This window comes from Pan troglodytes, chromosome 9 (genome assembly GCF_028858775.2).
Source record: "Pan troglodytes isolate AG18354 chromosome 9, NHGRI_mPanTro3-v2.0_pri, whole genome shotgun sequence".
NCBI classification, from domain to species: Eukaryota; Metazoa; Chordata; class Mammalia; order Primates; family Hominidae; genus Pan; species Pan troglodytes.
The window spans coordinates 93,506,839-93,578,927 of NC_072407.2; positions in this window are offsets into that span (position 1 = coordinate 93,506,839).

The following is a 72,089-nucleotide window of genomic DNA, read 5'->3' on the forward strand; positions in this document are numbered from 1 at the left end:
AGTATTTGAATATTCAGCGTATAGCTGTATAGGTGGTATTTGAAGACACAGGACTAAGTGAGACCATTTAAGGAGAGTTTTAGAGACAGATGAGAAGTAGCTGAGAACCACGTTCTAGGGAACAACAGCACTGAAAAGTTTAGAAACAGGAGGAGGAACAAAAGTTCCTAATGAGAAAGATTGAATGGTCAAGAGGAGAAAAAACAGAAGACGATAACAACTTGGAAACCAAGAGAAGAAAAATTTTCCCCCAGATAAGGGACTGATCCAAACGTTACTGAGAGATTGAGTAAAATAAAGATTGAGATTAACAACTAGATTTGGCAGTATTACATTGCATGGTGACCTTGACAAATGAGGTTTCAGGAAAGTAGTGGAGTTGAAGGACTAATTGGTGTGCGTCCAAGAAAGAAAATATGGAAATAGAGAAAATAGAAAACAGAAAAAAAGATAATATTTGGGGGAGATTTATTATGTAGGAGAAAACAGACATGAAGCAGTGACAGTCTGCTTGGGCTATTAGAACAGAACGCCACAGACTGAGTGGCTTAAACAACAGACATTTGTTTTCTCAGAATTCTGCAGGCTATGAGTCCAGAAACAAAGTGCTGTCAGGTTTGGTTTCTGGTGTGTCCTCTCTTTCTAGCTTGGACCTGGCTTCTTTTTCACTGTGTCCTCACATAACCTCCCCTGTGCACTCATAAAAATAAAGAGATCTCTGGCATTTCTTCCTCTTCTTAGAAGAATACCAGTCCTGTTTGCAGACGACATGATTGTTTATCTAGAAAACCCCATCGTCTCAGCCCAAAATCTCCTTAAGCTGATAAGCAACTTCAGCAAAGTCTCAGGATACAAAATCAATGTACAAAAATCACAAGCATTCTTATACACCAACAACAGACAAACAGAGAGCCAAATCATGAGTGAACTCCCATTCACAATTGCTTCAAAGAGAATAAAATACCTAGGAATCCAACTTACAAGGGATGTGAAGCACCTCTTCAAGGAGAACTACAAACCACTGCTCAAGGAAATAAAAGAGGATACAAACAAATGGAAGAACATTCCTTGCTCATGGGTAGGAAGAATCAATATCGTGAAAATGGCCATACTGCCCAAGGTAATTTATAGATTCAATGCCATCCCCATCAAGCTACCAATGACTTTCTTCACAGAATTGGAAAAAACTACTTCAAAGTTCATATGGAACCAAAAGAGAGCCCGCATCGCCAAGTCAATCCTAAGCCAAAAGAACAAAGCTGGAGGCATCACACTACCTGACTTCAAACTATACTACAAGGCTACAGTAACCTAAACAGCATGGTACTGGTACCAAAACAGAAATATAGATCAATGGAACAGAACAGAGCCCTCAGAAATAACGCCGCTTACCTACAACTATCTGATCTTTGACAAACCTGAGAAAAACAAGCAATGGGGAAAGGATTCCCTATTTAATAAATGGTGCTGGGAAAACTGGCTAGCCATATGTAGAAAGCTGAAACTGGATCCCTTCCTTACACCTTATACAAAAATCAATTCAAGATGGATTAAAGATTTAAACGTTAGACCTAAAACCATAAAAACCCTAGAAGAAAACCTAGGCATTACCATTCAGGACATAGGCATGGGCAAGGACTTCATGTCCAAAACACCAAAAGCAATGGCAACAAAAGACAAAATTGACAAATGGGATCTAATTAAACTAAAGAGCTTCTGCACAGCAAAAGAAACTACCATCAGAGTGAATAGGCAACCTACAACATGGGAGAAAATTTTCGCAACCTACTCATCTGACAAAGGGCTAATATCCAGAATCTACAGTGAACTCAAACAAATTTACAAGAAAAAAACAAACAACCCCATCAAAAAGTGGGCGAAGGACATGAACAGGCACTTCTCAAAAGAAGACATTTATGCAGCCAAAAAACACATGAAAAAATGCCCATCATCACTGGCCATCAGAGAAATGCAAATCAAAACCACTATGAGATATCATCTCACACCAGTTAGAATGGCAATCATTAAAAAGTCAGGAAACAACAGGTGCTGGAGAGGATGTGGAGAAATGGGAACACTTTTACACTGTTGGTGGGACTGTAAACTAGTTCAACCATTGTGGAAGTCAGTGTGGCGATTCCTCAGGGATCTAGAACTAGAAATACCATTTGACCCAGCCATCCCATTACTGGGTATATACCCAAATGACTATAAATCATGCTGCTATAAAGACACATGCACACGTATGTTCATTGCGGCATTATTCACAATAGCAAAGACTTGGAACCAACCCAAATGTCCAACAATGATAGACTGGATTAAGAAAATGTGGCACATATACACCATGGAGTACTATGCAGCCATAAAAAATGATGAGTTCATGTCCTTTGTAGGGACATGGATGAAATTGGAAACCATCATTCTCAGTAAACTATCGCAAGAACAAAAAACCAAACACCGCATATTCTCACTCATAGGTGGGAATTGAACAATGAGATCACATGGACACAGGAAGGGGAATATCATACTCTGGGGACTGTGGTGGGGAGGGGGGAGGGGGGAGGGATAGCATTGGGAGATATACCTAATGCTAGATGACGAGTTGGTGGGTGCAGCGCACCAGCATGGCACATGTATACATATGTAACTAACCTGCACAATGTGCACATGTACCCTAAAACTTAAAGTATAATAAAAAATAAAAAATAAAAATTAAAAAAAAAAAAAAAAAAGAAGAATACCAGTCCTACCCTTTTGACCTCAATTAACCTTAACAAGCTCACTAAAGGCCCTATCTCCAAATGCGCTCACATTGGTGGTTAGGGCTTCAACATATAGATTTTGGGAGAGCACAATTCCATAATACATGTAGGATATGAGGAATTAAGGAAACATTATGTTTTGCTTTGTTTTTAAGTTGGGTGTTATTTAAACTTTTTTTAAAAATTTATTTTAAGTTCTGGGATACATGTGCTGAACGTGCAGGTTTGTTACATAGGTATACATGTGCCATGGTGGTTTGCTGCACCTATCAACCCATCATCTAGGTTTTAAGCCCTGCATGCATTAGGTATTTGTCCTAATGGTCTCCTTCCCTTTGCCCTCTACTCCCCAACAGGCCCTGGTGTGTAACGTTCCCCTCCCTGTGTCCATGTGTTCTCATTGTTCAACTCCCACTTATGAGTGAGAACATGCGGTATTTGGTTTCCTTTCCCTGTGTTAGTTTGCTTAGAATGATGGGTTCCAGCTCCATCTATGTCCCAGCAAAGAACATGAACTCATTCTTTTTTATGGCTGCATAGTATTCCATGGTGTATATGTGCCACATTTTCTTTATCCACTCTATCATTGGTGGGCATTTTGGTTGGTTCCAAGTCTTTGCTATTGTAAATAGTGCTGCAATAAATATATGTGTGTATGTGTCTTTATAGTAGAATTATTTATAATCCTAAACTTCTTTTTAATGATGACAATGACCAAATAGAGACAGAACACTGATAATGCAGGATAGAAGGAGACAACTAGAAAAAAGCATCCACTTCACCAAGTCCCACTGTACAAGGGAACAGTTTGAACTAAGACAGGAACAGTTCATTTGTTCTATAGAAGGGAAAGCAGAGTTTATGGGAACAGTTGTAAGTAAGTAGGTCAGCATATTTGGTGGTAAGAAGGTAAGGAGATTATTTTCTGATTATATTTTTTCATGAAATAAAAAGTGAGAGGACAGGATTACAGTTAAGACTTTTTTTAAAATGAAGAAAATTAGAGAAGACAAAAGAAAGTATGAAATGGCCTTCTCAGGAGGTAGACAATGAATTGGCTGGTGAAGTATAGCAGTATTCCTAATGAGGGCCAGGGCATACTTCACTTTTATGGTCATAAATGTAAAGTGACATCAGTCAGTGGGCATCCATATTCAGCTGTGCTCTGCTGATTTCGAGTATAGTTAGATTTAACTACGGTGGGATTTTACAAAGGGAGAACCAAAAAAGGAGATAGGGCGTGAGCTGAGGTTTAATCTAGGGAGTAGATATGGTGGCAGACGAACAGAGTTTAATCTACATGAAAAGAGAAAAAGAACCTGAGGGACTAGAGAGTGAAAAAATGGAAGGGGCCAATTGATTTCAGGTCAAGTTGCAAGTTAAATAATCATTAAAATTGGAGAACTGGAAAGATAGGTGGTAGAGACAGTGGGTGGGGAGCTAGCATATCAAGATTTTTGGCAGTGGTATTTTTAATAATAAGAGCCAGGGAATGACCATGGAGTAGGTGGCTGGGTGGGATAAACAAAGAGATAATAAGAAACTGAATATGAAGGAGCTGAGAAGCTGAAGTGTTGGATTAGTGGATGGTAAGATCATAATAGATACAATGAAGAAGGAAAAGCGTCAAGTGAAGTGTCGAAATCTCTTACGAGTGAAGGTGTGACTATGAGGGTCATAGGTAACTAAAATATCTACTATCATCAACTTCAAAAGAGCCAATATTTTACATATACATGTATCTCTCTGTTTTTATAGAAAGGTTAATTAACAGTGGCCTAGACATAGCAACAGGAAGCAATATGAAGCCCTACCTCACCTCTGACCCTCTGTTCATACGGGAAGTGAGAAAAGACAAACAAACAAGCACCTTTCTCTCAAGTGGACTGCAGGGAAAGCAATGTGTTCTGGGCACAGCAAAGTTAGAAAAAGATGAAGGAAATATATATGCTACCTGTAAGCCCTGTGCTTTGAGTTCTGAAAACTGAAAACTTTCTAGACTTGGAAATTTTACCATTTTCTAAATTAGCACTCCACGGAAGCAGAAAGAGTGCATTCTAACCAGTACATTTTTGCTGCGGAATATCCTTTTCTTTCTAACCTAGTAGACTATAGAGGGCGACTCTACTATCAGCCTATTTGTCTTGCTGTGTGATGGAGATTCCCCCCATCCCCCCAGTTTACTTTGTGGGAATCGTTTATAAATGCATACTGGGAACAATTTTGATTAAATCCAAATAAATGATAAATAGCATGCTTAAGTCCATTTATATTTATTTCTCCTTTGTTAACTGTGTTGGCAACACGTCAAAATTTAGTGCTATCTGCAAATTTCATTAGCAGGCAATTTATTCCCCCCTGGAGATGATTAATAAAGATGGAAAATAAAACCTGACCTCATGCCAAAGCTCCCGCAGCCCCCCTGCTAGCCACTTCCTCACAACTGGACGCGCTCCCATTTATCATCACCTTCCTCTGCACTGGCTCAGCCAGGCTGCCAAATGATGTGACAGTGTTCATGTCCAAGCCAACCTGAAACAGGTTAGAATACTAACTTTTCTGAGACACAACATTAAATGCTTCAACTATTCCCCCAATAAAACACAGACCGCATTTCCAAAGTTACTAGCTTTGTCCTCCTGCAAACATATACATGTTTGCCATCATTTACTATTTTATAAGCCCATGTAGCCATATTAAGGAGTCCATTGTTCCCTGGGTGTTTATAGATTCCCTTTCAATATCTGGGGCTTAAAGAAAAAAAGTAAATACTGACATCACACATATCATATAACTCCAACAACTCTCTTCTGTTTGAAGTTTTGCAACCTGTCTGCTTTTTCTCAATGTCTGGCATAATTCCAATCCTTAATGATATTTCAAATATTCCGCTAAGTAGTTTAACAAATGTCGGCCCACTTTTCCTGCTCCTAAGTGATTGTGAGATAGACTATTCTGATATTAATATTCTCTGAGTTTAACTTTAAATGTAACCATGGGATTAAGTAGATTTGGGTTGCTTTTACTTTCCCCCCCACCCTGTTCATATCCTTTGTTGAAGAATTATTGCATAATTGATATAATCATTTGGACAATTAGTCTGATTTGGCGATTAAAACTTAAAACGTTAGATTAACTTTTATTTTTAAAGCCTGTTACTTCTTATAAATAGTATAGTCTGTAAATTTATATAAGTCAAAATTCAATTTGAACTTTTACCCTGCAAATCTGATTAAAAAATCAGTTTGCCATAGAAAACACTTTAATAGCTGGGATTTTGGTTTAATTTTTTTTAGCTTTCTTTTTTTGTTTGTTTTACATATTTCAACATCAGAGTAAAATTTTACTATTATATATATATAAAATACATTATATAATATATATGTGTAATATATATATATTATATAATGTATTTTATATATATAAAAGAAAAAATGAGATCAAATCCAGTCTTAGAAAATATTTGAAACCTCTATTCATTTTATGTAAACACTCAAACTATTTCATCAGAATATTTTGTAAAATGCCTAAAATATCTGCTTTAAGGAAAACATAATTACTGATAAATAGCTTTTCAAATTCTCATTGGCAGCATATATTTAACAATTTTGGTAGAGATTGAAAGAATTTGAATGTTGTATCATCTGTGAAATTTAATGCAGTTTTAAAAAAATTAATCACTTAAAGAATACTAGAGTGAATACTTTATATGTCCCCAGAGCACTGTAGAAACACCTTGTTATACTATAAATATATGTATTGGACATCCCTACTGCTTGTTGGAATGTAACTAGATTTTTCCAGGTAAATGAGAATTTTAAAAATCTGTCATTTTAGCTAACAGAATAGCAGTTAGAATATTTACTATATATATACTGTTGTACGTGAGTGTTTTAATACATTCTCTTCATTTTTCTCATAGGCTAAAACCACTAGCATGCTGGAAGTAGGGGTATTAGTTACCTAATTAGTCATCATTCAGTTCCCAACAGTTACAAAATTGCAAGGGAAAACCAAAGTCATCATGACATGAAAAAGTTTACTAAATAGTTGACTACTTGTATAATTAAGTTTTAATAAATATACCTTCATACTTGAAATAACACTAATGTTGAGCTGATAGAAAGGTTTTTATTTGGTTTTTAGGCAATGATATCTCAGTGAAGTCTCGTCAAAGTAAAAAGAATACTTCTGTGGTCAGTGTTAGTTTCCTGCAATGAATTACCAGGAAATAGAAAGATTTGGGGATGAAAAGTCAGGCAGAGGTTATTGAAGGTGAGTCATGGTAGCCATGACTGAAAGTCAAGCTTAGAGTTCAAACATGAAGCATTTAGGTAGCATGCAGAGAAGTTGGACTTTTTGTGATAGAGAATGTGACGCTATTGAAGGACTTAAGCAAAATTCTATACACAGAGTTGGACTACAGAATGATTTATCTGCCACAGCATGGAGGCTTGATGACAAAAGGAACAGATTTAAGGCAGGGAAACTTGTTAAATGAATATCGCAAAAGGCCATGGCAGAAGTAATTAATATACTAAACAAATATTTACTGAGCTTCTATCTGCCCAACACCCTTCAAGGTGATCAGAACATGAAGTAAACAAAAGAGAACACAATCCCTGATCTCATGGAACTTACACTGGAGCAGTAGGAGACAGACTATAAACAAAACAATAATAATTAAACTGTACAATGCAGTGGGAGGTGTTAAGTGATTTGGAAAAAATAAACAGTGAGAGAGGATCAGGAACATGGGCACAGTTACAATTTTCAATAAGGCAGTCACAGTAGGCCTCATCGTGAAGGTGACATCTGAGGGAAATCTTGAGTGAGTAAGTGACATGAATATCTGGGAAAAACGTGTTCCAGGCAGAGAAAAGAGCTAGGAAAAGACCTTATGTTAAAACTGTGTCCAGCATATTCAAGACAGGATCTAAAAGTCAGTGCAGCTGGAGTAAAGTGAATAAAGAGAAATAGGAAGTGGAATTGGAGGGAATGGGTTTTGGGATCAGTTAAGGTTTTTCAGGACACTCTAAAAACTGTCTTTTGCCCTGAGAGAAATGAGCTAGCACAGGGTTTGAGCAGAGGAGTGACACGATGTTATTTTAGTCTTAAATAAATAATTAAGTTTTCAAGAAATAATTATGTTTTATATCTTTAAAATAGAATCTAAGACAGGGGGCACACAAATTAAAAGCCAGGATACCTATTGCAATAATAAAAGGTTGAAATATCAAAGTGACTTGGTCTATGGTGTTAGCAGTGCAAAGGATAAGTGGTAAGAAAGACCCGGATGGGAATGGAATAGATATAGAAATGTCTAAACCGAGTGAAGATTGATAGGTCTTAGTAACTGTAAATACGAGTGATGATAAGGGACAATTTAATCACTATTCTTAGGTTTTGAGTCAGCATAACTGACAGTATGGTGTTGCCCTTAATGGAAATAGGTAAGTTAGGAGGTGAAGTTAGTTTAAAGGAAGAACAGCTGGTTTTAATCATATTAAATATGAGAAGTTAGTGAATTATATTAGGTCATATAAATCAAATACAGAAATTTAAAAATTACATATTAGTGTGTGTATGCATATATATGCTTATACACTATTATGCATGTAATTATATTATAAATTTATAAATTATATATATATAAATTATGGACATATTCATTTGTGGAATCTAAAGCATATAAATTTGAGAGGTCATCTTTAAGAAAAATAAAGCAATATGACAAATATTTGATTTGGGATCTTGGAAGTGGCTCATAAAATTGAGAGGTGCAGAAGCTTAAATTTCATAATAAATTCATTTCTGGTGATACTATAGAAGGCTCAAATTTCCAAAGGAATTAGAACTGAATATCACTTTTGGAGATAATAGGAAAAGATACTCTTTAAATGTAGAGAAGGTGAAAGAAGAATCAAGATAAAACAGCATCATAAAAGTCAAGGTTTGTAGCTTCAGGAAATAGAAGTGACTGGATGACCAAATATTTGTAAATATCTGACAGGCAACATGCTAGATGCTGGAAGCCTGTGACCATAGGATATGGTGATGTGGAGCCTTTTTCCATAGGCTCTACCAGATTGCAAAGGGTGGTAGCAAGTGATCCAGAAGCCAAAAAAGATAAAGAACACTCAATTGAGAAACATAGCCACATGATTAAATGATTTTCTTAATTTTCATAAGTATAGACCTGTCATCAAGCTAATCACAGCTTTAGTGACTGAGTATGAAAATATACTAACTCTGTACATACATTACATTCTTACCCATGGGAGGAAACTTAGCATATCTGAGGACCAAGGACTCTCTAATATCCTTAGAGATCTTTATGCTTAACTGCATCTATGTGTCTTTGAATAATTCCTTTGAATTTATGCATAACCTCTTTTTTTTTCAGCCAGCATATTTATTTCTCACTAAGAGCTCAAGAAAGTTAAAAAAATCCTCTATTGTTTTTATGTAAGCAATTACAACATTTTCACTAAGTGTAAATTCTATTAATTGTCTAAATTCTCTAATTGTCTAAAGTGCTTGGCTTATAAAAATGAAATATATATCTTAAAGCTATAATATGCGATTGTATTGATTTTCTTGTATTTTAGCAGTGGTTTGATAACTTTACAGATACTTTTGTCTGTGCTTGTGTTTTAATGTGGGGTAATTTAGTAGTTATTTTTCCATGTACAAATCAATCAAAATACATATTACATTGTAAAGTCTAAAGCAAAGTGGTGAGAAGTTAAATAATTTAGCCACAGGTCTTAGTTGCAGAGCTCAAAAAAATTAAAATATATATGATTCCAAACATTATAATCTTTAATCCAAACCTTCTCACTTTTATATTCTAATGACTCTTTTCCCCCGATCTGCCACCTTTTCTGTCACTAGATGGTCCTTATATATTATACATGCTTAATTCCCTCTCATTTAGTGACAAAAGATAGTCCCTTGACCCCATGTCATCTCTAAACACTATTTAACCTCCTCTTTCCTTTTCACAGACCATTTTATTGAGTTTTTATCCTTACAGTTTCTACTTCCTTTCTTGTCTGCCATTTATGCATAAACTTAATACAGTCTGATTTTCATTCCCCTATCACAAATAGAACATTTTTTTTTTTTTTGAGACAGATTCTCGCTCTGTCCCCCAGGCTGGAGTGCAATGGTGCTATCTCTGCTCACTGCAACTTCCGCCTCCTGGGTTCAAGTGACTCTCCTGCCTCAGCCTCCTGAGTACCTGGGATTGCAGGCATGCGCTACCATGCCAGGCTAATTTTTGTATTTTTAGCAGAGACGGGGTTTCACCATGTTGGCCAGGCTGGACTCGAGCTCCTGACCTCATGATCAGCCCACCTGGGCCTCCCAAGGTGCTGGGATTACAGGTGTGAGCCACAGTGCCTGGCCATAGAACACTATTTTATAAGTATATTCAATGATCACTAGCTAGTTCTTATTCATATGCTTGGGACAAAAAAAAATAATTTCTTCTCTAATTAAATTACGTCATTACAATTACAATACAAGTATCATAAAAGTTTGGAACTAAATACAATCAACTCTTAATAGGCATTCAATATGATATGGCTGTAAGTCAGTTTATTTCCCCAGATGGTGAGAGTCTGTTAACAGGGTGGGTAAGTTTAGAGTGTCTTACTTGTAGGCATTCCTATTTTTTCTGTCCCAGTTTATCAGAAGTTTACACTTGCTTTACTTGGCTCACTGATCTAGGTACAAGGAATAGAAGTCCAGAAAGTCTAATGTTAAGTGGGCAAGAGAAGGAGGTAAACACTCTGTAAAGGAAAGAAAGGAAAGATGGACTAAGGTCAAAGAAATGGGCCAAGAGGAATGTGTTTGTTTTTTTTTTTTCCAGCAGCACCACTTAAGATAGGATTTTATTAAGTGCTTTTGGGGGAATATAATTTATTACACAGTATATAAACCTTCAAATTAAATTTCCCTTTGTTCCAAGTTTATGACCCGGAACATCAGCTGCCTTTTTTTAAATTTTATTTTACTTTAAGTTCTGGGATACACGTGCTGAATGTGCAGGTTTGTTACACAGGTATACATGTGCCATGGTGGTTTGCTGCACCTATCAACCCACCATCTAGGTTTTAAGCCCTGCATGTCTTAGGTATTTGTCCTAATGCTATCCCTCCCCCAGACCCCCACATCCCGACAGGCCCTGGTGTGTGATGTTCCTCTCCCTGCGTCCATGTGTTCTCATTGTTCGACTCTCAATTATGAGTGAGAAAATGCGGTGTCTGGTTTTCTGTTCCTGTGTCAGTTTGCTGAGGATCATGGCTTCAGGCTTCATCCATGCCCCTGCAAAGGACAGGAACTCATTCTTTTTTACGGGTGCATAGTATTCCATGGTGTATATGTACCACATTTTCTTTATCCAGTCTATCATTGATGGGCATTTGGGTTGGTTCCAACTCTTTGCTATTGTGACTAGTGCTGCAATAAACATATGTGTGCATGTGTCTTTATTGTAGAATGATTTATAATCCTTTGGGTATACATTCAGTAATGGGAGTGCTGGGTCAAATGGTATTTCTGGTTCTAGATCCTTGAGGAATCGCCACACTGTCTTTCACCACGGTTGAACTAATTTACACTCCCACCAACAGTGTAAAATCATTCCCATTTCTCCATATCCTCACTAGGATCTCTTATTTCCAGACTTTTTAATGATTGTCATTCTAACTGGCGTGAGATGGTATCTCATTGTGTTTTTCGTTTGCATTTCTCTGATGACCAGTGATGATGAGCTTTCCTTCATATGTTTCTTGGTCACATAAATGTCTTCTTTTGAGAAGTGTCCATCCATATCCTTTGCCCAGTTTTTGATGGGTTTTTTTTTTTGTAAATTTGCTTAAGTTCCTTGTAGACTCTGGATATTAGACCTTCCTATACACTAATAATGGACAAGCAGAGAGACAAATCATGAGTGAACTCCCATTCACAATTGCTACAAAGAAAATAAAATACCTAGGAATACAACATACAACAGATGTGAATGACCTCTTCAGGGAGAACTACAAACCACTGCTCAAGAAAGTAAGAGAGGACAGAAACAAATGGAAAAAAATTCCTTGCTCCTGGATAGGATGAATCAATATTGTGAAAATGGCTATACTACCCAAAGTAATTTATAGATTCAATGCTCTTCCCATAAGCTACCAGTGACTTTCTTTGCAGAATTAGAAAAAAATAGTATAAATTTCATATAGAACCAAAAAAAGAGCCTGTATGGCCAAGATTATCCTAAGCAAAAAGAACAAAGCTGGAAGCATGATGCTACCTAACTTCAAACTATACTACAAGGCTACAGTAACCAAAACAGCATGGTACTGGTACCAAAACAGATATACAGACCAATGGAAAAGAACAGAGGCCTCAGAAATAACACCACACATCTGCAACCATCTGATCTTCAAAAAACCTGACAAAAACAAGCAATGGAGAAAGGATTCCCTGTTTAATTAATGGTGCTGGGAAAACTGGCTAGCTATATGCAGAAAACAGAAACTGGACACCTTCCTTACACCTTATACAAAAATCAACTCAAGATGGATTAAATACTAAATATGAAACCTAAAACTATGAAAACCTAGAAGAAAACCTAGGCAATACCATTCAGGACAGATATGCACAAAGACTTCATGACTAAAACACTTCTGCTCAGCAAAAGAAACTATCATCAGTGAACAGGCAACCTACAGAATGGGAGAAAATTTTTGCAATCTATCCATCTGACAAAGGCCAAGAGGCCTTTGTCACAATATAAATATATTGTGACATACTGTATATATATACATCTATGTATGTGTGTGTGTGTATATATATACACACACACATATATATGTATATATGTCTGTTTATGTATATATATGCCGTATGTCACATATATAGTGACATACATACTGTATATATACACATGTACACACATATGTATGTATATATGTATATGTGTGTGTATGTATATGTGTGTGTGTGTGTGTGTATACTGATTCAAGTATGTCATCTTTTCTTTCACATTCAGATCATTAGAAATGCTTTTTCCACTGCCTGGACCACTCTCCTCCCTCTTCTACCTGGAATGGTTAATTCCTATTTTTCCTCAGGCTCTACTTGATCTTTGAAAAATATCTTGCTGTCTAGAACATAATTAATTTCCTGAGAGACAGTGAACATGAACATTTTGAAAACGTTGCCCAAATGAACTATTCATTCCACACCTCATTGAAAATTTCTGTTCTAGAAAGACCATGGGAAATGCATGGTGCTTCCAAAGACGGCAGTGATGGACTTCTAGGTAAAGTGAATCATGGTACCTATCCTCCTACTGTTAGCACCAGTGACTCCAAATGGATCCCCCAAATTAAATCATATGTAACTAAACATAGCTCCTTGTTGTGGAAGGGTTTTGTAAGTTTAGGTGCATCGGCAGTTACATACATTGGTTTTATTTTGTGAAGGTTTTTGCTTTACTTGACATTTTACTGTCTACAGAGTTGCTGTCAAAAATATCCATGCTAAAACTATGATGTGGATTTGCATGATGGCTAACTGTTATTTATCTCATTTGAGAAATTAATTAAATAACCTGCTTCTCTGAATTCTGAGTAATTAATGAAGTGTTTAGGAATTAGCAGCTGGAGGTAGAACACTGATTTTTTCCTCTATCATTGTCCACAGTAAGTGCTTAAAATACGCAACCATCATTCATTATTTGCTCCATTTTAGAGCTTTAATTTTAATAAATACTAAACAAATAGGAAAATAAAGTGCCTCAGTTGTGTTTGTTTTAACTTTTCTTTTGTTTTACTTTAATTTTTAAAATTCCTGGTTTAATAAAGATTTGCATTATCACATGAGAGGAATTCTATATTGGTGAATAACTGAATAGATACCATCATCATAATGTGCTGAACTGGCAGACTATGTACCATAGCAAACTGAGAGATTTGCCTTCTTCTGTCATAGATTGACATCAGAAGTGGACGCTTTCTGTATCTAAGTTGTTAGTTCTCAAAATTCTCTGTATATGCTGGCTGAAAATAAAGGCAAAGTCAAGTCACATCGCAAAAGCATTATCTTAGATGTATATGGATCTTTCTAATTTATAAGAACTCTAAATTCTCAGTGTGCCCAATAGAATTCAGTATGACTGGTGTTTAAAAACTGTGCATATCCATCTCCATTTTCTGTGTCTGCAAAATTCCTGCATTTCAAGTCTCATTTCCTATCAAGATCCCATACCTAACTCACTCACTTTCTTAAGTGAATCACTGCTCCCAATCCTTTCTTAAAAGGTTGTGTTCATGACATAACTGTTGTGAGATTTCTTTTAGAAATTAATTTTAATTTTGCTTGTTGTGGTCTATCCAAAGAGATTTTGCTCATGAATATCCTCATTTGAAAAATCTTACAAAAGTGTTCAATTGTAAGGGAAACCATGAATAAGGCAATTTTCTACTGTCCTCTGCAAACCACTTTGGGCCTAGGAGTGTTACACTTTTTTAAAAATCATATCACTGTCCAAAATATGTTGTAGATCTTGTGAATTCTAAGTGTTCAAAGACATTTCCATAGCAGAGAACACTAAGCAGGGAACACTTCCAAATGGCAGCTGCCTAATTTCTATTTTTATATATAAGTGAAACAATACAGCACTCCCCCTCACCAAAAAAAAAAAAAGGTTGAGTTGAAGAGAGCAATGACCCAAAGATACCAGAAGTCCAACAAAACTGATAAAGTGCTCTAATTGACACAAGGTGCCTAAACGTTTATGTTAATATTAACCTCTTAGCATAAAACCTCAGCTCTGCAAATGTCACTGCTTTCTAAGGTTCAGGAAAGTTCAACACACAAAAAAAGTAGATTGTGTTTTAGAAATAAAAGGCATCATAAATTACCTATGATTGAAGAACCTTTTTCTCTGTCTTGAAAATTGCTGAAGCTCCTCCCTTCAAGGAACTGCAGTTGGCTTCCCGTCCTTCACTTGATCTGATGTTAATTATATACCTGTCAGCCTACCTACTCTATTTAGAAGGCAAGTTGCACATTTTTCCAACAACCCACCACTTAGTTCTCTTCCAATTTTTAAATAGTGCTGACTGGTACTTTTTAATTAAGATTTGACAGTTGAAATTTGCATTCCAAAAGCTCATTGAATTTTATGGAATTAGCTTGCCTATTTTATCCTACACACACACCCCACAGTAATTTCTAGGCCATTTTTTTCAACATATAAACAAGCTTTCCTTTTTCTGGGTTTCAATAGCATAAGTTCTGTAGACTGTAGAAAATTTCACTTTTAAACTATTGTAAATTAGCATTTGCCATTTGATGTTCTGTTAATGTAGTGTAATTTGGCATGGCAGGGAATTTGTGTAACTGTTAAAACATTCTTCCCTATTCATTATTAATTTATATTAACTACAAGCAAAGGAATTCACTGGAGCTTACTGGACTTTAATCTCATAACTCTGTGGCTGATGCTCAGATTTTGGTACGTTTAAGTGATAGAAACTACATAAGTAGAGTGTTAAATTTTTGGTTCACAGAAGAAAAACCTAGTTCAGCACAAAATTATATTAGTGTCCACTTGTTATTACTAGCCACAGTCATATTTTTAAACAACATGTATCCCAGACAGAAGCTTATTTATGAACATAAATGAGCTTATTTTCTAAATAGTTTAGCAGCATATAAAATGAACATCAACTAGCAAATATATTACTTACCTGTTATGTGGATAGTAAAAATGACTTTCCAAACCTACAGGATTAAAAATACATTAAGTTATATAGAAAAATATTATGTTATATATACAAAATACTGCAATGCTACATATGACAGAATTAAATATATTTTGGGGGGAATGCATTTGTGTTATTTATGTAAAAGGAGAGTTATCTCTAAATTGTATACAAACATATAGTTCTACTTATGACTTAAAGAAAGTGAATTAAAATCACTAAGCTGTTAGTCAAACAGATTTTGCAAATCATGATGGAGTGGATTTATCTCAAATCACAGAAATTTTTTTTTGCCCCAATCTACCAGATTCCAGTAATGGTAGGAAGACTGGATTTGTATAGAAAAAGAAATTTTGTTTTCTAAATCAACTTTATTTATATCAGGTGAAATTATTCAATACAGGTCAAAATATTGTTCCTAATATGCAAACTTGACATCAAAACAAATATCTTAGGTGTGCCATTCCAACATAATTATCAAACATAAACACATTCTACATGAAATTCTGAAGATGTTATTGAACAATAAAATTTTCCTAGAGCATTTTGAGCAGATTTAGAGTCTACATAACATAATATTCAGAATTTCCAGAATACATTACAAAAATTTTTACATACAAAGAACCAGAAACACCTCAAGCTAAAATGCAATCAACAGATGGTAGCCTTGAGAAAATGTTAATGGTGAATTATCAATGTATTAGTCTATTAGGGATGCCATAGGAAAATACTAAAGACTGGGTGTTATAAATAACATGATATATTTTTTTAAAGTTCTGGAGGCTAGAAATCTAAGACCAAAGAATCAAAGTTGTTGAATAGTGAGGCTTCTCTTGCTATCTTATAGGTGGCTGCCTTTTTGCTATGTCCTCATGACACAGGATTTTTTGGTGCTGTTTTGCCAGCTGGAGACCTAGGTGGCCAGCAATGCCCTTGCCTGGGCCTTGCTCAGCTCTGGGCCCCCAGCTGGAAGCACTCTGCCCACTTAGCCTGAATCACTCCACTTGGCTTGCACTCTGGCCCATATCTCATGCTTGCTGCAGGATCCATGCTCAGCCTGCAGCTGGGCTGGTCATGTCATGTCATGCTTCTGCCTTCGGCACCAGTGGCTGGACAAGGTGAATGCGATGGTGCCTGAAAAACTCAGAGATACCAGTGATCCCAAAGCCCAAAATGGGTGCTACAGGATGATATAGCTTTAGTTTGGGGAGCCCTGAGATCTACGACCCCAGAAGGTTCAAAGCTCCCTTCTTTTTCCTGCCACTAGCAGAATGGTGAATGGGGGCTGGGGGCCATGTTTCAGCCCATTTGTTTTACAGTGCATTCATTCCCTCTGCCCTGCTCTGGCCAATGGCTCCAGTGCTGGCCCAGCCTCACTGCTACTTCCTGTCCCATGGGGCAGCTGCCTGGCACCAGCAGAGGGTGGAGAGCTACAGTGTTACAGCCTTTTTTGTACCTGAGTTCTGTGGGTCCTGAGTACTTGTCCCACATCCAAGAAGAATGAGGTTACTGACAACTGAAGGGTGAGCAAGGTGGAGAGTTCTATTGAGTGACAGCTCTTAGTGGAGAGGAGACCCATAGGGGATAACCCACTACCCAAAGTTAAGTAGTTCTCAAAATGTAGCTGAAATAGGGGCTTTTATGTGCTCAGAATGAGGGAGTGCATGCTAATTGGTTTTTGAGTATGCAAAAAAGGCTAAAAAACACACCACTCAAAGATGGGCACAACAGTGTAAAAAAACAATTAGGGAAGGATAAGTATGTATAAAATAGGTGAAGGGTGGGGATCAATCAGAGGAAAGTGTGCCAAACAGGAAGAGAGGTTCTCAATCTGATCAATGGATTTATGTGAGATTTGTAGCTTGATTTTCAGGCCTTAAACTGTCTTTGATATGAAGGTATGGTTTCACTGGGGACTCATCCCTGTCTGCATAGGGTTTGTCTGCCTCCTGCCTCTATCACAAACATGGCCTTTCTTCTGTGTGCACACAGAGAGATAGATATCTCTGATGGCTCCTCCTTTTCTCATAAAGACACTAGTCATTTTAGATTAGGGACCCACAATTATAACCATTTATTTTCCTCCTTAATTGCTTCCCTAAAGGCCTTATCTCCAAATACAGTCAAAAAGGGGGTTAGGATTTCAACATATGAAGTTTACGGGGAGACAGTTCAGTCTATAATAATCAAGCAAAAGCCTTAAAACAGCTATAAAGACTATGCATCATGAAGTAAAGGTAAACATGCTGGAAATAATTGGGAAAATATGTTAAAAAGTATAATTTATAAAATTTAAAAACTCACAGGCAAAGTTTAAATGATAAAATAGAAATGACAAAAAAATCTGTCAAATTGAAAGTAGATTGAGATTTTCCCAAACTAAAGAATATGAAAAAAATTTTTAAATAAATAAATAAAGCTAAAGAATTGTGACATTTTTGTCATTAATGTCTCAGAGTGAGAGAAAAATTTGGTATAATATAAAATTTTGAAAAAACAATGGTTGAAAGCTTCTCAAACTTACTGAGATTTAAAATTTTAAGAAGCTCAAAAAATACAAAACAAAATAAAATCAAAATAAAATCAAAATAAAATCAAAGTAAAGCACTACAGAAAACTGACATGCTACATATTGGGAAAACAATTTTAGTACTATGTATTTTTCACACAAAATCCAAAAGTTTCAGAACAATAGTATCTTCAAAGGGCTTATATATAAAAAAAGAAAGTGTCAACCCAGAATTCTATATCTAGAGAAAATATTCTTTCAGAATGAAGGAAAAATGAAGACATCTTTAGACAAAAGAAAATTAAGAAAATATGTAGTCAGCAGTCTTGTTCTAGAAAAAATGCTGAAAAAGCTTTTTCATGATGAAGAAAAATGATACAAGAGAAAACATGGCATACCAAGAAAAAAAGAAGAGCAAGAAACATGCTAAATATCTGAAAAAATATCAAGGTCTCTCTTTCTCTTCTTATTTAAAATGTACATGAATTCAGAATGTATACATGGTAACATTTTCTGGTAACATTTTCAAGGTATGTAAATGCAATACATACGATAATTTTTAGCATAGGAGGCAGAAAATGTATAAAGAGGCCTGTAGGATTCTAAGTTAAACTATATTTTACTGATAACATTGATAAAGTATTATCTCTAAATAGAATGTCGAAATATGAATATACATATTGTAATCCTTACATCAATGATAAAAGAAATAAAAAAGTCCAAAACCTAATGTAGTACTACAAATATTCAAATAATCTAACAAGTCATTAAAGCAGAACAACTAAAATCAGAGGAGGGGAATAAAAAAATAAAAATTTTAATCATATCAATAATTAAATTAAATATTTTAAGTAAAACAATTGAAATAGAGATGGTAGGTTGGATTAAATTAATATATATCTATCTATAAACCTATTTTAATATAGGGGTAAATTAAAAGAATGAAAAAATATAACATGAAAACAATAATCCAAAGACAGTTGAAGTGGCTAAATTATTATCAGATAAAGTAGACTTCATAAGAAAGATGATTACCAGAAAGAGAGTTATGTTGTATAATAATAACAGATTAAATTCAACAAGAAGACCTACCAGTCATAAGTGTGTATATATCTAGCATCAGAGCTTCAGAATTTGTGATACAAGAAAACAGAAGAACTCAAAGGAGAAACAGACAAATACACAAACATAGTTGAAGGCTTCATCACTCCTTTTACTAATAGACAGTTCATGTAGAAAGAACATCAACAAAGATAAAAACACATGAACAGAACTTCCAGCCACCTTGACTTAATTAATATTTGTAGAACAATCCAACCACAGAATATACTTTTTTCTCAAATGCATCTGGAATATTGACCAAAATAGACAATATTCTGGGTCATAAAACAAACCTTAGCAAATTTAAATACATTTAAATTATGGAAAATATCTTCTCTGACTATGATATAATTTAATTAGAAATCAATAAAATAAAGATATCTAAGGATTTTCCAATATTTGAACATTAAAACACATGCTTCTAAAAATCTCATGTGTCAGAGGGTTTTTCAAATGATATTAGAAAATATTTTGAACTGAATGATAATACAACATATCAACATTTATGAGGTGAAGCTCAAACAGTACTTAAAGGAATATTTACAGCATTAACTGCTTATGTTAGTAAAAAAAGAAAAGTCTCAAATCAACAATCTAGGCTTAAAAGCTAGCAGAAAAGTAACTCGAATAAAGCAGAGAGAGAGAAATAAGGAAGAGAAATCAATTAAATATGAAACTAAAAAAATTATAGAGAAAATCAATGAAACAAAACAGTTTATTTTAAGATTTATAAAATTCATAAACCTCTAACCAGCAAAGAAAAAAAGAGAGGACACCAATTACAAATTTTAGGAACAAAATAGAGGATATCAGTACAGACCTTACCGACATGACAAAGATGATAGAGGAATTTTATGCCCATAAATTCTATGTCCATAAATTTAATATAGATGACATGGACCAATTTCTTGAAAGATACAAGCTATGAAAATTCACTCAAAAATTAATAGTCTGGATAATCTTGTACTTATTAAATAAATTACATCCATACTTAAAATATTTTATCAAAGAAAACTCCAGGCCCAGATTATTTTATTTGTACATTCTACCAAATTTTTAAGTAAGAAATAACAACAATTATGCCTACACTATTCCGGAAAATAGAAAAGGATCATATAATTTCCAACCTATTTTATAAATCCAGTATTTTCTTTCCACTAATGTCAAATACATTACAAGAAAAGGACAGCAATGACAGATCCACATCCTTCATGAGTATAAACATATATCTTCTCAAGTTAATATTAGTAAATCAATCTAGCAATATAAAAAGGTTAATGTTTGGATCAAATGAAGTTTTCTCAGGAAGAAAAGGCTGTTTAAAAATTCAAAACCTATCAATGTAATTTACTATATGAACCAATTAAATATATATATGATCATCTCATTATGCATAAATATGATTTAACAAAATTCAACATTCATTCATGATTTAAAAACCACTCAGTAAACTAAGAATGAAGAGAATTTCTTTAATCTTATAAAACATATCTCATAAAATACAACAGGTTATAGCTAGCATGACATTTAATAGTTAAATGCTGAATGTTATTCCCTTAAGACTGGGAAAAGGCAAGAATATAATTTTTCACAGCTCCTACTCAACATGACAAGAAAAAGAATTAAAATTCATAGAGGCTAGACAGAAATAAATAAAACTCTCTTTATTTGTAGAAGACATGTCTATCTACACAGAAAATCCCATGGAATCTACTGAAAATACTCATAGAATTAGTATACCTAAGTTGCAAGATACATGATCAATATAGAAAAACTATTTTCCTATATACTATAATAAACAATTGGAAACTGAAATATGGAAAGCCTACTATTTAAAGCAGCATCAAAAGCATTAACTACTAAGACATAAATCCAACAAAATAGGTGCAGGATATGAATACTGAAAATTACAAAGCAAGGATAAAAAAGAATCAAGATCTGAGTAAACTGAAAGAATTATTGTGTCCACAATTTGGAAGACTCAATATTTTAAAGATGTTAATCTCTTGGGGGTCCAGGTGTGGAGGCTCAAACCTGTAATCTCAGCACTTTGGGAGGCCAAGGAGGGAGAATCACTTGAGGTCAGGAGTTTGAGACCAGCCTGGCCAACATGGTGAAACCCTGTCTCTACTAAAAGTTCAAGAATTATCCAGGGCTGGTGGTGCCTGCCTGTAATCCCAGCTACTCGGGAGGCTGAGACACAAGAATCACTTGAACCTGGGAAGCAGAAGTTGCAGTGAGCCAAGATTGCACCACTGCATTCCAGCCTAGGGGAGGGAGTGACATTCTGTCACAAAAAAATAAAAAGAAAAAAAGAAAAATCTCTTGGCTTCTTCAGAGAAACAAGACTAATAAAATACACACACAGACACACATAAACACACATACATATATACACACATGTGTGTATACACCCACACATATATATACATATACATATATACACACACATATATATATAAATACACACACATACACACATATATATATATATGAGAGAGAGCGAGGCAGAGAGGCAGAGAGAGAGTGATGCTAAGGAATTAGTTCATGCAATTATGGACGTTGGCAAGTCCAAAACCTCCATGGTGGGCCAGCAGGGAAGAGAGATTGTTGTGGTTCAAGCCCTTAGGTTATCTGCTGGCAGACTTCCTTCTTCCTTTGTAGAGATTATACTTTTATGCTATTCAGGCCTTCAACTGATTGAATGAGGCCTACACACATTATGTAAAACAATCTGCTTCATTGAAAGTCCACTAATTTAAATGTTAATCTTACCTAAAAACAGCTTCAAAGAAACTTTCAGAATAATGATATACCAAACATCTGGGTCCCATAACCCTTCCAACTGACATATAAAATAAACTATCATGTCTCCCAAACTACTCTACAGATTTAATACAATCTTAATCATTTTCCCAGTAGCTTTTTAAATCACAAGATTGTTGTAAAATTTACATGGGATCAAAGAACCTACATTACCCAAAATAAGTTTGAAAACAAAGTTATTTTGGAGGATATATGTTACATTATCTAAAGATTTAATGTAAATCTACATATTAATTTGGACAATGCAGTATTTGCAAAAGGATAAATACATATTTAAATGAGTCATAATAGAGTTCACCAATAGAACCACATAAATGCAAGTCATTGAGTTTTAATAAAGGAGCAAAAGCAATTCAATGGAGAAAGAAGAATCTTTCTTTTTTTTTTTTTTTTTTTTTTTTTGAGACGGAGTCTCGCTGTTGCCCAGGCTGGAGTGCAGTGGTACGATCTCGGCTCACTGCAGGCTCCGCCCCCTGGGGTTCACGCCATTCCCCTGCCTCAGCCTCCGGAGTAGCTTGGACTACAGGCGCCCGCTACCTCGCCCAGCTAATTTTATGTATTTTTAGTAGAGACGGGGTTTCACTGTGTTAACCAGGATGGTCTCGATCTCCTGACCTCGTGATCCACCCACCTCGGCCTCCCAAAGTGCTGGGATTACAGGCGTGAGCCACCGCACCGGGCCGAAAGAAGAGTCTTTTCATCAAATTGTACTGGAGCAATTTGACGGCAACATGCAAAAGAAGAAGAAGAAGAAAAAAAAACTAGAAAAATCCATACTTCCTACCTTACACAAAAATTTAACCTCAAATTGATTATAGATCTATGTGTAAAACCTAAAGATTTCTAATGTCTCAAATAAAATATAAGATAAAATATCTGTGACTTCATGTACAACAAATATTTCTTAGATATAACACCAAAATCATAATCCATAAGAGAAAAAAATGTATATAAATTGGACTTCATCAAAATTAAAAAGTACTTCATAAAATCATAGTTAAGAGAATGAAAACGGAAAGGGAAGGCCACAAAATATGAGAAAATATTTGTAAAACATACATCGGACAAAGGACTTTTTACCAGAATATACAAAAACTACTTAAAACTCAATAATAAAAAGAAAACAAATTTAAAGATAAAGATTTGAACATAAACATCAAAGAAAATATATGGATGGCAAATAAACACATAAAAAGACATTCAATATAGTCATTAAAGAAAAGCAAATTACAGACATGCGTCACTTAATGACAGTGTTATGTTCTAAGAAATGCCCTGTTGAATGATTTTGTCATTTTGTAAACATCATAGACTATGATTACACAAACCTAGATGGTGTAGCCTACTACAAACCTATGCAACGTGGTATACTCTATTGCTTCTAGGCTACAAACCTGTACAGCATATCATTATACTGAATATTATAAGCAATGGTAATACAATAGTGTTTGTGTATCTAAAAATAAAAAGGTGCAGTAAATATGTGGTATTACAATCTTATAATGCCATTTACCACAGGTAAGTGATTTCACTTACATATGGCATCACCATTATGTAAGTGGTTCATCATTGACTGAAATGTTGTTATGCTGTGCGTGATTGTACATCCATAAGGATATGCCAATAAAACCTATTAGAATGAATAATATTAAAGAAAAAAAATAACTCGACAAAACTAAGTGCTAGGAAGGAATCTCCCCTACTGGTGCAAATGCAAAATGCTACAGGCACATAAGAAAATAGTTTGTCCTGTTGGACTAATCCTTATATCATTATATAATGTTCCTCTCTGTCTTTTTTTTTTTTTTTTTTTTTGAGACGGAGTCTCCCTCTCGCCCAGTGGCTGGAGTGCAGTGCCTCAATCTCGGCTCACTGCAAGCTCCACCTCCCGGATTCACGCCATTCTCCTGCCTCAGCCTCTTGAGTAGCTGGGACTACAGGCACCCACCACCACTCCCGGCTAATTTTTTGTATTTTTTTTAGTAGAGACGGGGTTTCACCATGTTAGCCAAGATGGTCTGGATCTCCTGACCTCGTGATCTGCCCACCTCGGCCTCCCAAAGTGCTGGGATTACAGGCGTGAGCAACTGCACCTGGCCCCTCTCTGTCTTTTTTAACTGTTGTTGCTTTAGAGTCTGTTTTGTCTGATATAAGAGTAGCAACTCCTGCTCTCTTTTGGTTTCTCCAAAAGGAGCCCTCAAAACTATACAAATACATGGAAATTAAATAATCTGCTCTAGAATTATCCTTGGGGCAGAAATGAACTCAAGATAGAAATTAAAAAAATATTTGAACTGAATGATAATGGTGACACAACCGATCAAAATCTCTTGGATACAGCCAAATAGGTGTGTATTAGTCTGTCTCATGCTGCTAATAAAGACATACCCAAGACTGGATAATTTATAAAAGAACGAGGTTTAATAAACTCACAGTTCCACATGGCTTGGGAGGCCTCACAATCATGGTGGAAGACAAAGGAAGAGCAAAGGGACATCTTGCATGATGTCAAGCAAGAGAGCTGTGCAGGGGAGCTCCCATTTATTAAACCATCAGATCTCAAGAGACTTATTCACCATCACAAGAAGAGCAAGGAAAAGACCCGCCCCCATGATTCAATTGCCTTTCACCTGGCCCCTCCCACAACATATGGGGATTATGAGAACTACAATTCAGTATGAGATTTGGGTGGGGACACAAAGCCTAACCACATTAAGGTGCTAAGAGGAAAGTTCATGGCATTAAACACCTACAACCAAAAGTCTGAAAGAGTACAAATAGACAATCTAAGGTCACACCTCACAGAACTAGAGAAACAAAACAAACCAAAACCCAGCAGAAGAAAAGAAATAACAAAGATCAGAGCAGAACTAAATGAAATTGGAACAAACAAATATATAAAAAAATAAATAAAACAAAAAGCTGGTTCTTTGAAATGATAAACAAAATCGATAGACCTTCAGCAAGATTAACCAAGAAAAGAAGAGAAAGATACAAATAAGCTCAATTTAAAATAAAACGGGAGATATTGCAACCGATACCACAGGAATACAAAAGATAATTCAAGGCTACTGTGAACACCTTTATGTGCATTAACTAGAAAACCTACAGGAGATGGAAAAATTCCTGGAAATATACAACCCTCATAGGTTAAATCAGGAAGAAATAGAAACTCTGAACAGACCAATAACAAGGGGCAAAATTAAAACAGTAATAAAAAAATGCCAAAATAAAAAAGTCCAGAACCAGATGGATTCAGAATTGAATTCTATCAGACATTCAAAGAAGAATTGGTCCCATCCTACTGAAACTATTCCAAAAGATAGAGAAAGAGGGAATCTTCCCTAAATAATTTTATGAAACCAGTATTACTCTAATACCAAAACCAGGAAAGAACATAACAAAAAAAGAAAACTACAGAACAATATCCCTGGTAAACATAGATGCAAAAATCAACAAACTACTAGCTAATCAAATCCAACAGCATATCAAAAAGATAATCCACCATAACCAAGTGGGTTTCATACCAGGAATGCAGGGATGGTTTAACATACACAAGTCAATAAATATTATACACCACATAAACAGAGGTAAAAACAAAAACTATATGATCATTTCAATAGATGCAGTAGAAGCATTTGACAAAATCCAGCATCTCTTTATAATTAAAACCCTCAGCAAAATAGGCAGAGATGGGACATACCTTAAGATAATAAGAGCCATCTATGACAAACCCATAGAAAACATTACACTGAATGGGGAAAAGTTGAAAGTATTTCCCCTGAGAACTGGAACGAGACTAGCATGCCCACTTTTAACATTTCTATTCAGTATAGTACTGGAAGTCCTAGCCAAAGCAATCAGACAAAAGAAAGAAATAAATGGCTTCCAAATTGATAAAGTGGAAGTCAAACTGTTGCTGTTTGTGAATGATATGATTGTATACCTTCAAAATACTAAAGACTCATCTAAAAAGCTCCTAGATCTGATAAATGAATTCACTGAAGTTTCAGGATACAAAATCAATGTAAACAACTCAGTAGCACTGTTATACACCAACAGCCACCAAGCTGAGAATCAAATCAAGAATACAACCTCTTTTAAAACAGCTGCAAAAAAAAATATTTAGAAATATACCTAACCAAAGAGGTGAAAGATCTGTACAAGGAAAACTACAAAACACTGCTGACAGAAATCATAGACAACACAAACAAATGGAAAACATTCCGTGCTCATGGATAGATGGAATCAATATTGTGAAAATGATCATACTGCCAAATGCAATCTGTAAATTCAATGCAATTCCCATCAAAATACCATCACCATCCTTCATAGCATGAGAAATAAAAATCCTAAAATTCATATGGAACCAAAAAAGAGCCTGATTAACCAAACCAAGACTAAGCAAAAAGGACAAATCTGGGGGCATGACATTACCCAACTTCAAACTATACTATAAGGCTATAGTTAACAAAAGAGCATGGTACTGGTATAAAAACAGGCATGTAGACCAATGGAACAGAATAGAGAACCTAGAAATAAAGCCAAACACTTATATCCAACTGATCTTTGACAAAGCAAACAAAAAACATACAGTGGGGAAAGGACACCCTATTCAACAGATGATGCTAGGATAATTGGCAAGCCACATGTAGAAGAATGAAACTGGATCCTCATCTCTCACCTTACAGAAAAATCAACTCAACATGGATGAAAGATTTAAATCTAAGACCTGAAACTATAAAAATTCTAGAAGATAGCATCTAGACATAGTCCTAGGAAAACAGTTCATGACCAATAACCCAAAATCAAATGCAACATAAGCAAAGATAAATAAGTGGGACTTAAACGTAAAAGTTTCTGCATGGCAAAAGAAATAATTATCAGAAAAAACAGAAAACTTGCAGAGTGGGAGAAAATATTCACAAACTGTGCATCCAACAAAGGACTAATATCCAGAATCTACAAGGAATCCAAACAAATCAGCAAGCAAAACCCGAACATTTCCATCAAAAAGTGGGCTAAAGACATGAATGGACAATTCTTTAAAGAAGATATACAAATGACAAACAAACATAAAAAAATGCTCAAAATTACTAATCATCAGAGAAATGCAAATTAAAACCACAATGTGATACCACCTTACTCCTGCAGGAATGGCCATAATCAAAAAATCAAAAACTAATAAATGTTGGCATGGATGTGGTGAAAGGGAACACTTTTACACTGCTGTTGGGAATGTAAACTAGTACAACCACAATGGAAAACACCATGGAGATTCCTTAAAGAACTAAAAGTAGAACTGCCATTTGATCCAGCAATCCCACTGCTGGTTATCCACCCAGAGGAAAAGAAGTCATTATATGAAAAATATGCTTGCACAGACACATTTATGGCAGCACAATTTGCAATTGCAAAATCATGGAACCAGCCTAATTGTCCATCATCCAAGGAGCCGAGTGGATAAAGACAATGTATATATCACAAAAATATATATATCACAATATATAATACATATCACAAAATATGTATATCTATATACCATAAAATACTACTCAGCCTAAAAAGGAATGAAATAATGGCATTTGCAGCAGCCTGGATAGAGTTGAAGACCATTATTCTAAGAGAAGTAACTCAAGTATGGAAAGCCAAATATTGTATGTTCTCACTTATAAGTGGGAGCTAAGCTATGATAACACAAATGCATTATGATAATATAATGGACTCTGGGGTCTTGGGGGAAAGGGTCGGAGTGGTGTGATGGATAAAAGGCTGCACATTGGGTGCAGTGTACACTGCTTGGGTGATGGGTGCACTAAAATCTGAGAAATCACCACTAAAGAACTTATCCATGTCACCAAACACCACCAGTCCTCCAAAAACTATCAAAATAATAATTTTAAAAACCAGTTTGTCATTCTTTTAAAACTCTAAAACTTTACCTATGATGCAGTAATCCCATTCTAGATCTTTGCCTAAGAAAAATGACCTGTACATGAATGTTTGTCATAGCTTTACTCATAATCACCCCAAAGTGAAAATGACCCAAGTATACTTCAGCTATGAATGAATAAATCAAATGTAGCACAGTCATACATATTCATCAATAGAAAAGAAGCTACTGATAAATGCAAAATATGGATGTTCCATAAATAAAATAAGCTAGAATAAAAAGGCTACATGTTGCATGATTCCCTTTGTATACTACCTGTAAAAGTAAATTTATGGCAAAAGGAAATAGATCTGTCGTTGCCAGAGGCTGAGGTTTGGGAAAGGGATTAACTCAAGGGCACACCACAAGGATTTGTGGTAGCAGTTACAACCATTGGATAAATTTGTTAAAACCATAGAACTGTACCCCCCAAAATATACATTTTACTCTTTTAAAATAAGAAATTAAATATATTATAATAGGAAATAAATCAATGATAGAATCTGTCCTCCAGATAGTTATTCCAATTTAATTGGTCTAGAGGTGTGCTTGGGCATTAGTATTTTGTTTTTATATTAACTCTGATTTCTTGATTTTCACAAGAATTCAATGGGGAGTTGCTACCATTTCATTCTCCTTCATGAAATCTAGATTGGAACCACAAAGTCCGTGAGTCCATGTCTGGAAGCCAAGAGCACAAATATCAAAAGTTTAAGAATGTGATTTTTATGGGACCACTGAGACTTTCTGAGCTGGAACCCAGAAGACCTATGTTTGTAATTCTGGCTTTGTCACCTACTTGCTATTTGTTCTTGGGCAAGAGAAATGGAATCTTGGTAGTATACTTAGCTTTAGTTATAACATGATGGGTTTGAACAAATGAGCTCTACACTCTCTTTCACCTCTGTCATGCTAAGATACAAGAGCTAAAAATTCTAGACTGGTCTTTCATTTGCTTTCAATATAGTAACTAATTCTTCTGAGCCTCAAATTCTCTGTGTATTAAATTGGAAAAGACAATGTAATCAAAAAAATTAGTGAGTAGAGGGAAAACCATACACTGCCTCTATCTGTGATCTTACCAGCCAATAAAACAGAAACTTCGATTTTCTTAGGCATAATCAGCATAAACTACTAACCACCCCCTCTCCCATTTTTACACCTTCTACCCACAGGAGTAGAAATTATTTATCTGTTTGCTAAAATGGCAAGAGATTGACAGTCATTCATATTTCTCTACCGAGGAAAAAATGCATATGCCCAAGGTCACTCACAAAGGGAACCTTTCTCTGAAGGGCTGTCTGCCCTCATCTACATATGCCTCAGGTCAGTCCTCCTCTCAGCTCACTGCTCACCTAATTCTCCCTACAGGCAGATCCCAGATTTGAAGTTGAAGGTAAAAGTTGGGGAGTATGAGGAAGCCCATTTTGGTCACAAATAGCTATGGGCTAGTTAATGTTTAATAACTGCCTTTCTGCCTTTCTGGCCGGGACAGAGGATGGGAAGGGGCAATACATTGTAATTTTATCCTTTTTTAATATTCAAAGGGTAAGTATTCTTACTGTGGTAGATTTCAAAACTACCACAGTGATGTCAACGCATGCAAAGTTGGAAAGAGATGTGCATAATTGAATTTTGCTCTTGCAAATCAGCAGCTCCAGCATACCCCTGGCGACAGACACACATCTAAGACATGTAGCCTAGTCAAATTTCACAAGCAATAAAGCTGATAGTTGGAAACAAATTACATTAATATCATTTCTTACTAATCAGATTTTCAAATACAAAAAACCTTGAAAATATAGTCTCTTGGTAAGGTTTGTCTCATAATTGTTGCTGGGAGTGCAAACTATTCACTCCTATTGAAGTGACAGTGTCTATAGAGAATATACACATGTTTGCTCTAAAGTAATCAAATTCCTTAACTAATCAGTAGATACCAAAACACAGAATGGGAAATTGCTGGCCAGCAGAAATTCACACTACTCAAAGTATGACAGATCATTTTTTAGCTATAAATGGAAAAAGTTACTTTTAAAATAGGAAAAGCATGTAGCAAATACCACCTTAATTAAAAGATCAAATTGATGTTTCCATTTATGGGAGAAACTGATATTATGTATGCATTGGACTGAGAAGGACACCTCTGTCTTTATAGTATTGCTGCTAAAGAAAGATAAGAATAATTAGAATAGTGTTCCTGTTGCATCTGGGTTTTCTTTAAGCCATTAAGGATCTTATTTGGCCAATTAGTTTTTTTTTTTAATTGCCTTTCTGAATGTAATATTTGTATTGTGATCATGTAGGAGAATAATCCTTGTCCTTAGGAGATACATACCGAAATATTTAGGGGGAAGTGTTATGATGTCTTCAACATTCTCTAAAGTGGTTCCAAAATAATAGTCTAAACCTATATGAATGAATGGTAAAGTGAATGAGAGATATAAAACAAGTAATTTGTTAATGATTAGCAAAACTAAGCAAATAATATACATACTGCTGTTCATTGAACTATTATATTCAATCCTGACACTGTATAATAAATGTTTTCAAAATAAAAATGAAAAATAAAAAATTGGATATGAGGTTAAATATATATATATTTACAAGTATGTTTTTTATGGTGTTGATGCAACACAGTGTTGCAAACCAATTCAATTTTAATTTTAGGAATGTGATTAATTAAATTTGTGATATCTATATGATAGGTACAGAAGTTAAATTGATGATATACATTGTTCATTTACAGAGGTTGCCTTTGGGTGTTGGGATTCAACCAATTTGATTCTTTTTCTTTTCCTTATCTCTTTTCTCTGGCTTTCTTTTTGTTTAAGTTTTGTTTCATTGCAAAATTTAAACATTAAAATATATCAAACACAGCAAAGCTTAAGCAATTTTTTTTTTTTGAGAGGGAGCCTCGCTTTGTCGCCCAGGCTGGAGTGCAGTGGCGCGATCTCCGCTCACTGCAAGCTCCGCCTCCCAGGTTCACGCCATTCCCCTGCCTCAGCCTCCTGAGTAGCTGGGACTACAGGTGCCCGCCACCACGCCCAGCTAATTTTTTTTTTTTTTTTTTTTTTTTTTTTTTTTTTTTTAGTAGAGATGGGGTTTCACTGTGTTAGCCAGGATGGTCTCCATCTCCTGACCTCGTGATCTGCCCTCCTCGGCCTCTCAAAGTGCTGGGATTACAGGCGTGAGCCACCACGCCCAGCCAAGTAATATTTTTTTAAAAGACAAAAATGTAGGTTCTCAATCGATATCTACTAGATATGTGAAAATACACTTCCTGAGGTTTCAAATCTCTTTAAAAAATGTTCTATCACTTCTGGAATGTAAATGCTTCTCAGTGATTTTTTCCACAAGTCTATTTCTTGGGGAATTTTTTTTTTCTTCATAGCTGTAATATTTTGATATGTGATATGTAAAGAGTTTCTTAATTAATATGCATTTTGTAATTATTGCATGCACCTATAACCAGGTTTTTTAGAATTGTGTTTTGGAGGCATGGTGGTATTTTACTAATGAAAATAGTATGTAGGTATTTTAAAAATAATTTTTGTAAATAAAGGAGCAAGTGAATTTTTAAGTATCAGAATATTACTCCCCTTTTCTTTTTACTTATATATATATATATATATATATATATGTACAACTTACACTCTTTTGCCATATTTTTGTACATTGATTCTCAAATGCCATCAAGAGTCACATATAAAAGCAACAGTGAAAACAGTACCACAATGGATGGAATATGTTGATGATTATTAACTGCATAAAAATTACATTGACTGCTATCCCTCAGCAATTCGCTCACACTCACTGCATTAATACTTTGCCATTATTTTTTTCTTAATATGAATTTTTGCTTATTACAGTTATTTTTACTGAAAACTACTATATATTTACTTTACTGAATATTACTTTCCACAAAATATTCAATTGTCATTGACCATCCTATAGAAGTTCAAATTTCTTCTTAAAAGTTTTCTGTCTCATTTAATTTTAAAAATATAATGATTCTGTGACACTAGATACTTCAAAAACCCCAGTCAGAAACAATCTTTGGTAGATCTAAGTCTATATTTTGGGGGTAAAAATATGCCCTGACCTCTTGCGCCTCTTGTGATGAATTGAGGACATGGTGTGTCATACTGTTATCTTGGGCACACCTCTGTTTTCAAACTTTCTAAATCCCTGAATTATTTTTAAAGCATCAGAAAGGTTAAAATTCAAAATCTTTGAAATGGTCCTCTGAGAGATAAGTCCTGTATACCCTTAGTGCCCTGTACAGTAATCTCCTTTATGCTATTTGGGCTCACTAGAAATAGAATCATCGTCATTATAAAGCCTCCCAAGATCAGGAGGCACAGTGTGGAAGCAAGGCCATTAATGCAGAGCTCATGTGTCTGCCACTGATGGCTCTTATAACTTCGTTTCTTACAGTGCCCCAAGCAGCAGGTGTTGCAACAGCTGTTTTGCTTCCTCTGCTGGAAGCACCGAGCTCCAGGATGATTCCCAGTGGCATCATTTTAGAGCTCAGTGTACATGTCTGTCTATGTTCCATGGTCTGAGCAACAGGATCATTAAAATCCATTAGAAGCCAGTGACATGGGGTTCCCAGCAGACCATAGTTTCTCATTTGCCTGTGAAGGCTGAAACATGAGAACCAACATGCAACCAGGGCTTGCAAAGCCCTGGCAGATCTAAATTTTACTTTTCAAGGTATTGCTGATGGTAAAAATCTTCCAAGAGCTCTCAGGGCATAGTGCAAGAAACTCTGGGCTTGGATTCCAAACAGCAGGGGTTAAATTGACTCAGATCCAAGCCACTCCAAGGAAAATACTCAGTTTTATTATCTCTGATGTATTTGTTGCAAAAATTAGAAAGATGAAAATAGTTTGGCATGTTTATTACAATGTTAATACATATGAGTATAATAAAATAAGAGTGTACTTTTATTTAAGAAAAACCTTTAAATATATTTGGTAACTTAGAGGAAGAGGAGATGCCATGGTGAGTTACAGTTAGGGGCATCCTGTTGGATGCTGGGCAGAACAAAGTGCAAGACAGGCCTCCTAGTGTTTCTGGCTTCTGTCACCAAGATTTTTAAAAGAAGTAAGTGAGTATGGGGTACGAGTTGAAATAAGAACAAAAAATTTTAAGACAGTTTTCATTCTCTGGCACTTAGTGGTCTGCCTGGCCCCATGGTAGGTATTTAAGGTGCATTTCCTCATCTTCATGATACCCCTAAGGGATAGGTATTGTTAAACACCATTTATGGAAGAAGTGACCCATGTCTGGAAAAAATAACTTTTTCAAGTTCTTACCTCATTAAGTGGCAGAACTGAAGTAGGTCTCTGTCACTGACTCTACATTCTGTGCTCTGTTATCTAGTAGGTGAGGGACACTATTGTCACTGATAGTGGAGGTTCTCTGAACAGTTCTGAAGATCTTTAAATGGTTTGTGAAATGGTACTCAATTCAAGGCATAAAGTAGTGAAAATAATCTGTTTTAAGCAAACCATAGATTTTGATGATAATAATAGCTAGAATTGCGAATGCTTACTATGCTAGACACTATGCTGAGTTGTTATATATACTTCCTTAATTCTCACAGTCCGCAAAATTTAATGTGAGAGACATGGAAATGAGTAACTCAGATTTCCATTCAATCAAGGACCAGCTGCCCCAGTTGTAGGGAGTGAGATCGGCAGACAATCTCCAGCTGTCATCTCTTTCAGGTTGATCGCAGATGCAAACAGCCCCAAATCACACACTACCAAGGTAGCCTACATTCAGTAACTGAGCAAGGTAAGTGTATTGATTCTTTAAGCGCTAGATGCGACACTCTGATGGACAATTGTCTCTCCAGAGCCCCAACCTAGTTGGTCAAGACTGTGAGGCCTGCATCTCAGTTTGTTTTCTTCATCTGCCCAATCCTGCCTCCCAATCTCTCCCCACCTATTTTTTGGTTATAGTTGTTGACTGTTACTAAGCACCCTAAATCTCAAACTTTGACTTAGCATCTGCTTCTAGGGATCCCAACATGCCACAACTAACGATGCTCAAAATATTTTTGGAGTTTATATTTGGAATTGCCTTTACAAGTCACAGAAGAAATTCTTTTTTCTAACTTGACTTCACTTGGTTATAATAATGGTATTATTCAATTTAAATGACAAAGTAGTTTGATATGTTGACTTTGAACAATGGTTGCTCATTTTTAATTACAACATCAAATGTTTATTCAATCAAGAGACATTTATTAAGCATCTCTTATGTAACAGAGATTATTCTAGACACTGGGGGTTCAAAGGCAAATCAAGACTGCCCTTGGGGATATATAGGCAAATAGAGCAAAAAGTGAGGCATTTAAAAGGATGTGAAATACTTGAGAGAATTTTGTGGGAGGGTTTGGGAGAGAAGTTCTCCATCCCCATCGAGATAAAATGTGAATTTTAAAGGATTAGTAGATGTGAAATACATAACACAAACTTAAAAGATTTTAGCTTAGGCTCTGAATATACTTCTAAATTTGAATTTTACAAATATATTTGAAACAGTGAAAGCCTAATTAGAATAAGCATATTGTCTCTCTTTTCTTCAGTTTTGATTGGCATTTCCTTTTTATTTCTTCTAAAAAACAAACAAACAAACAAACACGGGATACATGTGCAGAATATGCAGGTTTGTTACATAAGCAGATGCGTGCCATGGTGATTTGCTGCACCTATTGACCCGTCCTCTAAGTTCCCTCCCCTCACCCCCCACTCCCCACAGGCCCTGGTGTGTGTTGTTCCCCTGTTCCCATGTGTTCTCACTGTTCAACTCTCACTTATGAGTGAGAACATGCAGTGTTTGGTTTCCTGTTCCTGTGTTAGTTTGCTAAGGATGATGGCTTCCAGCTTCATCTATGTCCCTGCAAAGGACATGATCTCATCCTTTTTATGGGTGCATAGTATTCCATGGTGCATATGTACCACATTTCCTTTATCCAGTCTATCATTGATGGGCATTTGGGTTGGTTCCATGTCTTTGCTATTGTAAATACTGCTGCAATAAACATATGTGTGCATGTGTCTTTACAGTAGAATGATTTATATTCCTTTGGGTATATACTGCTGGGTCAAATGCTATTTCTGGTTTTAGATCCTTGAAGAATCACCATACTCTCTTCCACAATGGTTGAATTAATTTACATTCCCACCAACAGGGAAAAAGCATTCCTATTTCTCCACAGCCTTGCCAGCATCTATTGTTTCCTGACTTTTTAATAATGGCAATTATTAATTATTATATTGCCATTCTGACACGTGAGATGGTATCTCATTGTGGTTTTGATTTGCATTTCTCTGATGATGGGTAACGTTGAGCTTTTTTTTTCTATTTTCATGTTTGTTGGTCGCATAAATGTCTTCTTTTTAGAAGTGTCTGTTCATATCCTTTGCCCACTTTTCGATGGGATTGTTTTTTTCTTGTAAATTTGTTTAAGTTCCTTGTACATTCTGGGTATTAGACCTTTGTCAGATGTGTAGATTGCAAAAATTTTCTCCCATTCTGTAGATTGCCTGTTCACTTAGATGATAGTTTCTTTTGCTGAGAATAAGCACATTGTCTCTTAAAGTGACTGTTTTTAAAGAGAAAGTACTTTTTTGCAAATACACATTTTTATATATTTAGGCTTCTTTAGAACACCCATTAATGTATGTATCCTATATTTTAGTTTGTTAACTATTTACTACTTTAAGTTGCTTACTTGTTTTGCTGTACTTGTTTGTCTTCCTAGCTAAATAATGAAGTCAATTGGGGTATTTCTTGTCTGTGAAGGGTAACATGTACAAGTAAGAGAACTATATTAAAGGAGACAGGACCTGAGCTGACCCTTAGTAGCTGTCATCATATTCCCCTGTGCTAATTAGGGGTTGGAGAATGACACCATGATCTGTTCAACCCATTAGTTAGAGTTTCCTTTTAAAGATAAGTTTTTTAGGTTCTGTGAACAGTGACAGCCCATGGCCTCTGATCATTCCACCATACATCTTTGCTGTGATTTTCTTTTCTTTCCCTTTGTCCCTCTTCCTCAGTACATGCCCTTCCTAGTGAAAGAAGCCAGCTTTTAGAATTATTCTTTTTTCAAGTCTGAGGGGAGCAGATTAAAATATCAACTTTGACTTCCTATCTCTTCCACCCCACCCCCTCTTCTCAAACTTATAATTGCATCCTCTATTCTTGGAGAGTGTACTGACAGTAGTTTTATGACCCAGGATTTTTCAATTTCTTATCCAAAGCCAACTTCATCTCAAGTTTCCAAATTTATGGGCGCAGGAGATGACATATGGGATTAAACTCTTGATAGATTTTCAACAATGACCTGCCTTTGGCAGTAGGCAAGGCTTTCTGAATCTGGAGGAAATGTGGGGAAAACATGCTGTCATGGTGCAGTGGGGTATCTTGCTTCCTTTTCAGGCCATTCTCTTTGACCCTTCCTGCTCTTTATCCCTCACCACCCTCCACTCAAACAACTACTAACCCTGATGAACAATTTACACTAAGAAGTAGACTCACTCATTCTTTTTTTGAATAGCCTCAATTGTTAAGAGTTAGGAAACTTTGAAGCTCTCATAAAAAATTAACAGCGACCGACAGAAAATAAAATGAAACACTTTAGACTGCTGAACCTGACTAAATGGCCATCTGCTTTCCTCAATGCTTTCTGGGTTTTGTTGTTGTTCTAGATATTTTATTGTTTGAAGAATTACCTCTCTCCACCTGTGCATTCCTTCAACATCCTCTCTAGGGTTGTCTTCTGGTAAAGACAAATTGCATTGTTTTTCTTCATTTTGCTTCTCATGGTTTTATCTTGGAGATTCCAAAAATCTCTTTCTTTTACATGGTAATCCTTATTTGGCTCGTTTGTCATAATCTGTGAAGCATAGCTTCTCTAAATGTATTCATTATTCTTTCCTGGCCTTTATCCAGTTTTCCTGATTGGCTTCAGGAGAACTTTACTCTTAAAAGTGCGTCAGGAATGGTAAAATCACGTCAACAAACAGTAGTATAAACAGATGCCTCACATTTAGGAGATTATTTGATAACGCTCTTTTCAGCCCAGTATATTTTAAGCATTTATACTTATTATCTCACATTGAATATTATACACATAATTTCTGAATCTGTCATCTCACTCGGGATTAGAAGAACCAATTTATTATTTGAGGGCTCAGAGGTAACTAAAATGTTACCCAAATTTTTAAAAATAAGTTTTATCTGGTAGTAATAAATATGGTATTTTTTTATGCAAGTAGCATCCTTAATTTACTTCTTTTTGAGAGCAGAAGCACAGTATTAATTTATTCTAAGATTTTGAGAATTTCTTTTGAAATAAATTATTTTCTCTGCTACTGTATTACTACACCTAACACAGATTCATACATTTCATCATTATTAGCCTAGGATAACTAAGTTTAAAAGCATATTTAAATGCATATATATTTTAACAATATGTCTTGGATGTTGATTCACATTCAGCATGGCTAGACATATAGATTTTAGATCATACATCTTAGCCTCAAAATGATTTTATTTTTTCTGTAGTAGTTTAATTCTGAGGAGACAAAGTCTTCGCCTTTGATAGGTAAGAAAGCTTTTGTTTTTGTTGGATTGTTGCTTAGTTTCTTTTTATCTTGGATGAATGCTTGCAAAATTCTTTTTGATTTTTAACACCTGAAATTCGTCAATGCCAGCTTTGCATATCTGGGTGTTTGTTGTTTTATAAACATCACATGAGTCTGATCTACAGATTCAGGTCCTTCAGTTCAGCTAATCTTTTCTATTAGTATACTTTTGTTCTGTTTACTTCTTGGTTGCATGTTGGGTGTCAGCTATCTAGAAGAGTTCCCTTTCATCACTATCATTGTCTTTGTCCTCTGAATTCTGAGAGAATTTTTAAATCATGTTTTAAATATCTGAAAGTTTTTTTCTAAATATTGTTGATTGGCTTTATGTAGTCTAGATTCTACTCATATTTTCAATTCTGTTGTGACACCATTTCTTAAAATTTTCTTCTTAAATTGATAATTAGCTCATGCAATATGTTATTAACATCCAATTTTTATTACATTTTAAATATTTATTTTTAATTATAAAAAAACACACAACATAACATTATCCTCTTAACCATTTCTAAGTGTAGATTTAGTACCACAAGTATATTTACATTGTTGTACAACACAGCTCCAGAAATTTTTCTTTTTTTTTTTTTCCTTCAACTTTTATTTTAAGCTCTGGGGTACATATGCAGGACAAGTAGGTTTGCTACATAGGTATATGTGTGCCATGGTTATTTGCTGCACAGATTAACCCACCATCTAAGTATTAAGCCCAGCATCCCTTAGCTATTCTTCCTGATGCTTTCCCTCCCCCAACCCCAACCTCTGTCAGGTCCCAGTGTATGTTGTTCCCCTCCATGTAGCCATGTGTTCTCACGATTCAGCTCGCACTTATATGTGACAATATGTGGTATTTGGTTCTCTGTTCCCGCGTTAGTTTGCCAAGGATAACGGTATCCAGCTCCATCCATGTCTCTGCAGAGGACGTGATCGCATTCCTTTTTATGGCTGCATAGTATTCTAGGGTGTATATGTATCACACTTTTTTATCCAGTCTATCACTGATGGGCATTTGGGTTGCTTCCATGTCTTTGCCATTGTGAATAGTGCTGCAGTGAACATATGTGTGCATGTATCTTTATGATAGAATAATTTATATTCTTTGGGTATATACCCAGTAATGGGATTGCTAGGTCAAATGGTATTTCTGTCTCTAGATCTTTGAAGAATCCACACTGACTTCCACAATGGTTGGACTAATTTATACTCTTAGCAACAGAGTAAAAGCATTTCTTTTTCTCCACAACCTTGCAAGCATCTGTTCTTTCTGGACTTCTTAATAATCACCATTCTGACTGGCATAAGACAGTATATCGTTGTGATTTGTACTTTCCTAATGATTAGCGATGTTGAGCTTTTTTTCATGTTTGTTGGCCACATGAATGTCTTCTTTTGAGAAGTATCTCTTCATGTACTTTGCCCATTCTTTGATGGGAATAATTTAGTTTTTTTGTGTGTGTAAATTTGTTTAAATTCCATGTAGACTCTGTATATTAGACCTCTGTCAGATGGATAGATTGCAAAATTTTTCTCCCATGCTGTAGGTCGTCTTTTCACTGTGATGATAGTTTCTTTTGCTGTGCAGAAGTTCTTTAGTTTAATTAGATCTCATTTTTAAATTTTTTCTTTTGTTGCAATGCTTTTGGTGTTTTTGTCATGAAATCTTTGTCCATGCCTCTGTCCTGAATGGCACTGCCTAGATTTTCTTCCAGGGTTTTTATAATTTGGGGTTTTACATTTAAATCTTGAATCCATCTTGAGTTAATTTTTACATAAAATATAAGGAAGGGATCCAGTTTCAATTTTCTGCATATGGTTAGCCAGCTTTCTCACCACTATTTATTGAACAGGGAATCCTTTCCCCATTGCTTGTTTTTGTCAGCTTTGTTAAATATCAGATGGTTTTAAGAGTGTGGTTTTATTTCCGATTTCTCTACTCTGTTCCACTGTTGTATGTGTGTCTTTTTGTATGAGTACCATGCTGTTTTGGTTACTATCCCCTTGTAGTATAGTTTGAAGTTGGGTGGTGTGATGCCTCCAGCTTTGTACTTTTTGCTTGGGATTGTCTTGGCTATTTGGGCTTTTTTTTGGTTCCATATGAATTTTAAAATAGTTTTTTCTAATTCCATGAAGAATGTCAGTGGTAGTTTAATTAGAATAGCGTTGTGTCTGTAAATTATTTTGAGCAGTATAGCCATTTTAAAGACATCCATTCTTCCTATCCATGAGCATGGAATGTTTTTCCATTTGTTTGTATCCTCTCTGATTTCCTTGAACAGTGGATATAGTTCTCCTTGAAGAGGTTCTTCACTTCCCTTGTTAGCTGTATTCCTAGATATTTTATTCTTTTTGTAGCAATTGTGAATGGGAGCTCATTCATGATTTGGCTTTCTATTTGCCTGTTGCTGGTTTATAGGAATGTTAGCAATTTTTGCACATTAATTTTGTATCCTGAGACTTTGCTGAAGTTGCTTATCAGATTAAGAAGATTTTGGGCTGAGGCAATGGGATTTTCTAGAATATAGGAACTTGTCATCTGCAAACAAAGATAATTTGGTTTCCTCTCTCCCTATGTGAATACCTTTCTTTCTTTCTCTTGTCTGATTGCCCTGGTCAGAACTTCTAATACGATGTTGAATAGGAGTGGTGAGAGAGGGCATCCTTGTCTTGTGCCGCTTTTCAATGGGAATGCTTTCAACTTTTCCTCAATTCAGTATCACATTGCTGTGGGTTTGTCATATATGGCTCATTATTTTTATGTATATTCCTTCAATATCTAGTTTATTGAGAGTTTTTAACAGAAGGATGTTGAATTTTATCAAAGGTCCTTTCTGCATCTATTGAGATAATCATGTGGTTTTTGTCTCTGGTTCTGTTTATGTAATGAATCACATTTCTTGATTTGTGTATGTTGAACCAGCCATGCATCCTGGTGATGAAGCCAACTTGATCATAATGGACAAGCTTTATGACGTGCTGCTGGATTTGGTTCATTTGTGTTTTATTAAGGGTTTTTGCATCAATATTCATCAGGAATATTGGCCTGAAGTTTTTGTTGTTGTTGTCGTTGTATCTCTGCCAGGTTTTGGTATTGGGATGATGCTTGCCTCATAAAATAAATTTGGGAGGAGTTCTTTCTTTTCGGTTTTTTTTTTGGACTGGTTTCAGTAGAAAGGGTACCAGCTCTTCTTGATACCTCTGGTAGAATTTAACTATAAATCTGTCTGGACTTTGACTTTTTTGTTTGGGAAGCTATTTATTACTGCCTCAACTGCAGAACTCATTACTGGTCTACTGAGGCATTCAATTTCTTCCTGGTTTAGTCTCAGGAAGGTGGATGTTTCTAGGAATGTATCAGTTTCTTCTAGATTTTCTAGTTTATGTGCATAGAAGTGTTTATAGTATTCTTTGAAGGTTGTTTGTATTTTTGTGGGGCTAGTGATAATATCCTCCTTTTCATTTCTAATTGTGTGTATATTATTCTTCTCTTATTAGTTAGCTAGTAGTCTATTTTATTATTTTTTAAAAAGGAAAAACAGCTCCTGGATTTATTGAGTTTTTGAAGGATTTTTTTGTGTTTCTATCTCTTTCAGTTCCACTCTGATCTTGGTTATTTATTGTCTTCTGCTAGCTTTGGGGTTTGTTTGCTCTTGGTTCTCTAGTTCTTTTATGTGTGTTGATAGGTTGTTAATTTGATATCTTTCTAGCTTTTAGATGTGGGCATTTAGTGCTATAAATTTCCCTCTTAACACTGCATTAGCTGCATCCCAGTGATTCTGGTAGGTTGTCAATTTGTTCTCATTAGTTTGAAAGAACTTCTTGATTTCTGTCTTAATTTCATAATTTACCTAGGAGTCATTCAGGAGAAGGTTGTTCAATTTCCATGTAGTTGTGTGGTTTTGAGTGAATTTCTTAGTCTTGAGTTCTAATTTGATTGTGTTGTGGTCTAAGAGACTGTTTGCTATGACTTCTGTTCTTCTGCATTTGCTGAGGAGTGTTTTACTTCTGATTATGTGATCAATTTTAGAGTAAGTGACATATGGTGCAAAGAAGAATGTATATTCTGCTGTTTTGAGGTAGAGAGTTCTGTAGATATCTATTATGGATGCTTGATCCAGCACTGAGTTCAAGTCTGGAATATCTTTGTAAATTTTCTGTCTCAAAGATCTGTATAGTATTATCAGTAGGGTGTTAAAATATTCCACTATTGTTGTGTGGAAGTCAAAATATTTTTGTAAGTCTCTAAGAATTTGCTTTATGAACCTCAGTGTTCCTGTATTGGGTGCATATATATTCAACTTCTTGTTGATTTGAACCCTTTACCATTACATAATGTCCTTTTTCATCTTTTTGTAATCTTTGTTAGTTTAAAATATGTTTTGTAAGAAACCAGGACTGCAACCCCTACTTTTTTCTGTTTTCCATTTACTTGGTAAATTTTCTTCCATATCTTTATTTTGAGCCTATGTGTATCTTTGCACATGAGATGGGTTTCTTGAAGACAGCATACTGACGGGGCTTGACTCTTTATCCAGCTTGCCATTCTGTGTCTTTTAGGTGGGCATTTAGTCCATTTACATTTAAGGTTAATATTCTTATGTGTGAATTTGATCCTGTGATCATGACGCTGGCTGGTCATTTTGCAGACTTGTTTATGTGGTTGCTTCATAGTGTCACTGGTCTGTGTACTTCAATGTGTTTTTGTAGTGGTTAGTAACAGTTTTTTCATTTCATATTTAGTCCTTCCTCTGGGAGTTCTTGTAAGGCAGGCCTGGTGGTGACAAATTCCCTCAGCATTTGTTTGTCTGAAAAGAATCTTATTTCTCCTTCACTTATGAAGTTTTATTTGGCCTAATATAAAATTCTGGGTTGGAAATTATTTTATTTAAGACTGTTGAATATTGGCTCCCAATCAGTTCTGGCTTGTAGAGTTTCTACTGAGAGGTCTGCTGTTAGTCTGATGGGTTTACCTTTCTAGGTGACCTGGCTTTTCTTACTGTGTGCCCTTAGCACTTTTTCTTTCATTTCAACCTTGGAGAATCTGAGGATTATGTGTCTTGGGGTTTATAATCTTGTAGAGTATCTTACTGGGTTTTCTGCATTTCCTGAATTTGAATGTTGGCCTGTCTTACTAGGTGGAGATATTCTCCTCCATGATATCCTGCAGTGTGTTTTCCAGTGTGGTTCCATTCTCCCCATGTTTTTTAGGTAACCAAATCAGTTGTAAGTTTGGTCTTTTTTCATAGTCCTTAATTTCTTGGAGGGTGTGTTCATTCCTTTTCATTTTTCTTCTCTATTATTGTCTGACTGTCTTATTTCAGAAAAATAGTCTTCAAGCTTTGAGATTCTTTTCTCCTCTTGGTCTATTCTACTATTGATACTTGTGATTGTATTGTGAATTTCTTGTGTTGGGTTTTTCAGCTCCAACAGGTAAGTTATGCTCCTTTCTAAACTGGCTATTTTGGTTATTAGCTCTTGTATTGTTTTATCATGATTTTCAGCTTCTTTGCATTGGCTTACAACATGATCCTTTAGCTCAGAGAAGTTTGTTGTTACCCACCTTCTGAAGCCTACTTCTGTCACTTCAGCCATCTCAGCCTCCACCCAGTTCTGTGCCCTTGTTGGAGAGGTATTACAGTAATTTGGAGAATAAGAGGCACTCTGGCTTCTTGAGTTTTTAGTGTTTTCACATTGATTCTTTTTCATCTTTTGGGGCTTATCTACCTATGATTTTTGAGGTTGCTGACCTTTGAATGGGGTTTTTTGGGGTGTTCTTTGTTGATGTTGTTGTTGCTTCTTTCTAATTGTTTGTTTTTATTGTAACAGTCATGTCACTCTTCTGTAGGGCTGCTGCAGTATGCTGGGGGATCACTCCAGAACAGTTGCCTTGGTTTTCCCTTACCTGGAGGTATCACCAGTGAAGGTTGCAAAACAGCAAAGATGGCAGCCTGCTCCTTCCTCTGGGCACTCTGTCCCAGGGGGCACTGACGTTTTGATGGCCCACATGCTCCTGTAAGTGGTGCCTGGAGACCCCTGTTGGGGGGCCTCACCCAGTCAGGAGGGACAGGATCAGGAACATGCTTAAAGAAGCAGTCTGGTTGCTTTTTGGTAGAGCAGGTGTGCTGGGCTGGGGAGAAACCTTCCTTGTCCAGACCGCCTGGACTCTCCAGAGCCAGCAGGCTGGAAGGGCTGAGTTGACTGAACCACAGGGTTGGTAGCTGCCCCTCCCACCATGGTCTCTGTCTCAGGAAGAGATTAGAGTTCTGTCAATATAACCCTGGCTAGAATTGTTGAAGTTCCCACAGGGAGGCCCTGCCCAGAGAGGAGGGATAAATGGGAGTCCCACTTAAAGAAGCAGTCTTGTCACAATGTGGCACAGCAGTTGTGCCACATTGTGGGGGACTCCTCCTCATTTGGACAGCCTGAACTCCCTGGAGCTAGCTGGCTAGAACGGCTGAGTCAACCTAACCACAGAAATGGCAGCTGCCCCCACCCCAGGAAACTCATCTGTCTCAGGCTATCTCCAGCCTACTGAACTGGCCGGCTGGAATTCCAAGCCAGTGGGTCTTAACTTGTGAGGTGCCATGGAAGTGAGTCTCACAGAACAACATTGCTTGGCTCCCTGGATTCCTTCCTAGGGGACTGTACGGATGGAATTCTTGTCGTGATGGGATTCCTGGGACCAGAAAATGTAAAACTCCTGGGTCTCTGTGTGAGCCCGAGTGACTGCCCTGCTGAGACTCCAAACAGCTCTATGTATCAGACCCAAGGCCCTGGTGGTATGGGGATCTCCTGATCTTCGGGTTGCAAAGATCAATGGGAGAAGTGTGGTTTCCTGGCAGGGCTGCACCATCACTCAGCAATTCCTTTGACTGGGTGTGAGTGTTCCTTTGGCTCCATGCCGCACCCTGCTTTCCTTTGTTCTCCATGGGTTGAGTCCATTGCCTAGTTAGCCCCAATGTGAGAATCTGGATAGTTCAGTTGAAAGTGCCAAATTCTTCACTGTTTTCATACCTCTCTGTGAGTGCTACAGACTACAGTTGCTTCTAATCAGACATCTTTGCCCCTCCGAAATTTTTCATCTTGCACAACTGAAACTCTATATCCAATTAATGACAATTCTCCATTTATCCCTTCTCCTAGTGTCTGAGTTCATTTGTGTTGCTATGAAAGAGTACTTGAGGCTGGGTAAATTATACAGAAAAGAGGTTGATTTACCTCTTAGTTCTGCAGGTACAAGAATCTTGTCATCAGCAACTGTTTAGCTTGTGGTGAGAAGTGCAGGCTGCTTCCACTCATGGTAGAAAGCAAAGGGGAATCAGCATGAGCAGAAATAACATGGTGAAAGGGGAAGTAAGAGAAAGGGAGGGAGGGAGAGAGAGAGAAGATGCCAAGCCCTTCTTAACAACCACCCCTTGAGGAAACTAACAGAGCAAGAGCTCACTCCTTTCTGTGAGTATGGCACCAAGCTGTTCATGAGGAATCCACCCCTATGAGACAAACACCTCCCACTAGGTCCTACCTTCCAACATTGGGAATCAACTTCCAACATGAAGTCTGAAGGGTCAAATATCCAAACTATAGCACTCAGCCCATAGCAACCACGATTCTACTATTTCTATGAATTTGACTAATCTGGATAGCCCATATAAATGGAATTATATAGTATTTGTCTTTTTGCGACTGGCTTATTTTACTTAATATAATGTCCTCAAGGTTTGTTTATGCTGTAGCATGTGTTAGAATTTCTTTCCTTTAAGGCTAAATAATATTCTATTGTATGTTTATGCCAAATTTGTTTACTATTCATCCATTGATGGACATTTCATTTACTTCTACCCTGGGCCTGTTATGAATAGTGCTGTTATGAACGTGGATGTGTTATTTTATTTTAATTTTTTTGAAAATTGAAATTGCTTTCACAAACATTTCTAGTTAGCAAAATAGTTAAAAACATGCCTAACATATTTTGAATATATATATTTAATGTTGCAACTTTTTTGAAAAAAGTAACCCCACTTTATTTACCCGTTTATTTTTCTTTGAATAAAGATAGGTCTACCCAATTTGCTATGTGAGAAGATTCTCAGCAAGTCCCTTTCCTATGACATAAACAGCATTTGACACTACCTTTAAAAAGGTTTATAACGCTATAAGATGACTCTAATTAATAATAGCCTATATTTTCAAAAAGCTAGAAGAAAAGATATTTATATATGCCATAAATATGTACAGTTATTATGTGTCAATTAAAAATAAATTTCAAAAGTAAGCCCTAGTGGGGCTGATTTATATATGCAAATTAACTTCATCATTCAGTAGCATGAGATTGTTGGTAGAGAAGCACAGAAATTTGTCTCTGTAATTTTTTTCCCTTTGTTTATTAAAATGGCTGAAGGATGTACTTGTTTTCAATACCTTTTCCTGTATTGCCTCCCTTCAGGCATCTGATATGATTATTTCTAGTCTCCTTTCCTAAAATGTACTTGCCAATATTTGAAATATTGACCAACACCAATTTGTGCAGATACTCTGTATTTTTAGAAAATACTCCCTGTATTGAAGTTAAATAAAAATATCTTATTCATATTTTAATTAAATATGTACTTGCCCCTCTGAACAACACAGTTTAGGTCAACCTAAACTCCGTATTTCAAATAAAAAGTACATAAATGTAGAAGCCAGTTTTAGCTGCTTAGAGTGATAATGAAGTTTCTTGGCATGAGATAATTTTATGATTGGTAAAGTAGAACCTCCAAACAATTAAGACTTTGTCATAAATAGCTGGAACATCTTAGAAATGGATAAGAACTGTTTTACAGCTTTAAGATACAAATACCCTGTAATTCCTTAGTTTACTTCAAGCTAAATTAATATGGTCTAGAGAGTTCACTTGTCAAATAGAGAGAAGGTCCATTGCCACAGGGTGTCACTATTGAATACTAGTCCTCCACCATCTGACCTGCTGATTGATACGAGCTGCAGGCAAGCCTCTCTGGCCTGGTTCCCGAGGCACATAGGCATTGTCTTTTACAGAAGGCTATTTGGTGGAAATTGTGCTTTTTGAATGTGTGTTCACCCAGCTGTCCCCGCTGTATTCCCCAGACCCTGATATTTAGTGCCCTCTCGCATCTGAAACATACAGCCATTCTCCTTACGGGTCAGATTAGTTGCCTGTGTGTCCTTTAAGGGCTTACATAATTTTCCACTTTCTCAGAGTCTAGCAACTCAACCAGGATACAGTTGACTGCTTTCCTTATCAGCACCAGTAGATTAAGAGGAGTGATTCCATTTACACTCAAGCAACAGATCGCTCTGCATCTTCCTCCAAGAAAGTCTTAAATTATTTTCCAAGTTAATCCATCTCTTCCGTCTGACCCTCAAACAGAAAAATTTAATATTGCCCCTTGCTGCAGGGAACTTGAGCACCTTGAAGAAGAATCCTTCTCTGGTGAAAAAAAAAAAAGAAATCTCTTTTTTCTTTACTGGGGTGTCTGTGTGTGTGTGTGTGTGTGTGTCTGTGTGAAGGGATAACTTCCATGTCTAACAAGAATATTTGCTCAAGATCTCCCCATCACTTTTCCAGCTGTAGAAGAAAAAATAAAATGTGTGAAAAGACAGGCTGTTGCATACTTACTTGTGTATATGAGATGATTACTTTTGTACAGAAGTAAGTACCACATGCTATTTGAGGAACTTGGCAAAATTATCCTTTTGAAATATATCTCACTGATTGATTTCCTACAGAATGTTTATGATTTATTTACATTATTTAAGTCACAGTACCTTTTTAAAGAGAACTCTTTTAGAATGAAGGTACCCTTGTACTAATAGTGGTAGTGTCAGTAATAGTTGAACAAAGTTTGTTATTTTTTTTTTCTGGACAGTAGGGATCCATTATTTCTGATGAAGTCATACCCTAGAATCAAAGGATCATCATTTAATATAATAGAGGTCATGGGATACTTTTCATGCCTTGCCAGGGGACAACTTACAAAAGGGGGCCAATGTGTATTAATTTAATCCAGTAATATAATATGTGCATAGAATGAGTGGAATTAAACATTTTTCATACATAATCTCATTTAAACATCTCAGTAGTCCCACGGGCAGATAATAGTATTCCAAATAACAAGTTAGGAAAAGAAGTCCCAAAGACATTGAGTAGCCTGCCATGGTCCACATGACTTGTAATTGGTGGAGGCAGGGTTCAAAACACTGGTCAGACTGATCACCTAGCTCATGTCCTCCATCACATGCTACACTATTTACCATGAGAAATATTTCTTTTAATAACAATTACTAAGGATTCTTATTCCTTGGTGGTTTATAAACTGCTTCTACATAACTAATTAAACTTTCCCAACTGTTTGAGATATCTATAACTATTATGGTCTTCATTTCACAGATAAAGAAATAAAAAAGTTCTGAGAAATTAAGTAACTTGACTGAGATCCCTTAGCCAGTAGAGTGGAAGACCAAGGTCCAGCTGCTGCCAAAGCCTTTGTATATGCACACTTGAATAGACCAAGTCCCACGTGAGACCTCCTTAAAAAGAGGGGGCTTCGCAAAAGAATTGGATCCCTCAGGCTATGCCAACCAGATATGGTTAAATGGTAATTGTATAAAATTAAGTAGCTAGGAAATAATTCTGATTACAATTGATGTAGTCAATTGTTTAATGTAACTTCCTTTTTTTTTTTTTTTTTTTTTTTTTGAGACAGAGTTTTGCTCCTGTTGCCCAGGCTCGAGTGCAATGGTGTGATCTCAGCTCACTGCAACCTCTGCCTCCCGGGTTCAAGCCATTCTCCTGCCTCAGCCTCCCGAGTAGCTGGGATTACAGGCACCACCACCATGCCTGGCTAATTTTTTATATTTTTAGTAGAGCTGGGGTTTCACCTTGTTGGCCAGGCTGGTCTCAAACTCCAGACCTCAGGTGATCCACCCACCTTGGCCTCTGAAAGTGCTGGGATTACAGGTGTGAGCCACTGCACCCAGCCTAGTGTAACTTACTTTTTAATAGACCGATGATATGTATAGACCACCAAACAACAAAATGAAGTATTTGGCAACATGAAACAACCATGGATATTCTGTCAAACAGGAAATAATAAGATAAACATGAAACTATCTCTTCAGAACCATGAAAACAAAGGAATTGTTGCTATGAAATATACCCCGGGTTTTTTACAACTTAAATCTCAATTCTTGACCAGTATTTCGGGACAGCATGATGCTCTTTCTGATCTAGTTTTGTCCATTAACCAAAGGGTTCTATAAAATTATTTTAACTTTTTCTTTTTTTGGTTTTGTGGCTAAAATTGTTATAAACTTGCCATGCCTTCAAAGCAATGGCAATCCACTAAACTACAAGTGCTCTGGAGCTATTTCCTAGTTTAGAGGGCAGGTTAGTGGATCATTATTCTTGAAGTCATATAGCATGCTTCATTAGCTTGGAAAACGATAGCCACTACAGCACTTGCACTCCTCCTCTTGAGCAAATAAAAGGAGGAAATGAGGCATACGATTTTCTCTATGGTTGAACAGTAGCTGAAGCAATGGAACATCATGGACAACAGAACTAGAAAATTTAGTTTACATTTAATGGGGATTTCATAGACATTTAGTAAGCTATGCCACCTTCCCAGCTCTACCACTAACACTCTACATGCAAAGAGAAACAAAAACAAGCACGTGTGTATTGCCAAATACACCTGGATTTAAAGGGAAATCAGGAGAACATGCAACAGGGATAATCCTTGATCCTACAGGGCCTTTTATTTCAGTCAGCAAATCCATTCTGTAAGGTTTATGAAGGGTCTAATTTTCCCTTCAAATTCACGTTTCCTGATTGAAAGAGTCAGAAGGAAATTTCCATGCCATAACACTGAACAGATCTCCAAATATGAAGACACTTGCTTTCTTCTCCAAACCCCTCTAATGGACTCCCTATAAGTCTGCTCCTGACCTCCATGTTGCCAAGCCAATTGACACCTTTCTGACCTTCTTTTGCACACTTAGCACCATGCCATTCTCCTTGTTTTCCTTCAATCCTTCTAACAGTTAACGTTCAGCTGACATTGCCAGTTCTTTTCAACACAAATAATAAACCAGAATCACTCAGGATGTGTTCATGGACTCAAATTCTCATCTGTAATCCTGGCTATTTCCTCCATCCTTGTAAATCCACCATTTGTATGATTCACAGCTCTCTCAAACTGAATTCTTAGTCTCCCACAAGCCTTCCTCTATTGTTTTCCTCCTATTTTGATCATCTCAGTAAGTGGCAACTTCATCAATCCATTTGCCGAATTCTGAAAACAATATTATTTCCTAACATATTCTCCTCATTATATCTCACATCCATTTCACATGACTCATCTACAAGCAATTCATGTTTTTTAATATAACCAGTTTTCTTCATTTCCCTTGCACCTACATTGTTACATTTCTAGTCTGAGAGATTGCAAAAGCCTCCCATTTGGACATAATGCTTCAATTCCTTCTTAATTTTGCATCCTGAAATTTTTTTTATAAGGTATAATTTATAACACTTCCACTCTTCCCCACATTAAAACTCATCCGGACAGTAAACCTCTTTTTTTTTTCATTCTTACCCTGGATACCTCCAAGTCACCTTTCCTTTCTCGGATCAAATCTTGCATCTCCAAAAAGACCTTTTGCTGGTCTGAATATATAAATTAAATCTCTCTCATCATAGTGTAAATGTAAATTATGATTTATTTACATTATTTAAGGCACAGTATCTCTTTAAAGAGACCACTTTTAGAATGAAGGTACCCTTGTACTAATAGTAGTGCTATCAGTAATAGTTGAACAAAGTTTGTTATTTTTTTTCTGGACAGTAGGGCTCCATTATTTCCGATGGAGTCATAACCTAGAATCAAAGGAGCATCATTTATTATACTTACTAGAGATCATAGTGGGATGCTTTTCATGCCTTGCCAGGGGCCAACCTGGCATAGAACTTTTATGACACTTAAATACAATATAAAATTAAGTTGAATATCTTGAAATTTAAGCTCAAGACTAAAGCTGAAGATAGAACTGAATCATCTCTTCTAAGGAGAGTTGCAGTACTTATCAAAAGGTGCTCATACTAATTTTTCAATCATCAATTCTTATCACGAAACACTACGGGAAAAAAAGAGAAGAAAATAAATAAAAGAAAGAAAAAAATATTTTAAAATTCACTAAGCAGATATTCCTTTCTTTGTTTACAAAGAAGCAGAAATTTTGCCCTTACCTCACTTTAAGTAAAATGAAGGGTTAAAAGACCATTTAATCACATCTAAGATTAATACAAATAGTTACTCTGAAGGCACTGACCACTGCAATGCAACTAAAAAATATAACAATTTAAATATATTACTATGCTTTAAGAAACTAATTTTAATGGTGAATATATTGTTTTAAATACCAAGAAGAGTATGAGCTTAAATCAGAGTTATAGGGTGGTTATTAGAAAACCAAAGTGAAAGTCTGTGTTTCTATATGAATTCTAGTCCTAGAAAATTAGCCTTGGAACCTCAGAAACACAAGTGAGTGAAACCTTACACTTCTACAGAGGAATAGAGCAGGATGTTCAAGTGGTACTGTATTGATTGTTCCTTCCTGGAAGAAGCCAACAAAATCTTTGGAGAAAAGCATCCCACAACAGAGGAAACCAATGGCTCAATTACAACATCTCTAGTCACTGAACACATTCACTCTTCATAATGCCTCTCTCATAGCTAGACAATGGAGGATCCAGAAGCAAGAGAGCAAACTGAAAAAGATATATAGATGAGCAAAGATGGGGGAAATATTGTATTGTATATGCTGTTGAACGTAAGATTTTTAAATGGATGTGAGATTTTGCTGGGACTAGATGTTTCAATGTCAAAAATGAGATGATTCCTCTTCCTTAAAAAACCCTGAAACCTATGCATCTGCCTGAGACACTCTTAATGACTGGAGAAGGGAATTCAACAGAGTATGTTTAAAGTCAGGAGCAGGAGAAGAATAAAACTTTATCTTAGTTATGCCAAACCAAGTTCTGTCCATTTAATAAGCTGTTACATATATTCCTGAGTATTTTTCTTTAATATTCACCTGTCTTGTTAGATTATGTATTAGTTCATTCTAACACTGCTATAAAAAAACTGCCTGAAACTGGGAAATTTATTTTTTTTAAAAAGTTTGATTTACTCAGTTTCACATGGTTAGAGAGGCCTCAGGAAACTTACAATCATGGTAGAAGGTGAAGGAGAAGCCAGCACCTTCTTCACAAGGTGGCGAGAGAGAGAGAGAGAGACAGTAAGTGCCACTTTTAAAGCATCAGATCTCGTGAGAACTCACTATCATGAGAACTGAGAACACCAGTGAGGAAACTTCCCCCATGATCCAATCACATCTCACTAGCATCCTCCCTTGACATATGGGGATTACAATTTGAGATGAGCCAAACCATAATACTCTACCTCTGGTCCCTCCAAAATCTTATGTTCTTCTCACATTTCAAAACACAATCCTGCCTTCCCAATAATTCCCCAAAGTCTTAATTCATTCTAGCATTAACTCAAAAGTCCAAGTCCAAAATCTCATCTGAGACCTGGCAAGGTTCTTCTGGCTATTAGTCTGTAAAATAAAAAACAAGTTAGTTAATTCCAACATACAATGGATGTATTAGTCCGTTTTTATGCTGCTGATAAAGACATACTTGAGACTGGGCAATTTGTAAAAGAAAGAGGTTCAACTGGACTTACAGTTCCATGTGCCTGGGGAGGCCTCACAATCATGTTGGAAGGCAAGGAAGAGCAAGTCACATCTTACATGGATGGTGGCAGGCAAAGAGAGATTGTGCAGAAAAACTCTCATTTTTAAGATCATCAGATCTTGTGAGACCTATTCACTATCATGAGAACAGCATGGGAAATGCCCACCTCCATAATTCAATCATCTCCCACCAGGTCCTTCCCACAACACATGGGAATTATGGGAGCTACAAGATAAGATTTGGGTGGGGACACAGAGCAAAACCATATCAATGGGGATACAGGAATTGGGTAAATGTTTCCATTCCAAATGGGAGAAATTGACCAAAACAAAGGAGCTACAGGCCCATGCAACTCTGAAACCCAGCAGAGCACTCATTAAATTGTAAAGCTCCAAAATAATCTCCTTTGATTCCTTGTCTCACATCCAGGAGACGCTGATGCAAGGGGTGGGCTCCCAAGGCTTGGGCAGCTTCACCGCTGTGGCTCTTCAGGGTACAGTCCCCATGGGGTGACCACTTTCATGGTCTGGCTTTGAGTGACTAAGGCTTTTCCAAGTACATGGTTCAAGGTGTTGGTAGATCTACCATTCTGCTATCTGAAGGATGATAGGCCTCTTCTTACAGCTCCACTAGGCAATGCCCCAGTGGAGACTCGGGGGGGCTCCAACCCCACATTTCCCTTCTTCATTACTCTAGTAGAGGCTCTCCATGAGAGCTCTGTTCCTGTAGCAGACTTCTTTCTTGATATTCAGGCATCTTCATACATCCTATGAAATCTAGGCAGAGGTTCCCAAACCTCAACTCTTGTCTTCCTGCAAGCCTGAAGGCCCAACACCGTATGGAAGCTGCCAAGACTTGGGGCTTACACCCTCTGAAGTCATGGCCTGAGGTGTACCTTGGCCTCGATTAGCCATATCTGGAACTAGAGTGTCTAGGACACTGAATGCCATGCCCTGAGGCTGCACAGAGCAGTGGGAGTCCTGGTACTGGTTCACAAAATCACTTTTTCCTCTAAGGCCTCTGGGCCTGTGATGGGAGGGGCTGCCATGAAGATCTCCGAAATGCCCTGGAGACATTTTCCTCATTGTCTTGGCTATTAACATTTAGCTCCCTGTCACTTATGCAATTTTCTGCAGCTGGCTTGAATTTCTCACCAATGGATTTTTTCCTTTCTACTGCATTGTCAGTCTGCAAATTTTCCACACTTTTATGCCCTAGTTCACTTTTAAACATAAGTTCCAATTTCAGATCATCACTTTGTGAATGCATATGACTATATGCTTTCAGAAAAAGCCAGGTTACATCTTGAATGCTTTGCTGCTTACAAATTTCTTCTGCCAGATACCCTAAATCATCTCTTTGAAGTTCAAAGTTCCACAGATCTCTAGGGCAAGGACACAATGCCACCAGTCCTTTGCTAAAGCATGGCAAGAGTGGCTTTTGTTTCAGTTCCTGATAAGTTCCCCATCTCCATCTGAGGCAACCTCAGCTTGGACTTCATTGTCCATACCACTATCAGCATTTTGGTAAAAACCATTCAACAAGTCTCTAGGAAGTTCCAAACTTTCTCATATCTTCCTGTCTTCTCCTGAGCCTTCCAAACTGTTCCAACCTCTGCCCATTACCCAGTTCCAAAGTAGCTTCCACATTTTCAGATTATCTTTATATTAGTACCCCACTATCCCGGCACTGATTTTCTGTATTAGTTCATTCTCACAGTGCTATAAAGAACTACCTGAGACTGTGTAATTTATTAAAAAAATAAAAAGGTTTAGTTGACTCAGTTCCACATGGCTGGGGAGGCCTCTTGTAACTTACAATCATGGTGGAAGGTGAAGGAGAAGCAAGCACCTTCTTCACAGAGTGGCAGGAGAAAGAGAGAGCAAAGGGGGAAGTACCACTTTTAAACCATCAGATCTCATGAGAACTCACTCACTGTCATAAGAAGAGCAAGGGGGAACCATCCCCATGATCCAGTCACATCCCACCAGGTCCCTCCCTCAACATGTGGGGATTACAATTCAAGATGAGATTTGGGTGGAGACACATAGCCAAACTATATCAGATTACAATTTCCCATAAGAGTGGAAGTCATGCTTGACATCTTCATCAAAAAATATTGAGTTGGTTATCATTTTTTGATACTTCCATCTCAGATATCAATATGTTGGTAAAGATGGCCCAAGAAAACTATTAGGAAAAAAAGGTGGCCTTAAGTCAAATTCTGATAAAAGTGGCTTTTCTCATTTCTACTTCTCCAATTAGTTAAAGAAGATGCATGACAAAACAGTAATATAATTTAAGAATTAAAAAATTGAGATATGGGTTGTTTTCTCTCTAATATTTTGAAAGTTAAGTGGTAATCTTGACTCACTTATAGAAGTTAAGTCATTTGAACAAACCTACAGTTTTAGTCACTTATTGCTATAAGTCACACTAACTCCAAATCTTATGCCTTAGAATGATAATGGTTTATCAATGTTCATGCTTCTGAATATTGGGAAAAGCTCAGCTGGGTCATCCTGCTATTCTCATTTGGGGTCTCATGTAGTTACAGCCAGATGTCAACTGGGGCTTCAATATCCTCATGGTTTTCCAATATAACTAAATAGACTTGAGCTTCTTTGCAGAGAGGGTGGATTTTACGGACTACCACCCCCAGTATTCAAGGGCTTATGAAGACTCTGCTGGTGTCCCACTTGCTAACATTCCAGTGAACAAACCAAGTCACACAGCCAAGCACAGAGTTAATGTAAGCAGGGATTACTCAAGGATCTAGATATCAGGACATATGTTCATGGGAGACGATGAAGAAAACATCACAACACAGTTACACAAAGAGTCAGAGGCAGAGGTAAATTTGACCTTGGGTTTCTCTGACTCCAAATCTATAACTTCACAATAGCACAATGGCTTCTCAGTTATTATATGCTACTTTCTCATTATTACTTGAAAATCTAGGAATAATAGGGGAGAGTAAAAAGATGAAAAATATTTTTCCCTAGGCTATCACTGCTTTCTTCATTTCCTACAATTCTGCTTTCTTGACCAGTGGCTTGCATACGACTCCAAGGTAATTTTTATTAAAATTTTAGTGATTATGTTCTCCTTTTGTATATTTATTTTGTGTCTATTTTTATTCTCCAAGATTCTACTAATAGAATAGATGAGAAGTCATATTTCTCTAGATCCACGTCCACTATCACGTACATCCTCTATATTACATAAACTTGTGCATGCACATGTTTGCAAAGTTACACACACAGACACAACATTGATACCCAAATAATTATTTTGTTAGCAAATTTCTACATTTCATGAATATATGGTTATAATACTGTATTTCTCTTTTACAAAAGGACTAGATATGTTAAACTTAATGTTTAGAATACTACTGCACAAGGTTATTTCCATAACTAGTTTTAATTAAAGCATCATCACTGAAATGATTTAAATGTACTCTGTTATAAATTACTGTAAGGATGGTAAAAGTTCATACAAGCAAGACAGTTCAGAGCCACTCATAAAGATACCATTTGTATATAAAATCATGAAGAAAGAAAATGGTGGGGAGGGCCAAGATGGCTGACTAGAAGCAGCTAGTGCACACTGCTGTCACAGTGAGAAGAAAAATTGGTGATTAAATAGTATATTTTCAACAGAAACATGCAGGTGGACACATTGTAAGTGTCCTATGTGGAGCCCTATGTGGAGTCTGGCAGAACCACTGCTCAGGCACAGATGGAGTCCCGGGAGCCTTGGATCCCTGGGCATCCCAGCATTAGCGGCTGCAGCTCTGGCAAAGGGGGAGGCTAGGATTTCTTATATGCCACCAAGAAAGGGGCTGAATCCAGGGGACTGAGCAGAGATGGTCTGTAGCCCTCCTGTCCACTGCACCTTGCAAGAAAAGTCCCACTGCCCTGGGACTCCAGCCATCCCTCCCTGGGGCTCCAGCCATCCCTCCCTGGGGCTCTCAGGCCAGTAGCAGCTCTACACCTCCCTTGGACAGAGCTCCCAGAGGGAGGGGTGAGCCACCAACTTTCCTATCTTGCAGTCTTCGCCACTGCTATCTTTAGGCTCTGGAGAGTCGGAGGTGACAAGGAACAGGTACAGACCTCCAGGACAGTACAGCTACCCCATGAAAAAGTGGCCAGGCTGTTTTTAACATGGGTCCCTGATCCCATTTCTCCTCACTGGGTGGCCAGCACCTCCATACCTGGTACTCCATCCAACCTCCGCTTGGGTTTTTGGGCTGGCTGCATCTCTGCACTGGCTTTGGAGAGTCCCCAGGGACTAGGGACTAGTGCTGACCCCCAGCACAGTGCAGCTGCCCCACAGAAGAGTGGCCAGACTGTTCTCCATGCAGGTCCCTGTCCTCACTTCTCCTCCTAGGCAAAACCTCCTGACCTGGGACTTCAGCATGACTAACACACCCCTGGTTAATATTTCAGTCAGAGGCAGCACGACATTTCTCTGGGGAGGAAAACCCAGAATCAATTGGCAACGCTTCTGCCTTTGCAGCTGCACTTGTACCACCCTAAATGCCCTTGGGCTGGGAAAGAACAAAAGGCCTAGTCACTATCCTGGCACCCCCAGCATGCAGCAGTCACCAAATGGAGAGGAATCCAACTCCTCTTCCCTGGAACCCCCACCCCCCAACTCGTCGCCAGGCAGAGCAACCAGCTCAGGACCACAGAACAGCTGCCCCACCCACGGATGAACACAACAACTGGTAGAGGCTCTGAGTTTCCCTGGAGAGAGGCTCCCAGAAGCAATAAACAGCCCCTCAGCCACTGCCACAGGAGTGGTTCTGCCCCTGATGCACTCAGCCTAGGAAAGAAACAAGGCACCGGAGGGCTTCATCCAAGCTAACAGCATGCCACAGCCACCATACCAACAGGATCCCAGTCTCTCCTCCCTGTGAGCACTTAACCCCTGCTTCCCAACAAGCAGAACCCCTAGCTTGAGCCAGCAGTAGAGCTGCCCTATCCCCTGGCTGAACACGCCCAGTAGCAGTGGCTCCTAATTTATTGGAAGTAGCGCTCCCAGGGGCAACCAAAAGCCCTCTGACGCTGCCTCTGCAGTGGAACTGCCGTTTCTGTCCTTGGACTGAGGAAGGAGCAAAGATCCTGAGTGCTTTATCTACACCTCCAGCAAGCTGCAATTGCCCTAAGAAGAGGAGGTAAGTTTGTCTCCTATGAGTTCCACCCACTCCCACTGCTCGCCACCAGGCAATTTAAAAAAAAAAAACTATTTTAAAATTCATATGAAAGCAAAAAATGTGCCCTAATAGCCAAGGCGATCCTAAGCAAAAAGAACAAAGCTGGAGGCATCATGTTACCTGATTTCAAACTATAATACAGGGCTACCATAGCCAAACCAGCATGGTACTGATACAAAAACAGATACATAGACCGATCAAAGAGAATAAACACATAGACAAATCAAACAGAGAGCACAGAAATAGGCCACACGCCAACAACCATCTGGTCTTCGACAAAGCTGACAAAAAAAAGCCATGGAGAAAGACTTCCTATTCAAGAAATGGTGCTGGGATAACTGGCTAGCCCTATGCAGAGGATTGAAACTGGTCCCTTCCTTCCATCACATATCCAAAGATCAATTTAAGATGGATTAAAGACATAAATGCAAAACCTAAAACTATAAAAAACCCTGGAAGATAACCCAGGATATACCATTTTGGACACAGGAACTGACAAATATTTCATGACAAAGATGCTAAAAACAATTACAACATAAGCAAAAATTAACAAATGGGATCTAATTAAACTAAAGAGCTTCTGCACAGCAAAAGAAACTATCAACAGAGTAAACAGGCAACCTACAGAATGGAGAAAATTTTTGTAAATTATGCTTCTGACAATGGTCTAATATCCAGCATCTATAAAACACTTAAACAAATGTACAAGCAAAAAGACACCCATTAAAAAGTGGGCAAAGTGGCCGGGTGTGGTATCTCATGCTTGTAATCCCAGCACTTTGGGAGGCTGAGGTGGGCAGATCACCTGAGGTCAGGAGTTTGAGACCAGCCTGACCAACATGGAGAAACCCTATCTCTACTAAACATAAAAAATTAGCCAGGCATGGTGGTGCATGCCTGTAATCCCAGCTACTCCAGAGGCTGAGGCAGGAGAATCACTCGTACCTGGGAGGTGGAGGTTGCAGTGAGCCGAAATTGTGCCATTGCACTCCAGGCTGGGCAACAAGAGTAAAACTTCATCTCAAAAAAAAAAGGCGAAGCAGATGAACAGATTCTTTTCAAAAGAAGACATACATGCAGCCAACAATCATGTGAAAATTACTCAACATCTCTGATCATTAGGAAAATCAAAACCACAATGAGATACCATCTTACAACAGTCCGAATTGCTATTATTAAGAAAACAAAAAATAACAGATGCTAGCAATGTTGTGGAAGATAGAGAATGCTTATACACTGCTGGTGGGAGTGTAAATTAGACCAACCATTGTGGAAAGCAGTGTGGCTATTCCTCAAAGAACTAAAAACAGAAATACCATTAGACTCAGCAATCTCTTTATTGGGTATATACCCAAAGGTATATAAATTATTCTATCATAAAGACACATGCACTTGTATATTCATTTCAGCACTATTCACAATAGCCAAGATATGAAATCAACTTAAATACCCATCAACAGTAAACTGGATAAAGAAAATGTGGTACATATATGCCATAGATTCTATGCAATCATTAAAAAAAGAACAAGATCATATCCTTTGCTGCAATATAGATGGAGCTGGAGATCATTATCCTTAGCAAACTAATGTAGAAACAGAAGACCGAATACCACGAGTTCTCACTCATAAATGGGATCTAATGATGAGAACACATGGACACAAAGAGGGGTAGAACAGACAATGGGGCTTACTTGAGGTTGGAGGGTGGAAGGAGGGAGAGGATCAGAAAACGTATCTATTGGACACTATACTTTGTACCTAGATGACAAAATAAACTGTACTCCAAACCTCCATGACACAAGTTGTCCTATAAAAAAAACCTGCATATGCACTCTGAACCCTAAAAATGTTAAAGGAAAAATTAAGAAAATGGTAAAGAGTTAATTTCTCCCAGCACTTTGGGATGCCGAGGCGGGCGGATCATGAGGTCAGGAAATCGAGATCATCCTGGCTAACATGGTGAAACCCCATCTCTACTAAAAACAGAAAAAATTAGCCGGGCGCGGTGGCGGGCGCCTGTAGTCCCAGCTACTCGGGAGGCTGAGGCAGGAGAGTGGCGTGAACCCAGGAGGCGGAGCTTGCAGTGAGCTGAGATCGCGCCCCTGCACTCCAGCCTGGGAGACAGAGCGAGACTCTGTCTCAAAAAAAAAAAAAAAAAAAAGATTGTATTTCACCAGAATCTAGCCAGCGACATGACAGATTTATATTTTAGCATACTCGAAGTTTGCAAAATGGGAAAATGAGAGAATTCTGGCAAGATTTTATAGTCATTATATATTTTTTCCAGTGTGAAAGACATTAATGGAAACAAAGAGGTGTGGACCAAATTTTAAACTTGAAATGATACTCAACTTCATGAATGTGTCACATTAAGAATAATTTCAACTTGGCTTTAATTTCTATGCACTTAGCTTTAATGCCCATTGAAATTACAGAAGCATAGTTTTCTCTATCCATTTTCATTTCTTTTAGATTGATATTCCCATTGTGCCACTGATTATAATAATTACATAGATTTATGTTTTAATCTATGACCCTTTCATATCAAAGATCACGCAATATGCTTCTTAAAATAATAATTACATAACATAGAAGTCTGCTACAACACCTTTAGATTGCATGATAGTTGATAGTTACTAATGAAGTAATTAACATTAGAGCACCTCCTTTGTTATATAACATTGAGTTAGTGAAACAGCTTACCTAGTCTCCAGTGCTGCAAGTATACAAGTTACATTTGCGAGCAGAGTATCTGCTAGGCAAGCTTTCATTATTTTTTCTAATAATCCCAGCTCTGCCCCTGGGAGTGTGTTTCTGGCATATGTTAGAAACTCAAAAAACTTAGCTGATCTATTTTTTAAAAAAAATTTTTACAATGTTTTTTAAACATTCCTGGGGAAAAATCATTTCAATGGTAGGAAACAGAAGATCTGCACACTTCAGAGATGGTCCAGTTATGTTCTATGTATGAGACAAAAGGTTCTGATATTTAATCAGGAAATGACTTTATGGCCTTTCTTGACTATGGGCAACATAATTTTGGAAAAGCTAGAAAGAAATGAAGCCTGATAACATCACCGCTTTTGTTTATCCACAAAGCTATTTAATGAATGTCAGTTAAATAACTAATTTTATATAAGATGATATCCCATATAAAGAGCACTGCCTAAGTGAGAATTGTGCTTGTCAGCTTTGCAACCTGCCTTCTATTGGTAACACCTGGTGAAACAGACATATTATCAGCTTAATATCTCAAGAAAAAACAATTTTATTAACTGATAAACCGATTATAGGCAGATGTCTATGATTACCTATTAAAGAGACCATTGAATTTCTTTAGTTAAGAGACTAAAAACATCATCAATCGCTCTGGAAGTATTCAAGTATGTTAGTGATGGACAAGAAGGGTCATAAATAAAGGCCAAATGAACCTACCTATCAGAGTTTAGTCATGTCAACAAGGAAGTCATTAAAATAGCCCGTATTTGAAACTTCAGAAAATTAAGAGTTTTCCTGGACCTGTTTGTCAATTTATAAAAATATTCAAATATTTCTGCTCTGTATTTTGGCCTCCAGATTCTACAATGGCATTGTGACCCAAAACATTTTTTTTCCTTCAATTTAGATTTTTCCGCTACTAAGATAGTTACTTTAATTCTGGTTATTTTAAAGTATTTCCTGAATAATCAATTAAAAAAATCCTAATATCATAAATCCTGCACACAAAGCTAAATTTTTAACGTAGTTTAAAATACATATTTTACTTTTTCACAGACTTCTTAATGTTTTTGATTTCTTATTTGAGTAAAGATTTAGGATTTTTTAAAAAAATTTACCATCCAGTTTTATTCTATTCTGCTACTGTCAATAAAGGCATTTTAGCTTAATCTTTTTCATATCTCACTCAGTGTGTTAACATGGCACTGGAATATTTTGATAATTGAATTAAGCATTTGTGATAAGAAAATTGTAGTAATTCTACAAACATGTATGCATGTTTGTCTCCCTTTGCCTTGTCCACTGACCATATCCGCATTACCATCTCCTCACTTATTCTGGGCAGAATAACCCTCGGATATTTTTTTCATCAGCATCTGACTAAAACTCATCGGTTTTCCTTACACTACAAAGTGTGCTTCTTTGGCATGCTATTAGTCTCCTTTTTTAGATTTCATCACACCTATTTGAAGTCGGTAGTTGCCCTCATGAGGAGAAAAAGGACCGTATTTGTCAATTGCCTCTAAGAAACAGGGGCTCAAAAAAAGCCTAAAAAGGCTTTACTGTCTCTGACCAACACTGGGGAGGATAAGATAAAATAATAACTTTTCTCTTCATGACGCACCTCTTTTACGCTTTTCTTACATCGCACCCCTCTTCAGACAACCTGAAATTCAAATTAATAAGACAGATGTGACATCATCCTGGCATTTCTCTCTTAATCTAAAAGTTCACCACTCCAGTAGGAAAATGGCTAATTAATTTGGCCACTTGACAGATTAAGATTAATTACACAAAATGTAAAGCTGTTTGTTACCAAGCAAACAGACCCCCTCAAGCAATAGCTTATTTTACACCAACCTAGAAAAAAAAACCTATTTTGACTTTTAAAAATAGATACTGAACAAAGGTAGAATAATTTACTGTACAAAATCATGGGGAAAGTGTCTTCAAATGCTATTCTAATACCATGATTTTTATAAAAAAAGCCTTTCTCCATGTTGTTGTTTTAAAACTCTATAGCTATTATTTATTTTTCACAACCATCACTTTTTATCTCAATAGTAATATGATTATAGTGCTTTAATGAAGACTTTTTATACTTCAGCATAGCATAATTGCTATTTCTCAAGTCATATTCTTCTTAAAAAGACAGTGATTTCTTTTAAAATAAAGGCTTTCTCTGATCAAATTAATTATTACATATCAGGGAAATATTATCCTTTCTTTTTTCAGGTCAATGTAGAGTTGTTGAATTCAGATGCAAAAAATAACTAACTTTCTGACCATCCATCCACCTGAGTATTCTGAAGAAGGCACTATTGTAAATTTTAGAAAGGACATCAGCTTTCCAAATTTCCTCTCATTTCTGCTTCACTCTGGAAGAAGAGCCTCCAGACATAGGTAGCCTGTTGACTTAAGATCTTAGTGATTTGATTTGTTTTTGGAGCTCACCAAAGACCTGCAGGTTATTTCTTTGCCTAGTAGGAGGAACATCAGGTTTCTATCATTTTATTTTGTCACTTGTAAAAGATAGAAAATACATCTATGTCAAAATAACTGACTAGTGCTCTTCAAAAATGTTAAAGTCATAAAAGGTGTGGAAAGCCTGAGGGACTGTCACAGATTGGAGGAGATTAAATGCAAGATGGGATCTTGGAACAGAAAAAATATTTTAATCAAAACACTAACGAAAAATCAGAGTAAATTATGTAGTTCATAGCACTATACAGATAATAATTTCTTGGTCTTGATAGTTGTATGACGGCTGTATTAGATCTTAACATCAGAAGAAGCTGGATGAGGATATATAAGAACTCTATGATGTTGTCACTTTTGCATAAGTCTAAAATTCATTTAGGACAAAAAACCAAACACCGCATGTTCTCACTCATACGTGGGAATTGAACAATGAGAACACATGGACACAGGAAGGGGAACATCACACACCGGGGCCTGTTGTGGGGTGGGTGGAGTGGGGAGGGATAGCATTAGGAGATACACCTAATGTAAATGACGAGTTAATGGGTGCAGCACACCAACATGGCACATGTATACATATGTAACAAACCCGCATGTTGTGCACATGTACTCTAAAACTTAAAGTATAATAAAAATTTTAAAAAGTTAATTTAAAAAAATGGCAAAATATATTTTTTCAGAATGAGCATTTCTCAGTATTATTATAACATCTTTTTCTAAAGTCAGTTTAAATTACTTTTTAATTGATAAAAATTATAGTTTTATTTTACTCTGTACAAATGCTTGATTTACAAGAATGTGCTCTCGAGAGGAGATCTATTTCAGCAATGCAACATAAAATAGATTTGTGAATTTGTTTTTTTAAACTTCAGATATTACTAAAAATCTAGTTTCACACTGATATTTCAAAAAACATGGAATTGTCATTTTTACAGTTATTTTATTTGATATGAAATATTCTAGAAGGTGAGAAAAAGAACAGTAGCAATGGCTTTCAGGACTTTGCCTCTCTAACCTTCTCTCAGTGGGATAGAGGAAAATGGGTAGAAACTGGCCAGTTGGCTGACCAGAACTTTGTCAACGAAAAAAGCTAGAGGGCATTTCCTGCTGGTGGCAACTGTCACTGGGGATGGGCTGCTAAGGATTCTTATTCCTCAAAATGTCACAGTAAGGAAATTACCTAATTAATCCCCCAGACTCAAGAATCTGCCCTTGAGACCCACTAAGATGCTATAAAAGTAAGAGTCTCTATTCAGAGACTGGCAATTTGTTCTCTAAAGAGACAACCAGTAAATATTTTAGGCTTACAGGCCATGGGGTCTCTGTTGCAACTACTTATCTTTGCCATTGCAGACTGAAGTAGCAATAAACCTAAGGAAACACATGGTTGTGGCTGTGTCCCAATAAGACTTTACTTACAAAATAATGTAGTGGGCTAGATTTGACCCTTTGGCTATAGTTAACTGTACCCAGCTCTATTTCATATTCGCTTTCATACAAAAATACATCTCACCACATGGAAATTCTGAGTAAGCTGTAAAACCAAAACACTTCTTGCAGATTTTTAAAAATCACTGTAGCCAGAAAAGTTGTCTAGAAAATCTTCTGAGACAAAATTAGACGAAAAGTCATGGAAACATTATCTGAGCACTTCTTTACATACCCTCTATTATAACGTGCCTCTGTTATGCCATAAGTGAAATTAAAGGATAGTTTTGTGTAACAGTAAAAGCACTGACTTTTTAAACAAGCCAACTTGTACTCCAGTTCTGATTATCACTTACTAGTTGGGCAAGTTCTTAAAATCTTTGACCTTTCATTTATCTTATCTATAAAACAAAAATAAAATATATTTCTTAAGGGGTAAGAATGATGTCAATACATAAACAGCTTGTATATGAACTAAGGACCTGAATTTTTTGGAATCAACTTGAGGTAACTTTTAAGAAAAATTATTCCAGCATTTCTAAAGTCATAAAATACTGTCAGCCTTCTATATCTGTGGATTCTGCCTCTGTAGATTCGACCAAACACAGATCAAATATATTTGGAAAAATAAAAAATAAAAAATAACAATACAGTAATAGAAAATAATACAAGTATAAAAAGCAATACAGCCTAACAACAACTTATATATAGTTTAAATTGTGTTAGGCATTATAAGTAATCTAGAGATGATTTAAAGTGTACAGGAGGACATGTGTAGGTTATATGCAAATACATTCTGTATAAGGAACTTAAGAGTCTGCAGAATTTGGTATCCACTGGGGGTCCCGGAATGATTTCCCTGACACATACTGAGGAAAGGCTGTAATGCAATCTCTATTTTAATCTCTTAGAGAAAACTGAAGGCAATCCACTTAATAATATTCAGGAACTCTTCCTACCAGCCCCTTTTTTCTCTTCCAAAATTCGCTTACATATAGCAAATGGCTTGGAGCTTCCCTCATAATAAATCTCCAAAACTCTCCCAGGTTATTTTTCTCTTCCCTCCTTTTCTCCCAACTCTTTCTTATGGACGTTGATTTTACTTCTCTGACTTTTATTTTTTTTCCCTGATCTATACATTTCTTTCTACCATATTATTAAATTTGCTTATTTTCTATGTTAATTGATTAATGTTGATATCTCTGTTGAAGAAAAACTTCATGAGGAAATGGTTTCTCTTTTGTTCACTTGATACATCTCACAAGCTCAGAATAGTGTCTAGCCATGGAATAGGTACTTAACAAATATTTGTTGAATAAATAAATGAAGAATACATTCTTCTAATTTTATATTGTAGCAGCCTTTGGAGTCAATTTGGGAAAGAAATTCTTCTTCTGTTGGAAGGGGAATAGGAAAGAACAGAAATTTAAATTGGAAAATTCAAATTTATTTTGGGGTCACTGAGACAACTTTTATGCTACAATATGTTAACTTCAGTGTTAACATACACTATTTGACATATAGAAGCCTCAAACATAGGAGTTTTTCTAACATAGTGTATATTTTTATTACATAGATTTATGTTATTTTTTAGTCTTTTTATAAAAATTTTACTTATCTATCACATCACTACTGCATAGCTATGTAAAACTTTAGTCTGACTTTTTTTTTCTTCTGGCCATGGTGGAATTATAAGGATCTGGTTTACCCTCCTACCAGAAACAAGTGAAAAACAAGACTAAATGTATGAAACAATGGATTTTAAGTCATTGAATACCAGGTAAGTAGGGACAGTGATCCTTGAGAGACAGGAGAAGTCCTGACAAGTTAAGCCCTAAGATTGCCCTAACTTGCCACCTAGAGAAGGTTTGCAAGAAATGGCAGAGAACAGAACAACCCAGTTGGAGCCAGTAGTCAATTTCCCTGAGTTCAGGAGATTGAACTAGGAGTCCAGGGAGACCAAGCATGTTGGGCAGAGTAACAGAAAGGATAAGGTGTACAGAGAGAGAACGTTGGAGACTTGAAGAAGTTATCCCTAGAGTCTTTAGCTGAGGATTTATCAATGTATTCATGTGAGAAAACTACCCAAGAAAGAACCATTTGAAAGGATTAGGGGAAACAATTGCCAAGGCTCACATATGAGGAATGGTGCCTATTCCAGTCAGCCATACTGGAAAAAGTTACATAATTATAAGGCATTGCATATAGTGTTTAAAAAAGTCCTGTCTCAGTAGTGGGGCAAATTTAGTCTTAGACTAAAATGTTTCTGCAATTCTCCCTAAAAAAAACTTAAAAGGCAAGAACAAAACAGATCAAGTTTTCATGTAACTAAATTGTATCCCAGATAAAAAGTTTAAGGTTTATTGAGATGAAAAAAGGCCTAGTGCCCAACAATTTAACATTTGTAATATTTATTATAAATTAAAATTACTATTTATGCAAGGAAGCATGAAAACAGGACCTATAATTAGGAGAAAAATCAACCACTTGAAATCTACCCACAAATGACACAGATAAAAGGATCAGAAGAAAGAAAAACATTAAAATAGTTATTATAACTGTACTCCATTTGTTCAAGAAGCTAAATGACAGATTGAGTATATTAAGGCAAGACATGGAAAATATTAAGAAAAAATCCAAATCAAACTTCAGGAAGTGAAACTAAATGTTTAAATGAAAAATTTACTGGGTGGGATTAATGGCAGATTATATATTACAAAATAAAACATTAGTAAACAAAAAGGTATAGCAATAAAAATTGTCTAAAAGGAAACAAAGAGATGAAAAAGAGAGTAAGAAAAAATGATCAGTTATCTGTAGAACAAGTTTAAACATCCTATCAATGAACTAATTGAGTCCCTGAAAGAGAAAAGGAGAAAAGGGGATGGGAAAATATATAAAGAAATAATACATAAATTTCCAGATTTGATGAAAATTATAAAGTGACAGATTCAAGAAGCTCAATCAACACAAAACACAATAAATATGAAGAAAACTATACAAAGGCATACTATAGCCAAATTATATAAAACCAGATAAGATCTTAAAAGCAAACTTAAAAGGAGGACTTTTTTGTAAATATGGAAGCTTAAAAATTTAATCACCAGCAAACTCGCACTACAAAAAAAAAAAAAAAAAAAAAAGGAGACTTCCAAGCAGAAGGAAAGTGATACCAGATAGAAATCTGGATAAATATTGGGTAAATATAAAAACCATTTCTCTTATGATTTAAATATTTTCAAACAAAACTTCATAATCCCTTGTTAATTTGGATTCTTCTTTTTAACATATCTTTGTGTTTTTTTCTGTCTTTAGAATTCTGAGCTACTCAGAAAAGAATTTAATGTGAGATTGCTCCATTCCATGTAACTAAAAATCATCTGAAAAAAATATTTTGTGGATACAACATTAATGAAATTTGTTAGTTTGAGATACAAATGAGGCATCACTTACCATGCCTTAGGTCACTCTGGGTATTACCCAGTCTGATTGTCTTCCTTCCAATAAATACAATTTTAATTAGCCCATGTTCATCTTACTAGATTACTTTAGGTTCATGAATTTCTCCAGAGAACAGCTTTGTCTCTACTTGTTTTATTATTATTGGGGCTGATTATACATCCTAACATAAGGAAACTGTGAAGCTAATTGACATTCTACTCCCCTTATTAATCAAATTATAATTGAGGTGGCCATACTGAACCAGACAACAGCACTAACCTTTAAATTTCATCCTCTGATCCACATTCCCACATGAAGGCTTTCCATTTTTCATTAGTTTTTTTCTGTTTACATCTTGAAGACACTTTTATATTTCTGTGACAGGCTCCATAAAAAGCCAGTTTGCATTTTAATTTTAGCATTGTATTTTGATACATCGGGGAAAAACAAATAACAAATACTATATGGAAAGAAGTCACAAAAGCATAGATGAGAGCTGATCTCTAATAAGACAAGATATTAAGGTCATGGAAATGTTTAGACTTCCAGCCTCTGACTGACATATAGTATCTGTCTCACATTGCCTAAGGCATTAAAACTTTGGGACTGCACAATCTGAAGTGATCAGCAAAAATCATTGAACAGAGCATTAGCCACAATTCATAGAAAATATTCTTCCAAAGGTATTTTACACAAAATACTTCTGTATTATTTGCTATTTATCAGTCATTGAACAAAACATTTTGTACACCAACAATGTATTGGTCTTTGTGCTAAGCACTATGGTGTCAAGCATGAATGAGATACAAATTTTCCCTGAAGGAGCTCCCAGTTTTCAAGGGAAATTTAAACAAGTTGTCTTATAAGGAGGACAATGAAAACACATTTAATAAGTGCTATAAATCATTTATGCACTCCATGGTTTCACAAATACCTATTATTTGCTATGAGTTGAATTATAACCCATCATATTTAATACCTTGAAGTTCTAAGTACCTCAGAATGTGACCTTATTTGGAGATATGGTCTTTACAGTGGTCATCATGTTAAGGTGAGTATATTAAGGTTGCCCCTAATCCAATATGGCTGATGTCCTTATACATCATTTGTGAGCAAAGCAGCAAGCCTGGAACAGATTCTTCTCTCACAGTCCTCAGAAGGAGCCAACCCTCCAAAGACCTTGATCTGAAACATCTATCCTTCAGAATAGTGAGATTATAAATTTTGTTTTTCAAGTCACCAAGTTTAGCTACTTTGTTATAGCAGCACTAATAAACTAATACATATGCATTAAAACTATGTGATGGAGCTACTTGGATTGGGGGTGGTGGAGAAGACAACATGCCTTTAGAAAATTTAGACTTAATGAATAAAACAGTTTAATAAGAAATTATAATACAGAATAATAACTATTATAATAAATATCAGCAGAGAGTGCTACTGGAGCACAGGATAAATTAAATCATGCTAACATGATTGGAGTGATATATCAAGTGATACATTACTGAAGGGACATAACAAGAATCAATTGAAGTCAACTAGAAAAGGACAGGAAAGAATGGTCTAAACAAAGAATACTACCTATTCAAAGGTGCAGAGGAGTGAAAGAATGCAGCACTCCTCTGCATTCACAGAAAAGGCATAGATGATCATTTGGTGATTGGGTGTGTACATCTTCTTTCCCTTAACACAATTATTATTTTCTCTAAATTTTTAAAACTTAGAAGGTATGACAATATAAGTTATCCCAGAACTTGTGGCAAATAAGTTATATGTTTATATTTATGCAGCACCAACCTGTCAGATCTTATTACTTATCTACATTATGGTATATGATTTCTGCTCAGTAACCCAGGTGCAACCAACCCTATGGCATTATCTCTTTGCTGTCATGCTAACACCTGGAGTGACATATCAAGGATCAATAGAAGTAATTTCTATCAGATTACTCTGCTTTAGGAAATATCCCATGTCTATGTTTTTGCTTATTGCATCATTCCTAGAGTTCTCATTCACCTCTCTGCTATTCTAATTGAGCTAACTCCTTATTCAGCTCAATCTTGTTTGTGATTTTCTCCAACAACATGTATCTACAATATTCATTATCTCCAGTGCATTTCTAAAGAACTTAAAATAACGTAATTTATAATAAATCCATACAGTTCACTTGGTATCTAGTATTTATCTCAGAGATAGAGCTGTATATATAGAAATAGACATTTAGACATACAGATATAAACATAGAGGTACAGATAATAGATGCAGATATATCTGTTGCTATATCATCTTGTCTCTAACTAGATTGCAAACTTCTTAAAGTCTGAATTAGTCTGTTCTTATGCTGCTGATAAAGACACACCTGAAACTGGGTAATTCATAAAGAAAAATAGGTTTAATGGACTCACAGCTCCACATGAGGAACTGGGTAGATCTCTCAATTATGGCAGAAGGCAAAAGGCATGTCTTACATGGCAGCAGGGAAGAGAGAAACTTGTGCAAGGAATCTTCCCTCTATAAAACCATCAAATCTTGTGAGACTTATTCACTATCATGAGAACAGCATGGGAAAGACCCGCCCCCACGATTCAACTACTTCCCACTGGGTCTCTCCCAAGACACATGGGAATTGTGGGAGCTACAATTCAAGATGAGATTTGGGTGGGGACACAGCCACACCATATCAATGTCCCGTCTGATTATCCTTCACAAGCTACTTATGCCTGACCTTAGGCCATCTTGCTTTGATGTTGATGGTTTTCTGTGGTTGAATGGTCAACAATAACAGCATACATACACACACATATATATGTATGTAACAAATATATATTTATATAAATAAAATAAATTATTCAACATTTTTATTTGTCATTCACTCATATTTTTACCAGAATAAAACATAAAGCTATTTGCTAATGATCTTCAAGGCTATTTCATTTTTTGTTGACTCATAAAAACATCTTGGTGACTCATGAAAAGTCTCATGAAATGTCTGAATCACTCAGCAAGTGGTTCTTCATAGACAAAGAAAATCTGCCATCTGAGAAACAAAATATATAAACAAGGTATATAATAGCAGTGCTCAAGATCAATTTCTGCATGAACTATAGTAACTAGGAAATTCACCATTTATATCCTTTAGGGAACAGCCTTCTAAGGAAGAACTTAGTGGGATTTAGTTTGTGAGATGTACCAAGTTTCGTGACATAAGAATTTAAGATAAAGATACATAAAATAGTTCTAATGCTAGTGTGTCAATCTTCAAAAATGTTATTTTCATAATATAAACCTGGAGACATCCTCTGTAAATATTTTGATTTTAAAATTATTTTTATTGGGCAGGTGCAGTGGCTCACGCCTGTAATTTCAGCACTTTGGGAGGCCGAGGTGGGCGGATCACCTTAGGTCAGGAGTTCGAGACCAACCTGGCCAACATGGTGAAACCCCCGTCTCTACTAAAAATACAAAGTTAGCTGGGCACTCCTATTTTATGCAATCTACATAACATGTTTTGTGGGTGTTTGTATTAGGTGCCCATAACTGGGAAAAATATAACTCAGACTCTGCATAATGAAAACACTGGAATAAAGTGTTGACTTAACTATAACTGAAAAAGAAAATCACTAGAAATGGTGAAATAAACAAAGGAAACTTCAGTTTTGGCTTGATTTATATATATATTATTACAATAATTTTCTACTTTCAGTTTGCTATTTTCAATATGACAGTTCAAATAGAAGATAAATTATTCATTCCCGTACTTTCTTTTAATTTATTTGAGGATAACAAATCAAATTATGGAATAAGGAAATGTACTGACTTCTGCATGTCTAAATAAATTTTTCAGGACTAGCATTAGGCTTTGCTTATAGTAGATACTTTAATCGTTACCTCTTCAATTGAATCATTTCTGCCTGCTTTTTTCTTAGGCAACCTCTTGTGGAGATTGAAGTCTACTGCCACCTGAAAAAACCCCCTCTTTAATAAGGGCTTATTGGAATGGCCTCCAAACAGCCTGTGTTCAGGCTAGGCACATACAAGAAAAGTCTTGCTTCCTCTGAAAAACAGGAATATACCTTTCTTGGTTAATGAGAACCAAGTAAATTTCTGTGTGACTTCTAGAATTCTCAGGTGGCTCCACAAACCTCAATTAAGCATAGCTTCTGTGGGCCACTGTGCTAGATGCTAGAGACATCAAAGGTTGGTAAGTATACTACTGGACTCATAGAGTTAATTATACAAGGAAATAAGCCAACATAAAACCATAATAGTGGGGTTTAAAATCAATAGTGCTTTACTTTGTCTGCCTTCTAGCTACTACTACTGGTGCTAGTGAGCATAAGAATAGTAAAATAAAGTTGAGAGAATAAGAAAAAAATTTAAGCAAGAATAATACAGAAATAGAGCAATTTATTTAAAGAGTTTTGGCTATTTGATTATCAAAAATGTC